The sequence below is a fragment of the Corylus avellana genome, chromosome ca2 (genome assembly GCF_901000735.1).
Source record: "Corylus avellana chromosome ca2, CavTom2PMs-1.0".
Lineage (NCBI taxonomy): Eukaryota > Viridiplantae > Streptophyta > Magnoliopsida > Fagales > Betulaceae > Corylus > Corylus avellana.
This window is the reverse complement of record NC_081542.1, coordinates 35,478,440-35,549,867: the sequence shown is the minus strand read 5'-3', so window position 1 is coordinate 35,549,867 and position 71,428 is coordinate 35,478,440. Positions and strand designations below refer to the sequence as shown.

Genomic DNA, 71,428 nt, shown 5'->3' with positions numbered 1-71,428 from the left:
TTTATGGGCAAAAAATAGTCTTTTTATTGAACTATAGCATCTCTTATTTTTATATTTGGTTAATTGTTTTTTAGACCTTATAATGCTTTGCGCTTCTGAGTGAATAAATTGACAAACTTAGTCTTAACGGGTTGGGAACTATACTCGAAAGGTGGTGTACCATTGTGAGCAAATCAACAAATTTGTTTGGTCTAAACCATTGTCAGCCTACCAAACAATAACTTGAGAATCCTGGGGTTTCTCATGTAACTATTTTGCATTGATCCATGGGCAAGAATGTAATTGGGCCCGTGTGTCCATCCAAGTAGGCTAATGGTTCTGGCTTTATTGTCTCCAGGATTCCCCTAATATCCCAAAGCATTGCTCCGGTTTCATCAACGTAACTGGGCATGGGTATGGCTTCCAACTAAAGAGATTTTTGAACAAATCGTCAACGGCACGTACGGTGGGCCATGAGGAGGAAGAGCCAAGTTAGTTTGGTCGGTGTTCTCACCGCTTGCCTTTGTACCTGTAAAGTGGAAGTCTTTCTTGTGAGAGACTTCGAATATAAGGAATATTGACCGTGTAAACAAAACATCTAATCAGCCACCCCAACCTTTGGGTTATATATATTAAAAGGTATGTGTCGCTTTTTGATTTGGTATGGAATGATAGTACCATTAGAATTTTAATGGGAAATAGACGTAATGATATATTTGATAACGTTTGAAACCTTAAGGAGTAAATCGATAAAATTTACAATTTAGAAAATGATTTAATAAAAAGTTATATTTCAAAGACATTTAGAACATTTTCTTCCCCTGATACTATATATAGGTTAAGTTGATAGGCTTAGAGCATTCGCAGTAGCTTTCTCGTTATTTTATCAACATTTAAGGATTTAAATTACTTTTTGCTTTTTTATGTCATTATAATGTTTATAGTTCATTTAAGAAATCTGCGTTGTGATATTTTTTGTAATTTTTTGAACATATTTTGAAAACTTAAAAGAACAAACTCTCTTATAAGAGTTTACTGAAAATACTCTAATACACATAAAAGGAATATTCTTAAAGAAAAATAAATAAATAAATAAGTGAATGAAAAAGGAAGTTAAATTCTTGGGGGGTATGATACCAAAAAGAAGCAAGGCTGTATAGAACAGTAGAGCATCACATCACAAGTACATCTTCCTTCCTTTTGAAAGAAAATGCTTCTAATAGACCCTACCCCCAGCTAGCAGCCTAGCACGTCCAGATTTCAAACAGATCTCTGTCTCTCTCTCCGTCTATTTACCTATCACATCATATCAAGACAGTTATGGGCGTTTAGATCCGGATTCTTCTCCTTTTAGACTTTTTGGTCCTGTTTGTCAATGGCCGTAGAAGGGTATTGTTCCGAAGTTGGTACTGTAGCATTATTATGGGAATAAGTGTTTAAATGGTTTTAGTGAAAATGTTTTGTAGGAAAAAGTAAAAAAATATATTTTATATGAAAAAATGTAAAAAATTTGTTTTGTAATAATTTTTTTTATTTAAATAATAATAATAAAAATAATTAATGTGATATAAAAAGTAGAGATGTTGGGATTAATTTTGAGGTGAAATTTTTTTCTTTTGGGATTGAGGGAGGCCCTGGAACAATACCGTTCCAGGGGCATTGGCAAACAGGGCCTTTGGAAACGGATGAATTTTTTCATACTCCTCGGGAATATAATTTGGCTTAAATATATAGTTTTTCCATTTGATTTAATAATTTTATTTTTTGTCCTTTAAAATTTAATTTTTATTATAAAAAGTACATTAGATATATATTTAGACGAAAATGGTACTTTCGTTTAACTTTTTGTCCAAAATTTGATGAAAATCAATGTTAATGCCCCTAAAAACTCGATACATGTTGATATACATAATTAAAAATAAATAATAATAATAAGTTTTTAAAAAATTAATAAACCCATCACCGCCTCGGCCACCGTTTTTGCCTTTTTGGCCAAACCAGCACAGATCTGACCACTTCACTGGGAAGCATAGCCAGGCATGGAGCTACCACCCATTAACAAGTGAACGAAGAGCTTTAATTCTTTGCTTGTCCTGTGCGACAATCGTCATGGAGACTGAGGCATCAACATGTGTGCAAGAAAGCAACCATACCTGGCGATGGGGCGCTTGGAAACAATTAATTCACCAAATAAAAAAAGAAAACAGTATGATAATCATGATTCAAAAGTGTAATTTATGGGAAACAATCATCATTCCATAAGATCTGGTAGCATTGGGCAGATTATGTGGAGGAGGAGGCGGTGTTACCAAATCTTGAAAGGGAAAAGTGTCTCTTTAGTTGCATTAGGTTTTCTTTTGCTAGTAAGATTTGTTTTCTTTGGGCTTATTAGATGGTGTGTCATCTTTTTATTAGATGCTTTAAAATATGGGTTTTACACCACATCTTGATTGAATGTATTTTATTTTTTTAATAGTTATAAGATACATGTTACTTTATTAGATGAGTTTCTATGAATTAACTACAAGTCAGTTTGTAGCAAATTTCTATCTTCAGGCCCATGGGTGAATTATTTTTTATGTCGTAGGAAACAATTTGTAATTTATGCTAACTAAAGGGACTGATTTTGTATTTATTCCTCTAATTTATTAATAGTATGTGTAAAAAATATTAACACAATAATTTTTTTGAAACCACTTACTTTAAAAGGAATGATTAAATAAAAAAATTAATTAATTAAAAAAAAAAATGTATAAGGTAAGGTTTTTCTTTTTTAGAGAATTTGACCATTTTTTAAACCGTTTTTATTTTTTCACCTCTAGGTTTTAAAACCAGACAAATCTGGTACCTCATATTAGTCATATATGGGAAAAGACAAAATCAATACTCCCGTTAGTTTCTGTTAGTCCAAATTAACAGAATTTACATTTGTCATTCTCATAATACGCCACGTGTCTTAAAAATTAAAAAAATTAAAAAATAATAATAATTAAAAAAGAAGAAGTAAAAAATAAAATCTTATGGGGTGGCTGGCCACCCCATTTTGGCCAGCCCCAAGGCTAGTCTAGGGGTGGCAGAACCAACCCCAAGGCCGGCCTCTGAGCCACCCCCAAGGCCAAAGGGGGTGGTTTCGACAAAATGGGGGCCGGCCACCCCCATAAGATTTTCATTTTTTTTTTTTTAGGTTTAGTTTTTTTAAAAAAAAATTATTATTTAATTATTTTTTTAGGTCACGCGGCGTATTATGGGAGTGACACGTGAAATTCCATTAATTGGGATTGACGGAAACTAACAGAACAATTGATTTTGTCTTTTCCCAAAGGTGAGATACCAAATTTGTCTGGTTTTAAAACTTAGGGAAAAAAAATAAAAACGTTAAAATCGAGGTACTAAAAAAGTTATTAACCCTATATATTAAGCTACGTAAAAGATAAGATAATAATAAATTTCATTTCAAGTGAAATAGAGATTAGTCATTTTATGGTTGAAATTTTATTTTGTTTCACGGTTATGTTAGGAAACATAGAAACATACCTCCAATACCTTTTTACTTGGTTTCCGTTGTCACCGTGCCCTCACGTTCAAACCTTTTTTATTCGTAGTGGTGTTTGCTATTAAAGCAAATCACACATTTTCACAATCTAAGAACCTTGAGAAATGATATTTAGTAGACTCTCATATAACTGTCATACAATTATTATGATGTGGCAGTGAATATCATACATCGATTTTTATTTTTACAAGCCCTAATTGATCTAAAGTCATCATGGTTGTATGACAATCGTATGAGAGTTTACTAAATAGTGTTACTCAAGAACCTTACATCACTCAGAAAATCAAAACAGAGAGATGCAATTTTCCCGCTGGACTTGTTACATTGTTGTAACAAGTTGTTTCACTTGCACTCCTAATTTTTCTCACCCACTTGCAAACAACTTGCATATGGTGTTTTTATACACTATTTAGTATCAACTTGCATGTAATTGTTTCATGACATTTGTTGTATTATGTATGTTGTGTTTTGAAGTAACGATTTAGTATTACTCTACTTGAGTTGCCCATTGATGGGCACCTTACATACTACATCTACCACTCACACATACCAGGCCCAACCTGAGTCACATATCTCTATATGTTTTCAATAATATTCATACTTGCAAATTGAATGTGCGACCATTGAGCACACCTACATAAAAGGTTGGGACCACTATATCAAATTTTGTGAAGACAAGTATAACAACATCTCTATAAGTGTCTCATTATGCCCCGGCTTATTTGGTCACATCATATTAAGAGCTTGTTTGGGATTGCGTTTGAGAAATATAGCTTTTAAGTTATAAAAAAAAAAACAAAAACAAAAAAAAAACTTTTTGGTAAAAGTTTCATTTTTAAGCTTATGTCAAAAGTGTATTTTGAACTCTTAAAAGCGCTTTCTGTATTTTTTACCAAACAGACTTTTTGAGTGTTAAACGCACTTTTAGGCCCCTCAAACGCACACCTAAACATGCCCTAAGCATCTCTAATATCTCTCGATTCCAATATGTCATAGCAATTTTTAACCTCCACAGAACATGGTGTACCCATAGTTACATCGCAACATCCAAGAAGCAACACAACTTGCTAACAATTAGTATAAACACAACACACATATGTTACCAAATAGTCTTCTATACTATTTGCCTCATTTATGTTGTGCAAATATCCACCTAAATTAATAGACAAATAATTGTACGTTTAACTCGCAAGTGCACAAGATCAATATAGTAGTATAGGGTGCAAGTATGAGATCATTCCCATGAGAATTGCTAAATTTTGCTTAAAATAAATTTCGTAAGTAAAACAAAACAAAGATTGATTTTGAGTTGATAATAATAAAAAAGTAGGGCTTTGATATCCACCACTAATCATACTTATATAATATAACAATATGCAAATGTTTTAATCATATTATGCATACTAAATGTTTGTTAACCTAAGGACATGGGTGTATACTCCTTAAGCTATAGATTTTCCTAAGCAACGAGTTAGGCATGGGTGTATACTCTAACTATTTTCTTTCTTAAAAGATTTAGCATGTGTGTATACTAAGTTGTCCTTTAAGAAAGTATAAATCTATGGAAATCGACAAACACATGGAACCTAGGGCATGGGTGTATACTCTCGGTTTAATCATGCTTTAATTATGTTATGCATACCTAATGTTTGCCAACCTAAAGGCATGGGTGTATACTCCTTAAGCTATGGATTTTCTTAAGCAACGAATTAGGCATGGGTGTATACTCTAACTCTTTTATTTCTTTAAGGATTTAGCATGGGTGTTTACTAAGTTGTCCTTTAAGAAAGCATTAAATCTATGGAAATCGACAAACACGTGGAACCTAGGGCATGGGTGTATACTCCCGGTTTTCCATGTTGATTAACCCAAGAACCCGGTATGGATTTCTTTTGTCACTCTTATTAAACCCAGGACTCGATCATCCAAATTGATTTAATTAACTAATCCATACAACATGTATATGTTCATCAGACAAACACATATGAGGAATTCAATAAAACATGAATTAATCAAGTTAAATATCACAACATGATCATCACAAATGCGCCAATATTGAAATATTAAATAAACATAATTAGGGCTTCAATCTAGCCCTACTAAGTAGTTTAGTTACACATGAGTTTGATGTTAAACATCTTCATAAAATAAAATAGAAAGGAAAAGAATAAACTCGAAACTTGAACTTAAAGAGCTCCAATTCTTCTCCTTCGAAATTGTCTCTCTATTCTAAAGGTTTAATGGTCTATTTATAAGCCTTAGGAATACTCTAGAAACCCTAAAAATTGTAGGATTTGAGCCATAGTTCACACAAGGCTTCAAAACCCTAAAAGAAAACACTTTCTAGAATAGGGTTGCGGCTAACTTGCTCCTCACGCATGGGTGCGCTCGATCGCAAGACTGCGATTGATCTTTGGTGTTGGGCGCTCGATCGCAGGTGCGATCGAAGCTGCTGCTTGTGGGCTCGATCGCACTACCAGAGCCTCTAGCTTTTCCCAAATCTGCTCTTTAAGCTCGATACTTCCAGAACTGCTTCATTTTCTTCCAAAAGCCTATGAAAACATAGAAAACACATAAAATAACTAAAATGGCATAAACTAACAAAACTAAGGAATTAACAAATATAAGTTAAGGGCTAAAATATGAATATTTTTGGCACTTAACAATTCAAGTCAATTTCGGTCCAATCACTTTCTGAGCAATGCTCCTTTAGACCGCATCATATATGGTCATAGGCAACATGTTAGAGTAAGAAACACTAAATCTTGACCTTGTGACGTAGTCAAAAGTCACAAATAAGGTCATTAACAACGAGCTATGGCGCTCACATGGTGAGGAAGCAGGTATCAATTCACTCACCTTCATTGTTAGTTAAACTAGCACGTGTAGTGTTAATACAGTTTCTAGTACGGTGAATACATGGATAACTTCGTGATCTTTTCCTACGCTCTGCCAATCTGCAATGCAAACAAGGGTTAAGAGAATTCATCGGGAGTGTTTCGGTGGATCCTTCTCTAATGCTTAAGTTAGTTCATTCTCTTGATTCCACTTCCAAGAATAAAAATATGTTGCGTACCTTCATAGTTCGTGTGTGGGCATATATTTATAGGTTGGATTGCCTGGGGCCAAAGATGGTAAGTTGGCTAGACTTTTGGGATTTGAGAGTAATTGGAGCGTAATCAAATCAAGGATCCGATTCTGTGACCATTATAGGCAAATCGTATCTGCATCGGTTGTTATTGCATATCCCGTGAATGGCGCACTGCATATGCCGTGAATGGCACACTGCATATCCCATGAGTAATGCATACGATATCTTTCTATATTTGTTCTCGGAAGTCTTTATTAGATCACTCTGATAGGCTCGGTTGTAGTTTGTCCCGAGCCATCTTTCTATGCAATCAAAATTCTATACCTATGAAACATGCAATTCAGCTCATGTTTTCCTGAGGTAGCACTGGTCTTTGACGATGCCCTTTGGGTTTTTGGCTTTGATGATGCTTTATATTTTTGGGCTGACTTGGACTAGGCCCATGGGCTCGGGCCGATAATTATATGTGTAACATGTAGTATGAAATACATGCTACGGTGAAGTTCTCTTACAAAAAAAAAAAATGTGGTTTAAACTCAATACACTGTACATGCAACGCCCCTGGAATTAATTAATCAATAATTAACTTGGGAGTGTTAGCATAACTTTTTCGAGCTTTTGTGTATTAAGAAAATAAGTTGAAGAGTGACTAGGACCTTCTTATCAGATGGCAATGCAATGAAAATTAAACCTCTCTATACACTACAAGGTAGCCATATTGAAACCATGTGAAACCGTGTCCTTGGCTGCCGAGCGCACGACTGCGCTCGATCGCAATTCTGCAATCGATCCTTGGCTTGGGTGCTCGAGAGTTGTTGTGCTTGATCCTGCTGCGTGTGTGATCGAGCGCTAATGCACTCGATCTGACTTGCTCTTTTGTGCAAGTGCGCTCAGCCTATTGCTGCCTGCGATCAATCCCAGCCTCCAGCTTTTCCCAAAAATGTCTTTTAAGTGTGGAATTTGCTGGAAACGCTTGCTTTTCTTCAAAACCCTCTAAACTACAAGAAAACACAAAACAAAGCAAAACATCAAACTATAACAAAACTTTTTTTTAATTAGAAAAAAAGAAAAACCACAATACTAGAAAGTAACATTATATTAAAATACTTTATACAAAAAGTGTTTCAAAAAACTATTCCATTTCATTTCTACCACATGCATAATTTGGATCAAGCAAAGTAAATTTCATCACATACAAAGACAAATTAAAAAAAAAAAAAAAAAAAAAATCACTAAAAAAAAACATAGAAAAGTAGATGCAACTTCTTTATAACCTTGGTCCCCCTCCAACACAACTAAACACACAAACCTTACAATCAGAGCCAGGAGGGAAGGGGGGGGACCGGGGAGACCATGGTCCGCACTTCAAAAAAAAGATATACGATTATTAATTTTATGTTAACTGAAAAGTCTCATATTCATCTTTTGAGATAGCGCCTACCACCACGAGAGGAGGGGAACCGGCCGGGCCATGCCCCACTTCCTCAAAAAAGACAAGCATAATTTCTACCATATGCATAATTTGGATCAAGCAAATTCAATTTCATCACATACAAAGACAAATTTAAAAAAAAAAAAAAAATCACTAAAAAAAAAACATAGGAGAGTAGATGCAACTTCTTTATAACCTTGGTCCCCTCCAACACAACTAGGCAACACATGCCTTACAATTAGAGACGGAGGGAGGGGGGACCGGCTGGGCCATAGTCCCCCCCCACTTCCTCAAAAAAGATATTATCGATTATTCAAATTGCTATAGCTAGCTTCCAAAAAGTCTCTATAATTAATACACGTTTGCAATGACGTTTCTTACACACATAGACAGAGGGAGGGGGGACTGGCTAGGGCCATGGTCCCCTCCCCCCACCCTTCACTTCTCAAGTTTCTCACAGCACATCGTTCCCGTTTTGATTACTCCTAGGTTGACTTTCCTTTTCCATCTGTGTGTCAATATGGAAAGGTTCCGTTACACCTCCACGATCCTCACCATGAGATACCCTAGTACTCCTTCGGGATTTGGACCTTTCCCGAATTAGCTCATCAGAATCCTCCCCTCCACCGGACTCTATTCCCGGCCTTGTCCCCTCACGACTAGTTCTACACCCACGTTCGGATTGATGATTTGCAATTGCGGATTGAGCTGAGTAGGCTAGTTCTGTCTTGTGGGTATGGCGCCTATAGCTCCTATCCTGCCTCCGTGTTGGCGAAGATGCCCTCAGCCATGGTCTGAATTCAATAGAACTCTCTTGATGACGCATCTTACTTATGAACGGGCAAACTGTCTTCCCATAGTTGATAACTCCACAATGAAAGCAGAATTTTGGAAAGCGTTCATATTGGAACGCAATCCAAATCGAGTTTCCTTGTAGTTTGAGCATTCTTCCTCTTGCAAGAGGCTTTTCCAAATCCACTACAATTTTAACACGTAAAAACTCACCTTATCCGATGCCATCCACACCGGTATCAATCACCTCCACCAACCCCATGGAAGAGCCAATCCTCCGCCCATTTGCCTTAATCATGCATGCCAAAGGAAGGTTCACCATTCTCACCCAAAAAGCTGCTATGTCAAAATTGAACTTAGATGGTGGTGATCAAAGTCCTCAATTAGAAAGAGGCTCCCTTCAAAAACCCAAGGTTTGCCTTCCAGAATCCTTTTCTTATCTCCCATGTTTGTGAATTCCACCAAGAACAAATTCTCCCCTAGTACCTGGAACGAGAGTGTTCCCGATGGTTTCCACCAACGCATTAGGGTCGTTTTGATCGTCTCCTTGCTCACCATCTGATCCACAATCAGTTTTCCCAACACACATGATTGTCCCCGCGTTACCCGGTCTGTCAACTCCTCATCCAGTGTCTCCAAATCCACACTTTCTTCCTCCATGAAGGATATGTTCATCCACATCTTTGACAAATCGTCCGCCATGATCACAATCTCTCTCAATAAAAACAAAAGTTCACCTTCCACCGCACATGGAAAACTTATCCTTCTCTCCTAGGGTTTCTAGAGAGAAAACTATCCTCGACTTTGAACATATTTTCATTGGCATAACATAACGCTCGCTAGGAACATTTGATGGAACGGATGTACCTCTCCTAGGCCATTTTGATTGGTTGAAAGTATATCATCCTTAGGTGAATTAGGTGCCTGCCTACGGCCCCCAATTTAATAAAGTCCCTAATTAATAAATATTAATGAATAATTTTTTTAATAAAATAATATTTAAGACCCTAATTACAATCAACATTTTTTTAATTAAGGTCCAAAAGAATGGTAAATAAGTAATTAAGAAATGTATTAATATCTTTCGATTCTATTAAAATCTCAAACATTCAATTCTTGAAACAAATATTAAAATAATTGATATCATTAAATAAGGAAATAAAATAAAATATTAATATTAAAGTCATCTTTAAATAAAATTCTCATGTTCCCAAGAGGTAGATCAATCGGCTGGGACCACGCCTAATAAAGCGGAGGTCACTAGTTTGAATCTTCTTCCCTCCCTCTTGTGCGCACATGTCAAAAAAATAAAATAAATAAAATTCTCATGTTGGTCATAAAGATATTTTGAGCTCGGTGATGAGGGAGAAGGATCCTCTCCATTTTAGATGATTCATTTAGTGCATTTAAGAGGGCAATATTCTCTGTTTCCTATTATGAACATCCAAAGATTCCTATCATAATTTACAATGACAGCTAATAAATTATGATCTCAAGTCCCAATTGACAATTGGATCGCCATTGCATGAGATATGATTTTTTTTTTCTTCTCTCTTTAATGTGAGACATATGTTGCTTTTGTCCCCAAGAGGTAGTTCAATCGGCTGGGACCACACTTAATGAAGTGGAGGTCACTAGTTCGAATCCCCCTCCCCCCTCTTGTGTGGACATGTCAAAAAAAAAAAAAAAAAAGTATTGGATTCCAACGTTAAAACAATTAACTGCCAAGAAGATGAAAAGTTTTTAAATATTTCATTCAATTACAAACTCCTATTTATAAGTTTCTAGTTTTTCTCTCTATTTCTCTATTCAAGTCTTAGGGTGCATTTGTCAATACGATTTTATAGACAAAAAGTGCGATTTTAAACAAAATATCAAAAAATGGATTGTTTGGGATTGCATTTTTAAAAAATTGCGATTTGAAAATAAAGAGAATATGTGTTTTCAAATCACATGTAAGGAAGTGCTTTTTTGAAAATGCATAATTTTTAAGGCTAAACTGGGATTTTAAAAGTCAAACCGCGATTTAGCCAAACGCTTAATTGCGTTTTTAAAAATCAAGTTTTTAAATCGCATATTTTAAAATCGCTATTTTTAAATAGCATTTTTTAAAACCACAAACCCAAACAGATCCTTATTCAAATTTGAATTATTCTACTCTTTTTCATTCTCATTATTTTCCAACAACTAACTGTTCAAATCCTTAAAATCATTCAATGTCTATTCAGATGTCTAATTAGTGATAAAAAAGAAAAAAGAAAAAGAGATGTTAGAAAACCTTGAATGTAAAAGCTCAGGTGAAAATTCACTTTACCCTCTGAAGTTTTACGAATTTTTCTATTCAAACTCCAATGTTTAAAAATTAGCAATATACTCTTCTAATGTTTCAAAAATTTTCAATTCAGACCCTCCGTTACTAATTTTTGTCTAATTTGACAGAAATCATCTCACGTGCGTCTCATGTGAGATTTTGATGCCCTCTATTCTAATTTTGCCCTCATTAAAACCTATGAAATTACGTAATTACCTTTAATTTTATGAAATTACGTAATTAATGAGGGTAATTATGTAATTTTATAAGTTTTAATGAAGGCAAAATTGGAATAGAGGGCATCAAAATCTCATGTAAGACGCAAAATTAGTAACTGAAGGTCTGAATTGAAATTTTTTGAAACATTAGTGGGTACATTGCCAATTTTTAAACATTATAGTTCGAATTGAAAAACCTTTAAAATTTCAGGAGTAAAGTGAATTTAACCAAAAACCTTAATATGAGTCTATTTGAGTTTGCGATTAAAAAAGTGCAATTTAAAAATAACGATTTTAAAATAAGTGATTTTTTATTGAGTTTACGGTTTTAAAATGTGCAATTTAAAAATAATTATTTTAAAATATGTGATTTTTTTTTTTTTTTGTTAAAAAAACGCACAAGGCCAACGTACAGAGCCACCACCACACAAAACACTGGTTTTTTTTTTTTTTTTATTGTATCCAGTGATTGATCCCACTTTAAGCCAAGATATTTTGAATAAGAATCCTCTAGAATTTTAAAATCATTTAATAGTGGTTGGAGTGGAGTTCTTAAAATATAATAATACCATTAATAATTTATTTAATTAAAAAAAGAAAAAGCAAAAGTTGTAGATAAGCTGATGTATGAGGTTTTGTAAATTGGTGAAGCTAAATTAACAAAAAGGAAGTTTTGATTAAACCATTTGATATTAAAAAATGGCTAATCAGTAATAAAGCATGAAGACGTAGCCGTGGTGCAGTGTATGAGCCAATGGGGACAAAGCCAAAAAGCTATAAAACCCGCCGCATGCCCAGAGACCCACGACGCGACATTCTCCTCCCCTCTCACGCTAATCTCTTGCAATCGTATCGTATCAAAACTGCGCAACGTTTCGGACTCACCAAACTCCACGTCTCTCTCTCTCTCTCTCTCTCTTTTCAAACAACCAGCGCCCTTTTGATGTTTGCTTAAACCTAATCCTCTCTCTCTCTCTCTCGTTTTCTCGTTGAATGGCGATTGAAAGATAATCGCACTTTCTGTTTTCCCCGTTTTTCCTACAATTTTCATTCGTCGTTTTCTTTCTTCAGGATATTGGAGCCAAACAGGGCGTAAGGTCTCTCTCTCTCTCTCTCTCTATACACACACTGGCACAGACATCTGATTTTCGATTTCTTCATTTCATGGCCTCCTGTTTCCGTTTGTTTTCGTAGAATTATTTTTTTCCAGGAAATAGAAATAGAAATATGTGTTATGTTTATGGCAGACACGGAGTGCGTTGATGCGTTTATTTGTATTTATGTATATATTGGGATACATATATGTGTTTCTTAGGGGAGAGATATTCCTATAAGTATTTTCTGTGGAAACAAACAGGGGAAAAAAAAAACCTTGTCCTGTTTTGAGGATTTCTTAAATAGTTAAATGTTGTTATTTGAAAAGAACCTGGTCTCTCTGAAAATAACAATGGTTTCTTATTTTTTTGTGTGTGAATGTTTGGCAAATTTGTCAAAGTCATTTGAAATGTTCCTTGATTGTGATCGTCTTTTACAGCTTTGTTCCAGTCATTGTCCTATGCCTATTCAAGACAGTGAAAAAGATCCAAAAAAAAAAAAAAAAAAGAAGAAAAGAACCTTCGAATAGCGTTCAATTTGTTGGTTTCTTTTTCTATTAAACAAACGCTATCGTATTTCTCCATATTATCATCTGAGTACAGTTTTTTTGGACTTGTTTGGGATTTCTTCCTTTTCCTGAAATCAGAGTGTGTTTTTTTAAGTCCAGGAGTTGGTTGCTTTGAACTAGTTTAGAGATCTCATTAATTTATTCTGAGATAATTTAATAGGCTTTAAAAAGGTGCTTCTATCTATCTTTGTGCTGGTTTTAGCAGTCTGTTAAAATTTCTGCATTGGGGTTACCTATGAAGTTATTGGTTCTTGACAAAACAGTGGGACTTCCAATTTTTAAGGCTTTAACCCATATTATTGCATCTTGTCTCGCTGATATTCGTGGCTTTTTATATTTGTCAACCTTATTGAATTTGACAGAAGTCAACAGCATTGATGGAGTTTGATGATGAGCAGCATGGTGTCTCAGGAAGAGTTCCTAAATGTGGTGCAATTTTTATGTCGAACAGTACAACCAAAAAAGAATGTTTAAGACGGGGACTGTTTGGCCTTCCATCTTCTCATGGCCACTTTGTAAAGCAGGTTAAAGCTGGGATGATTTTGTTTTTGTTTGACTATGATAAGAGACACCTTCATGGTGTTTTCCGGGCATGTTCTGATGGTGCAATTGATATTGTGCCCCATGCATTCGGTTCATCCGGAAAGCAATTCTCCGCACAGGTGTGGATGTGTATCTTTAATTGTGTCCATTTAATTCCCTTTTCTTCTTTTTCCATTAAATTACTAGCAGGGAGAAGGGTTTTGAGAGTTGATTTTGAGGAGATTGATTCAGTTTCTTTTCCCTAACTTATTGTATAAAAAGTCATGGCTATGTTTGTTAAAGATTTTTTCCTTTTCCCTTCTGTTTTCTTTTTTCAAAACAAAACATTAACAAACAACTACAAAACACTCAAATCTGTTTTCATCTTTATATTGCATTGGAACGCTTTTTCAGAAAGAAAAGAAAAGAAAAACACTCTCCAAAACATATTAACAAACATAGCCATTTTTGTTGATTTCTTTGCCAGGTGAAATTCACTCAAATTTGGAACTGTAGCCCACTTACTGAAGCTGAATTTCGTGACACAATCAAAGAAAATTACTTTTCACCTATGAAGTTTAACTTTGGCTTGTCTGAAGAGCAGGTCTGCGCCTTTGCTATCGAAGTTAGACTTCAAGGGAATCTATTTATAAAGTTCTTATTTTGATGCTACTTACTCTGCTTTTTATAGGTTCGGAGGCTTCTATGCTTGTTCAGTCTGAGAAGGGCAACAGATCATCTACCTCATAGACAATCTAGCAAAATTAAAGGTGCAAGAGCAAATGATAAGGGTAAAGTTAGAAGAGTTGATGACGGTGGGGCTACAATGAGGGAAGAGGTAAAAGATTTGAATGATTTGGATAATGATTATGGACCAGTTGTTTTGAATGAGTACTCTGGGAAATCCTCTGGCTATGGTGGAAGAGAAAGTGACGAAAGCAGGTTTGCAAAAAGTGATGGGTTAGGGAATAAACATAAAGCGTTTTTTGCGGACTCTTTGGCTAAATCTGAAAGAGAAAGTGATGAAAGCTGGTTTGCAAAAAGCGATGGGTTAGGGAATAAACATAAATCGTATGATGAGCTTGAGCTAGTGACCAGGAATGAATATTTTGAGGACTCTTTAGCTAATGCTGGAAGAGATGGAGGCAGATTTGCAGGATGTTATAGGTCAGGGAGTGAGCATAACTTGGCTATTGAGCATGGGTCTGTCCTGTCAAATGATCCTCCTAGGTATCTTTCAGGTAAAGTTGGACCAATGAATGAGTATTTTGAGGACTCCTTGGCTAAAGTTGGAAGAGATGGAGGCAGATTTGCAGCTTATGATAGGTCAGGGAGTGGACGTAACTTGGCTATCGACCATCGGCCGGTCCTGTCAAATGATCGTTCTGGGTATCTTTCAGGTAAATCTGGACCTATGAATGAGTATTATGAGGACTCTTTGGCTAAAGTTGGAAGAGATGGAGGCAGATTGGCAGCTTGTGATAGGTCAGGGAGTGGACGTAACTTGGCTATTGACCATGGGCCTGTCATGTCAAATGACCATTCTGGGTATCTTTCAGGTCAAGCTGGACCAATGAATGACCATTTTGAGGACTCTTTGGCTAAAGTTGGAAGAGATGGTGGCAGATTTGCAGCTTGTGATAGGTCAGGGAGTGGGCGTAACTTGGCCATTGAGCATGAGCGTGTCGTGTCAAATGACCTTTCTGGGTATCTTTCAGGTAAAGCTGGACATATGAATGAGTATTTTGAAGACTCTTTGGCTAAAGCTGGAAGAGATGGAGGCAGATTTGCAGCATGTGAATGGTCAGGGAATGGACATAACTTGGCCATTGAGCATGGGTCTGTCGTGTCAAATGACCATTCTGGGTATCTTTCAGGTCAAGCTGGACCAATGAATGAGTATTTTGAGGACTCTTCGGCTAAAGTTGGAAGAGATGGAGGCAGATTTGCAGCTTGTGATAGGTCAGGGAGTGTGCGTAACTTGGCCATTGAGCATGGGCATGTCGTGTCAAATGACCATTCTGGGTATCTTTCAGGTAAAGTTGGACAAGTTCCTGATCATGATAGGTTTACAATGACTAATAGGCTAGAAAGTGAAAATATAATGGACAATGACTTTGTGCTGCCCATCTCTACTGAGCGCCGTAGTTTATTTCAACCTAACCTTGATAGATCTGTCTACTCCAACAATTCTGTATTTAAAGATCAACATAGGTTATACACTGCATCCTCTGACTCGACAGAGAGACAAATCTGTTACCCTTCCTATTCAACACTTTATGGAGATGCACTTGGTATGAGTACACTTCCTTCTGATCCTGAATCCGCTAATATTTACTCTAGGTACTCGTCATCTCCTAGGATTGACCACAGCTCTAATTCAGTGAAAGAATGTGCTTCCCCTCATAAAACATATGCTGGGACTCTCATTCCTTCCCCAAAAAACCAATTGTATTTCCCATCTGTGGATCCAAAATGTAGAAAGAGAGGCCCAGATGATAGCTCTGGTTTTGGGAACCCTGTTTCTGTCTCTACCCCTGACAATTATGATGATTATCTCTACGGGACAAGCATGCCTTTGTCCAGGGATGCATATTCTGAAAACTTGGCAGTAGAATCTTCTGAAAATCCAGGTTACAAGGGCCTCTCCTTTTTACGGTATGCTTCAGCTCCCTTACATTTATCAGAGACTGAAAATAATGGGAGGGAAAACAAGGGTTCTTCCTTCTACTCTGGCTTTCCTGGAGAGTCACTAGGCAAGCTTGAGCGTGAGGTTGCACGACAGGAGAAGAATGAAGCATTTACTGATGATGTTCCTTTGTCAAATCATGGTCAGCTTCAGTTGCATGGCCGTGATTATTCTGTTGAACCTAAGAGTGACTACCACCATGAACACAGTTCACTTAATTATGATCTCAAGTATGATCGGGATTTTGAAAACACATCTTCTGGCTGTCAGAAGAACAGGAATAGTGTGTTTTCTCGCTTAGCTTTGGCTTCAGATGTACATGTAAAGAAAAGTGGTGATGACTTTGGCCATAAGGAATATGACGAGGATACACCAGTGGATGAATACAATTCACTTAATCATGATCTCAAGTATTATCAGGGTTCTGAAAACATGTCTTCTGGCTGTCAGAAGAACAGGAATAGTGTTTTTTCTCGCTTAACTTTGTCTTCAGATGTACGTGTAAAGGAAAATGGTGATGACATTGGCAGTAAGGAATGTGATGGCGATACATCAGTGGATGAAGTCATGTCAATGTTGCGTCAAAGTCTCTTCCAATCAGCAAAGACTAAAAAGTCTAAAACGTTGGTCAAGCAAAATGAGGAGCATGAAAACTCTAGGGATACAAAACAAACAACCTTTTGCCCCAAGTTGGAAATGGATTGCTTGGTGGATTTCAAGTATTCGAGTGCTGGACGGACACCATGTGTGGATTTCAAACGTCGGAGTGAAATACGAAAAGGTGAAGATAATACCAAGAGTAGACAAACTAATGAAATTGCTGGGAGCGATGGCTCATCAGGCAGGGGCCACAAAAGAAGTAAGCTGATCAGGCCTAACTTCAGTAAGAAAGAGTCTTCCAGTGAACAAGGCATCTCATCAGATCAGCACTACAAAAGAAGAAAGTTGATCAGGCCTAGCTTCAGTAAGAAAGAGCCTTCCAATGAACAAGGCATCAATGATGATGTTTCTAAAAGTACAGATGTATTATCACAAGAAAGTTCTGTAAACAATAAAGATAAAAGGGGAAGTTGTGAGGTTTTGGTTGGAAGCCAGGATCAAGAAAATAAGTCATCTCAAAGTGTTGAATTGCTGCAGCGTGTAATTTCTCTAGTCAGTGGCGAGAATAAGAATATTAATGTTGAAAAAGATTCAAATGGTAAAGGAGAATCAAAAGCAGAGAGCTGCAAGGCATTCTCACTAACTGGATATGAAGACGGAAAAGAGTCTTCACAAGATGCTGTCATAAAAAATGCTTCTGAAGACAAGAGTCAAAATGCTGAGAATGGCTTGAGAAATATGGATTCTGTGGTGGATGAGTTGCCTGATACCACTCCATCCTGCAACAGAGATTTATAGAAATAGAAGAAAATGGTTACAGAGAAACTGCTTATGGTGATATCAATCGCGGAAAGGGGTTGCCTTTTTTTGTTTTTTGTTTTTATAGGTCTGTATATGAAGGTAAGAAAAAGAAATCAGCAATTCGCTTTTGGGGCCGTTGTCTCAGAGGCGTCTTTTGAAAGTTCTAGGTGTAGTAGCATCATCAAGAAATTTGCGAGGAAAATATTGGATCCAGATGGATATTGGCTGCAGCCAATGGAGTTTGAAGGTGTGAAATTGGAATTTCCTCAGATTTTTGAAAATAGCAATGAACTTCTCAGCAGTTGTGGAAATGCAATGGGTATTTGAAGACATTTGGTGCAAATGATGAAAGGTAAAGGGCAAAAGCACCCTCTGAAATGTTCGTTCTACCATTCACATTCAAGCATCTGAAATTCTTTTTTACAAGGGCTTATAAAACACACTAAAACGTGGTGGAGTAACAATGCAGAAGACAATCATAGAGATGCTGCTGTTGTTATAAAACACACTTTGAAGTGCTTTAGGGCTTTTTTTTTTTTTTTTTTTGTTGATGCCACGTATCATCAGTACAAACAAAGTTGATTCTGCTGTTGTAAAGCTTGTCTGAATGTTGCTCACTTTAATTGCTACTTAAATATAGCCTTAATGCAATTGGGACCTTTTTCTTTCAGGTTCAAGTGATGCTTTTGCTTTGCTACAGTTTTCAATACAGATGATAAATATCTTTTTTTTAAGCCTTAGTCTTGAAAGAATTCAATGTCTTGTGTTTTGGCAAATGGAAGATATTTTATTGCTGAGGATCCCCCTGGTCCTAATGGTGTACGTTATTTTAATTTGATGTTGCTTCTTTTCTTCTCCAGAAGAATGCATTTAGCTGGGGCTATCAGTATTTGCTAATTTTCTTACCTTGAAAATTTTAATTATCTCATTCCGTTAGAATTTTTCGTTAAGTCTTTTCAAAATTCTCAAAATACCCATATTTTTTGTGATAAAAAATTGTGAAGATTCAAGCGTTTATTTTTTTTTATAAAAAAACATTTTTACAATTTATTTTTTTTATTTTTTATTTTTTATAAAAAATTATAGGTATTTTGGATGTTTTGACAAAATTAATGAAAAATTATAATCGAATGAGCTAATTAAAAGAAATTGAAAAGTTTTTAAATTTTGGAGATTTCAAATCGAGTAAAAATTCTAAGGGTTGTTAGTGAGTTATATTTTATCTTATTTTATTTTTAAAACTAATTGCCCATGCACATTAGCTTAGCTTCATGTTTTGGGATTTTTTGGCCTTTGGGTTTTTAACTATTGACTTCTTTTACATGGGCATGTCGTTTTTAGCCCAATTTTTTTTACCAGTCTTAAGCCTTATGTGGCCTTTTTTAGATGAGTTTAATCTTTTCCTTTTTTTTTTTTAACAAAATGCATTATAATAATTAAGAAGACCTGTAATATGAAAACACAAGTAAATTAAATAGTAAATATTTGACAATACAAGTGTTAATAAACTGAATTGTAATCTGGAAAAAAAAAAAAAATACATCTATTATAAACTTTGGGCAATTCATGTAAATTGGATTGTAAATACACTTCGAATTTGCTAAATGTAATTGTAAAAACTAAAAAATACAATTGAATTGAATTATATTCTTTGAAGAAAAAAATACAAATGAATTGACTTCAATTGCCTTGAATTATTGTCAGAGGCTGGAATTATAGTCTATGGAATTCCAAGCAACACTACAAAATGCACTAATTATGTCGCAGACAATAGCAACCAAGTCGGTGCCCCAACAAGTACAATTCAATTTAAAGTAAAATAAATAAAAGTTGAAAAAAAAAAATAACTAACCTTGTTAGCCAAGAGATGCTTTCCTTCTTGAAGTTGAAGGTGGAGGCTCATCTACAATAAAAAAGAACATGCTTACATAAAAAATAGTTTTCGTCGGAAAATATTTTCAGAAAAGACATTTTTTCTAAAAATGTTTTATGTCAAAAATATTTTACGGTATTTACCGCGCATAGAAAATTAAGTTTTTTTTTATTATATATTTTTTCATTAAATCATATTAAATTCTAAATTAGGAAAATGTCATGACCAAGTCTTAGAGGTGTTCGAACCAAGTCATGCAAGGACCCTACTGCGACTCACCCGGGACTTGCCCGAACCCCATCTGGACCCTATCAGGACCCCGTCGGGATCAGCCCGAAACCCTGACAGGACCCGCCCAAGACCCGATAGGAACATTTTCGTAATTTAGTATTTAATATAATTTTGCGTACACACCAAATACCGAAAAATGTTTTCTACTGAAAATGTTTTCCGACGAACGGGACCCGCCTGATTTTTCGTACATGCAAAATACCGGAAAATGTTTTCTAAGAAATCATTTTCATTGTGCCGAAAATATTTTTCGACGAGTCCTGGGCGGGTCTTAGGCGAGTCTCGGTCAAATCTTGATGGGGTCTCGGGCGGGTCCCAATAAAGTCACGGGCGGGTCTCAGGCAGGTCCCAGCAGGGTCCCGATCAAGTCTTGGACGGGTCTTGACGGGATCCCGGTCAAGTCCCGGGCGGGTTCTGAGCAAGCCCTGGCAGGGTCTCAGACAAGTCTTGGGCGGGTCCCGGTCAGGTCTCGAGCGGGTCTTGGTCAAGTCTTGGGCGGGTTTTGGGCAAGTTTGGATGGGTCCTGTTTAGGTCCGATCGGGTCCCGGTCAGGTCCTGGCGAGTCCTGGGCAAGTCCCGGTGAGGTCTTAGGCGAGTCTTGGCAGGGTCCGTCGATTTGAGAATGAGATGCTTAAAGTCGAAAAATGGTACAATTTTCCAAAAATTAAAGAAGAATTTTCGGTCAAAAGGAAAATATTTTTCGTGGACCACTATTTTACATTGCAGTAAACACCATAAAATATGGAAATCATTTTCTAGAAAATCATTTTACGTCGAAGTAAACGGAGTCTTCAATTTTGAATATTTACCTTGATTATCAAAGGATTCCACAAATTCCTCCAACTCCCGAATATCAATTGGTTTGTTCCTCATCAATTTTTATGTGCAAATCAAGATCTCAGCGGTAAATGGAGGCAATGAACTTGTAAAGGGATCCAATATACTTCCCACAGTGCTAAAGGTCGACTTAGAGGCAATAGTGAAAATAGAGATGACCAATCATTACGTGCTATTTCTGCAATGATAAGATATTTGACCGAATTCATTTTCCACAAAGCTAAAATATAAAACTCGGAATGTTGATGTTTCACGCCCATCCAAAAAATACATATCCACCTCTAATCTACCATCCAAATTATTATCCTTTCTAAAGGTTGGGTAAACAATAATGTAAATTTATCTGTGGCCGGTACGGAGTCATCATCAATAATATTAAAGAAAGTAGCATTAAAACTTCCTTGAGCCACACCAAAACTTTTACTAGTACCTCGATGTAACTTATTGGATTGCTTAATCAAACGGTTCATAAGGTGTTTCACTTTTGTCTCTATGTCACCCGACCACTACTTTCCATTACACATTTTTATCCAAAATACCAAAGCGTTTATCTTGAGGGGTAGGTTAAGGACAAAAACAACATAACATTAAGTTTATCCTATCCATAGATTTCATACTCTCTCAATACTTCTCATACTTATTTTTCATATTAATTGCCATGACATTCATGATAGGATCATCACCGCTACACATATCATTCAAGGTGTTTTGAATGATACAAATTTACTGAAAATGTACATTGAAGGTCACATAAATTGAACCACAAAGGTTCAATGTGACATTATATATATATATATATTTTTCATAAACTTTACAAATATATGAAACTTTTTACAATCATCATATTTAGGAGGTGCTAAATGATTATCCTCTTCCCCATTAGTTTAAAGGTTCTTTTGTACTTTTCAGCTGCGCTCAACATTTAGTACGTTGAGTATCATTTGTGAAAATATCTATAAACACTAGTTTTTTACTATGAATCTTTACCTTCCCTATACGCTCCTTAAACTTGGCCAACCTCATTGACTAATACCTTACGTATTTCACATCTTTTCTAACCTTTATTATCAAGTCATGAACGTGTTTCAAATCATTAGTGACAATAAGATTCAAAATTTGTGCAGCACATCGTATGTGAAGAAACTCACCTCCCAAAATGGTACAATCCTTATCTTTTATCCTCATTCCATATAATCAATAACAAGATCATTATTATTAGAAAAAAAAAAATAACAAGACCATTATACGAGGCGTTATCAACTGTAATGGTGAAAATCCTATCCACCCGCCCTGTTAGTAACGTAGACTCCGACATTCCTCCGGTGGTTTCGTCCCAAACTCTAAATAATTAGAAACTAGACAAAACTTAAGGAGTTTTTAATAAAACTTTCGATTAAAATGAATTACCACGTGTGTTTAGGTTAGGAGCGTCTATCTAGAAGGTGGTGGCTAGATCACATCCACTTGCTTAGCTTTTCCTTTATTTTTTATTTTTTGTGTATGACATGGTCTAGATGCGGTAGACGAGCATAACGTACGGCATATTAACCGGTGTGATATAAATGGGAATAATGATAAATATGGGTAATACATAAAGAATTAATTATCGAAATTGAAAAATGAAAGATAAAATTGAAATCACAACAAAACTATAGATTTGTTTTTCCTATAAAAAAAGCATGAGCTCTAAAGATTTCTCCAAATGCCTACAGATTTGACACGTGGTTAGATTGGCCCACAGACAACACCGCGGGTCTCATGTGATGTGACTGAGAAATTACACTCTTCCTCACGCTTTATCTCTCTCTCTCTCACATTCCCGTACGATGGCGACCGTTTCTCGTTAAGGCTAACGGCGGGAAAAATGCTTCGTAACCTCCGGACACGTCGGCGGCCGCGTTACGGCGCGCAGGCTTGCGCCGTCATCTCAGCGCTGCTCCTCCTCCTCTCAGTCTCTGTCCTGTACACGCGCCTCTCCCACGCCCCATCTCACACTCGCCACCACCGCTACTTCACCAACTCACGAAACGACGTGGAATCCAACCCCCTCCTCTCCGACACCCAAGACGACGACGTTTCCAACTCCGAAGACAAAATCGACGAGCTCGACATCGTCGAAGAAGATCCACAGCAACAAGACGAATCTGACGAAGAAGAAGATGCAGAAGGCGACGGATCGGATCGGCCTCGGGTTTCGGGCTACTTCTTCGACCATGTCAGTGGAGCCATCAGGAGGTCGTTTAACAAGCGCTCGATCGACGAGTGGGAAGACGATCGCTCAGGGTCTGAGTCTGAGGATCGGAGTAAGGCAGCGTTCGGGTCCGACGACGTGCCGGTGGACGAGATGGTGCGGAGGAAGGCGAGCGAGGTGGTCTCGATCGAGGACGCGTTGCTAGTGAAAACGACGGGTCGTGGGAGAGCCTCGCCATTGAGGGAAGGCTGGGGGAGTTGGTTCGATAAGAAGAGCGATTTCTTGAGGAGGGACAAGATGTTCAAGTCCAATTTGGAGGCTCTGAACCCTCTCAACAATCCAATGCTTCAAGACCCCGATGGCATTGGTGTCACCACGCTCACGAGGGGCGATCGCCTGGTCCAGAAATGGTGGTTAAACGAGTTCAAGAAAACCCCATTTTTGGCCAAGAAGCCGTTGAGCGTTTCGGACACGATTAGGGTTTCGAAATCCGGAGAAAACCACATTGGATTGAATAGAGCAAAGCGTACAACTTTAGGTAATGGATTGAATAGTAGGACTGTAAATAAAAAGGATGGGGTATTGAATTTGTCTGATAAGAGAGACAGTAAGAGAGCAGAGCATAGGACTTTTGTTGAAAATGTAGGTAATGGATTGGATAGCAATATAATTATGGATTCCAATAAGAATGATAAGTTGAATGATGAGTTGGGTTTAGAGGGTGGTGAGGTTGGGGATAAGACTGAGTTTTCGGGTCATATATATGGGGATGGAAAGAGATGGGGGTACTACCCCGGTCTGCATCCGCATTTGTCGTTTTCGGATTTCATGGATGCGTTTTTCAGGAAGGGGAAGTGTGATATGAGAGTTTTTATGGTGTGGAATTCGCCGCCTTGGATGTATAGTGTGAGGCACCAGCGGGGGCTTGAGAGTTTGCTCTCTCAGCATCCAGATGCCTGTGTTGTGATGTTCTCAGAGACGATTGAGCTTGATTTTTTTAAGCATAGCTTTGTGAATGATGGGTATATTCTCATCCTATTTGCCCTTTTTTTTAGTTGATTTGTTTTACCATTTTATAGTATACTGTCTAAAACACATTTATTTTTTCAGGTACAAAGTTGCTGTGGCCATGCCAAATCTTGATGAATTGCTGAAGGATACGCGGACACATGTATTTGCTTCTGTCTGGTTTGAATGGAGAAACACAAAGTTTTATCCTACTCACTATAGTGAGCTTGTCCGTCTTGCCGCTCTCTACAAGTAAGTGTGCTTAGTACGATTTATATTATCATATAGGGTAGCCAATTTTTAGTATTTTCTTTTCATGAGTTCTTTTCATTCCACTTTCGACTATCTATCAGTGAAGTCTTTGATTGGTTTCTACTTTAGTTAGCATGAAGATTGTAAGTTTCTATTTAGTGATCATGAAGACTAGATATACATATAAAAGGGAAATGCAGCAGGACTTGGTAAAGGGGGTGGTCATACACATGAAGATTTGATAAACACTAGTACATTATACTTGTAGGCATGGTTATCATATGAACGTGCTAATTTGCTGTAATCCCAGAGAAAGCATCTTATATTAAAGTATGTATTTTTTTTTTTTTTGTTTTACATGAGTAACCTTAACAAGTTATGGTCATAACCCATGCAAATATATGGATATGAGAAGCAGAGGCATAATGTGAAGATTGGGTAATCAATAGGCGAGTCTTGAATATTTTTTTTTTCCTTCTAGTTTCTTGTGAGGAGAGAAAAGAAAGGTTGAATGAGAAAAATGCAGAACATTTTACAAAATTTCTGCTACACAATCACATTCAGCAAGGTTAATATGAATAACTCAAATCTTGAGGTTGCATGTTTGAAACTACAAATCTTGAGGTCGAAGGTTTGAAACTAAGGGCTAGGGTTCTTATTTTTCTTGAAAACAATAAATACTCTATGGTTATCACTTCACTAATTACTCTGTGAAGCATACTATTGCAAAGATGTCTCCATAATTGCGTCATTGATAAACCACAACCCTCACATGCCTATGAGGCAGATCATTGGTATTTTCTACTCAAGTTAAAGCAAATATTTATCAGAAGCAGGATTTGTACATTCATATTAGAAAATAATAGCTTTATCCTATAAGTTTTTGTTTGGGAATGAGATGTACTTTGACACACAAATGTGATTTCTATATGAGCTTGCTTATGAGATGTACGTTTCTGCAATGCTGCTTATCCCAACCGGTACAGCAGTGTTGTATATATATAATCAATTGAGATACAAAACAATTCTAACTTAAACTCTATAACAGTAATACACGTTACACTCAAGATGAGAACTAGAGTCCTATTGTGAGTATTCTACTTGATGTTCATCTTCCTTGTATTTATCTTCAACTATATCTTCCTTGTATTTATCTTCAACTATATCTCTAGTTTGAATTGGTCTAATATACCCCCGCAATCTCGACGGTGGAGGTCTAACGCTGAGATTGGACTTGAGTAGTGTGAACTTCTTGGAGACTAGAGGCTTAGTGAGAATGGCAGCCACTTGATCCTTAATAGATATGAATTGGACATCTAGAATCTTGTCAGCCACTTTATCACGTACAAAGTGGTAGTCAATGGCAATATGCTTTGTTCGTCCATGAAACATAGGATTGGAGGTAAGGTATTTGCATTGTTGATGATTTCACCAAATATATCTGGCTCTTTCTTGTAACACACAAATCTGAGGTTCCTACTATATTTCTTCGTTTTAAGAATCTGGTTGAAACCTATTTTGGCCATAAAATACAATCTGTCCAAAGTGACAATGGAGAGGAATTTCGCCCTCTCCAATCCTCCTTACCGTCACTAGGCATCACCTATAGATCCAGCTGTCCTCACACTCATCACCAAATGGGTTCTGTTCAGCGTCGCCATAGACACATTGTTGAAACCGGCCTCACCCTCCTTGCCATGGCTCAAGCCCCCCTAACTCTATGGGATTCTACATTTGAAACAACCGCTTACCTCATCAACCACCTACCTTCCAAGGTCACTCACAACAAATCCCCTTTTCAACTATATCTTCATTGTATTTATCTTCAACTATATCTCTAGTTTGAATTGGTCTAATATTGCTTGATGTTCAGATCAAGGGTAGACACTTGCACTATGATATATATATATATATATTAATTATGCCATTTGTCTCTTAATTCTCTGTGACTATAGAGTTGCATATTGAACCGTCTTTAGAACCTCTACTTTTTTCTCCCATCTTAGTTCTGGACATGGAATGTCTGTTATAAAAGTTGAAAGCAAAGAAAATGAAGAGAACAAGGAAGAGAGAAAGAAGAAATTGTATTCTTACTTGATACACCTACCATACATACGGCATATACATGTGTTTAAATCGAAAAGTAATACAAATTATTATGGATATGTAGTTAATGCAGATTACACTAATAATGACAATAAAATAAGAGAATAATGGCAATAAGCTCATAGAATAAAATTAGAGCATAAATTCACTAAGTCTCCTTTTTCAACTCTCCCCTTCAAGCTGAGAAAAAAAGGATCTCTCTCATGCATAAGAACACTACTGGACACTTTCATCCAAATATCTGCAAGTTGTTCTCCTTTCTTCAAATAAGGTTTGCTAATTAATCTTGCATGCAATATTTTTCTTGATAAAATGTCTATAAATTTCAAGATATGTAGTTCGATCTTGTTGAACTAAATTATGAATAATATTAATTGAAGTCCTAATGTAGAAATATAGGGAGTGTTTGTTAAAATTTTTTTTCCCGTTATTACTATAGTTGACGTGGATTGATGTAGAAAAAAGTAAGAATGTTTGGTATGGAAAAACGAAAAAGCTTTGTTTTGTGGTATTTTTTTTATTTGAATAGTAGTAAAAAGTACATGATGTGATATAAAAAGTGAATGACGTGATATAAAAAAATGAAAAAAGAAAGAATGTTTTGATGTTGATTTTTTTGGGAAAATGAAGCGTGAATAGTGTTGAGGAGAGGGGACGGGTTTGCCAGACGGTGCTATAATCATATAGGATTGTTATAGTCATATCTAAGTTCTTTCAATAGTATCTTCAACGAAAAAAAATTATATACCTCGTGTGCCATGGCTTGAAATTCAACTTTTACACTTGATCTAGAAATTTGAAATTCAACTTTTACACTTGATCTAGAAACTACTCACTGTTTCCTACTACACTAGGTAACTAGGGGTATGTTTGATAATGCGTTTCAAAAGTGTTTTTATTTATTTTTTAATTTTATTCTTTTTATAAAAAAGAAAAAAAGAAAAAGTGTTTTGATGTGATTTAAAGGTGAGAAGTATTTTTTGGTCACATTTGAGAAAATGTTTTCCGCAGGGGTGCAGATACTTATTTTGAGAAAACACAAGCAGATGTAGAGCTAGTTTGTTACTTATAAAATAAAATTTTTTTTAAAAAAAGAGTGGTCGTGTAGCTGCCTTCGATCAGGACAGAGGTGGCCATCCGTCCAACCTAATTTGGTTAGGGTGGTTGCGCAGCTACCTTGATCTGGTTGAGGTGTCCCCATGCGGCCACCCGTGACCTATTGTGATAGCTGCACAACCACCTCTAACCAGTACAAGCCTTGCAGTCAGCCCTATTTGGTCGGGTGCTTGCACCGCCACCTTTGGCTTGTTGAGGTGGTCGAGCTACCCTTGGCCTGTTGTGGTGACTGCGTGACCACCCGTCTCCTATGTTGAGGGTTTGTATATGTGGGCTTTATTGTATACTTCTTGTGTACATGGGTTGCGCCTCTTTGCGCTTTTATATAATTGATATTACCTAAAAAAAAAAAAAAAATTATGCACCTATTTTGTAAAAATATTCTTATTAGGTGTGAAAAAAAAAAAAGAAAAAAAAAGTTTTTAGTGATATTTCCAAGCATAGCCTAGTTTTTCTCCCACAAAAGTGCAATTTCTTGAAGTAGATCTCCGATTCGTGATTGACTTAGCTTAATTTGCATCTAAATACAATTCTATTTTCAAATGATCATGTCTAATGAGGTTTTCAGATAGCAAAGAATTCTGTTAACGGCTTCCGTATGAGACTCATGTGGTGCATAAGTTGGCTCAATACACTAACCGCATAGGCAATGTCTGAATGAGTGTGAGACAAATAGATTAGCGTACCAACTAATTGTTGATATCTACCTTTATCTACTAGACGAATATAACATGTCTCAATCTAGTTACCTCAAGGCTCAAAACATATTTTAAAGTTCTCTAGTCTTTTATTTCAAACTCATTGGCAGTATTTTATTAACTTTTATATTTCTTTATCATCACTTATCAAAAAAAAAAAAATGTCTTCATCATCATTTTCAGTCAGTACTACGTTATCCACATAAACAATTAGAGTAGTTACCATTCCTTGTAAAGATGTATGATGAAAAAAGGTGTGATAAGCCTTGTCTACCTATAGTCAAGCTCTGGAAAATCTCTCATACCACGTTCTAGGAGATTGTTTTGGTCCATACAATGCCTTCTTCAATTTACACACTTTACCATTAACCACTCCACTCAAATAAGAATTTGAGAAGACAGGTCCATCGATCCGTGCTCGTTCTTTCTTGATCACTGAAACTTTGAGCGTTCCTTTCTCTCTCATATGCACCATAATAAGAAGGAAGGTATCATATTCCAAACAATAATGTTGTCACTCCAGCCGACCCTCCTATTCCAACACACCAAAAGGTCCACCATCTGTTGAGGCATAACCCACTCTACCCCAAACATTTGAAAAACTATAATCCACAGCTCTCTAGCGACATTACAATGAAGTAGGAGATGATCCGGAGTTTTTCCACTCTTTTTACACATACAACACCAATTTGTCATTATGATGTGACGCTTGTGGAGATTATCCAAAGTGAGAATTTTCCCAAGGGAAGCTGTCCACGTAAAGAAAGCCAGACACAAAGGAGCCTTAGTCCTCCAAACACTCTTCCAAGTGAAAGGGGAAGCAACATTAGGAAGAAGAACCTTATAAAAAGTTTTGACCTCAAAAGATCTTCTTTTTGAGGGCTTCCAACATAGGCTATCATCACCCTCCCTACCCACTCTAGCGGAATACAAAACCTTGAAGAAAAAGGAGGTGGAGTCCACCTCCCAAGCATGCAACAACCTGGTGAAGTTAATGTCCCAATGAATTGTGTCATTACTAACCCTCCTAAGGTCTTTCTGAAGGGCTTTCATCTCTTCCTCCATTGCTTCCCTCCACTTTGGATTGCCAAGTGCCTCTTGGGCACTTAGGGGAATAGACTTAGAAGATAGTTTGGAAATAAAAGTATGATAGGATAATGAAAGATTATTATAAGAAACAAAATCAGACATGGAATGCCAAGTACAAGATCTAGTTCCTTTGCGTTTGGCAATAAGAAGATTCATATCATTAACTACAGGTATTGAGGTGTCTAAAGTAGAAGTAGGCATAGGATTACCTAAATCCAAAGTTGACGTTTGGCCAAGAGACTTAAGAATAGTCTTACTCTTCTAGCGTCTGGAATAAACTAAAATGTCAATTGGTAGTTTAGGGGGACATTGATAATGGGGTGGTAGGGATTTGTACCTTTTCCCTATTTTTTTATTCATTTTATGTGCTTGGTTGTCAATAAAAGATGCTGATCTCACTGGTAGTAGTTTCCTGCAAGAAAAAGTTGACTCAAATTTAATCTTGGATTTTTTACAGGATAATGCATTGTGGGAAAGTAGTGTATTATTTCCTCGAAACTTTTCTTGTAAGCCAAGCAGTTATGGGAGCACTTTCATTTCACTTTGTTTCTAGAGATTTTGACAAATAGATGAATTGCATGTTATATGTGCTTCCTTAAAACTGCACTTTTGACTGCTATCTGAAGAGACTATACTATCGCAAGAGGTTGTTTCCCTCTGACATGTTGAGGAGGAAACCATGCATGTGTTGAGTTCTTAAGCTCACAGCGTCTGTTTTTAGTGGCTAATGCTGAACAAGTTATTCTTAGTTGGATGTATCCTTTATAATTTTCTGGATGCTGATATCTGGTCATCTAATAATGGATTGGAATAGACTACATTGTTTCTAATATGAGCAATTTTGTTGATTTTGTTTGTGTTTTCAACTTAAATTATTTGTTTCTCTTTTGTTGTGTTGTCCAGATATGGTGGAATATATCTTGATTCCGATATCATAGTTTTGAAACCATTGTCTTTGCTTAATAACTCTGTTGGTATGGAGGATCGTCTCACTGAAAGTTCTTTGAATGGTGCTGTGATGGCATTTAGAAAGCACAGGTACTAACTGAACTTATTCTTGGATAGTAAGAATTCATTTGCTAGTTTATTTGAGATCAGTTTTTGGTTACACTTGGTATTTGTCATTTATCTTCATTTGATTTTGAGGTTCTAGTGCATTTAGAAGTAGTTTTATACCAGATATATGGTTAGCACGTGCCCCCACCTGCCCCTGCTGTTCTTCTTTCCTCTTCACCATCCAGCTGGATAAGGATTCTTATCAGGAACAATGCTACTTTCTATGTTCTGTTTGTTAACATTGCACTGAACTGAAATCTTTCCTTGAATTGTTGGGGGAGGAGAGAGTTTGGAGTTGGGGGATATGCAGGATTTCTTCAAAAACAACATTATTAAATTTTCTTCTGTGGATGGTTGCTTGTTTGTTTGTGATACATTTTGTTATCAACCCTGTTCTGTTTCTCAACATCACACTGAACTGTAATAATTTTCTTAGGAAGTTTGAGGTAAAAGAGCATGGAGTTGAAGGGAAAGATTTTCTCTAGAATTTAGAAGAATGAATTATGTTAGAGATGTCAGATGAGGTGCTGATGTTATCTTTCTACACACACACACACACACATCTATATATATGTACATATATGCTCTAATTTACAGGCATTCCTTGTTCCATTAGTTATTTTGTAAGAGGTCTAGTAATTTGATAAATTATTTTTCTTTGCGTTATACACTGAAAGTTTGGATATGATATATTCTTCCACTTTCCATGTAGTCCCTTCATAATGGAATGCTTGAACGAGTTCTATATGACATATGATGATACCCGTTTGAGATGGAATGGGGCTGATCTTTTGACAAGAGTTGCAAGAAGGTTTTCAAGTCAAGAGAAGACATCCAGTAAACAACTTGAGTTGAATGTGCAAGCATCTTACATTTTCTTCCCTCTCAGTTCTCAGAATATCAGGAGGTATATTTCTAAATTCTTTACCATCTTATAGGTTTTAGTGCATAGACATGCAAAGGCATTGACAATCCACACATTGTTTGAACATGAGCATGGTAATATATTTAAGAGAGAGACAAATAAAACAGAAATCTTCTAGTATTAACCTCAAATAAAATTGAGTTTGTAGATCTCCTATTCATCAATTACTTGTATGCTTAGATGATGTGGGCACCTAAACTGATATGATTTTCATGGTGTCAAACTTTTAGAACTAGTGCTTGAGTGGGAGGCAAATGGCTGATGTACTACACCTTGTTGCAGTGTCAACTTATTTTCTTTGCAATTTCAGGGTTTGTTAATCAATATTATGATTTATGAAGGGTCATGAATTCTTTGCAGTGCTTCTTTTGAAACAAAATCTATTTAATGAATCTTCGGCATCCTGCTATAAGGCCTCAATAAGATAGGATGGGAGATTATATTTCTAAGTACTTTACAATCATAAAGTAAAATCTATTTTGATCACTAAAACATTTGCGAACTGAATACCTAGAAAACAAATTGCAACTCAAAGTCAAGATCCATCACAAGCAGGCACTATAATAAAGCCTTGGTTTATTATTGAAAAAGACTTCTTCCATTTGCTCGCAGGCACCATGAGATGTACTTCAAAATCACATCAGTTTAGGTGCCCATATCATCTAAGCATACAAGTAATTGATGAATAGGAGATCTACAAACTCAATTTTCCAACTCGTGTGGCTACCCTTAAACATAGGCGGTGGCTAGCGAGGAAATTCGAAACAGAAGGGGTGGCATGCATGACTGATCCAAACCCAAGTGGTTTGCACAGTCGCCTTTAACCGAGGGTGTTTGTGCAGCCACCCTAAAACACAAGGGGTGACTCGCAAGGCCACACCCAGTAGTGGGGGTGGAGACACCCTTGCAGGGGTTGGCTGCCAAGCCAGCCCCTTAGTTGGGGGCAGCTGCGCAAGCCACCCCTTTGCTGTGGTTGTCCACAAGAGCTGCCCCTTCCATTGGTGGCAGGAGCCACCCTTCGATAGGGGTGACCGGGCAAGCCATTCCCACACCTTTAGTTTTGGACTTTTGTTTTGGATTTTGGTATTTTTTAACCAAAAAAATAAAATAAAAATAAATAAATAAAGATTTTTTAAAATACAGCATGTGATGTGGCAAAACTGCCTACATGGCTTTAATCCCGTTAATGCAATGTAAGAAATTTTGGATAGGAGTGAAGTGAAAGACCAAAGGAGTTGGATTTAAATACTGAAGGAGTAAATTGAAATCACGTGAAAATTTAAGGAGTTAACTTTTTACTTATTTATTTTTTATTATTATTTTTAATTTTTTATATGCAAGAAGTCAGCTCTACACGCACTTGTGCTTTCTCAAAATAAGCATGTTTAGTATTTGTTTTTTTGAAAATACAACCAAACAATTTTCATAAGTGGACCGCACACAATAAACATTCTCTCAAATGTGGACCTCACAAAAAACCACTTCTCACTGTTATATCACATCAAAACACTTTTTCAAATAAAAACTATAAAACACTTTTCAAAACCGTTATCAAACATACTCCAAGTGTTTCGCTGAATTTTCTTGTGAGAGACACCAAAATAAATCCCTGCTAGCAGAATGGAATAGAATTCCGATTTTTGTTATTCTTTGTGCTTATCTTTATGCTATTTAAGTTCTTTCCTTAAATTCTTAGGATCAATCTCTCCTGTAAATATGTTTGATAAAGAATCCAGAGTGTTTCTTGTATATGTTGTGTTATTTAAGTTCTTTGTATTGTCATTTTCTTTTAGAATCGAAGGTAGCTATATGTGCATATAACAATCAAGTTTCTACTTGATTGGTGATTCTATAATCTTCAAAAAGCAAATTTGGTTTTACCATTTTTATGCCTACTAAACCTAAGACTGAAATTTCTACTTTCAAGTTGCTTCTCATGCCTGGTGGGACCCTACTTTTCTTCCCATCTCTAAAAGAAAAAGATCCAGGACATTACAAGCATGCTGCAGGATAGAAGTGGTTGCCATAGAGTGTTCTTGGTTCACACTTCCCAGCAAATGCCTGAAACATGGCACCAGTCTTATTACCTGTTTTGGGCTTAAGTTTGAGGCTATTTAACATCTATCATGAGGCCCATGCTGCCATCTACTAACCCCATTTAAGTCTATGAACCCCTTTTAACATTTTGGGCCCTTTTTAGAGTTCAATTAATTCCCGGTGTCGATTAGTTACGAAGACTTTCTTATTCGCTTTTCCCTTTCTAGTTAGGTGATCCTATTGTATACTCTCGGTATACTTTGGGGTGCCTTTACGCTTTTAATAAAACTAGTTATTACTTATCAAAAAAAAAAAAAAGAGTTCAATTAACTTCAATGTTGAAACTCAGCTGCCAGCACAATTTTTCAAATCAACAGCAATCTCTGTTACCCCTTACTTTGATGAGGGTGGAAATGTGTCTTATGGTGGTGATTTAAGTAGCCAGGTTCAGTTGATCTATCTGTTTCATTTGGGCCCGCGCTTTTCTTTTTCTTTTTGTTTCTTCAATTCTTGGGCATTTCCTGGGTCTGAGGGGCATTTTGAGATGGATGGTTGGTTTGGGTGCAAAAAGAGCAAAAGTAATTAAAAATATTGATTTCAGTAGGTCTCCTCTGGTGTGTTATTAAAGTTTGAAATATTCTTCTTAAATTTCTTTTGGAGTTCCCTGGTCTTTTTGTAGTGTCTCCTTTCCTCTTTGTAGGTCTTGGATTTTTTGTTTGTTTGTTTTTTTGGCCGTTTGTTGGTTTTGTGCTTTCAGTGGCTTTTAGTGGTTAGGCTTTCGTTTCTTTTTTAGTAATATTTTTTTTCTTACCAGATCCTGTTTAACCAGAATAGAAGCTTCCGATACCTAACGACGAAGTTATAAGTTTCCAGTCCCTAATGAAAAACAATATAGGTTGCATTCTATTATTGTCTTAATTATAGCTTTTGGTAAAGGCTATTTATCATATGATAAGGACAATTGATATATGTTAAAGCTTGACATAGAAAGCCAGGTCACTTGCATCGTTGATTTTTGCTCCCCAGAGCAATGTAGTTACCATGTGTGTGTGTGTCTGATTTATGCTTTCTTCTATTTTCCCTATTATATAGCTCTACTATTTTTTTTTTTAGAATTATTATATAGCTCTACACTTTGCCTCTAAAGAAATTATTTAGCACCTACTGTTCACATACCTCTCATATTCTTCCTTGTTTATTCCTTAACCCATTTGAGCTGCAAACAGATACTTTACTACACCCGCAACCGAGGCTGATAAAGCTCAACAAGATGCTTTGTTCAGAAAGATTCTGAATGGCTCGTTGACTTTTCATTTTTGGAACAGCTTGACATCTGCTCTCATCCCAGAGCCAGACAGCCTTGTAACTAGGCTTATTGATCATCCCTGTATCCGATGTTTCGACGTGTTGTGAATTTCATGGGAGACTTCTTTTGTCCAAAATCTGTTCAAATAGAATGTAGCAAATGGCATCCAAACTTGTTGAAGCTTACATTTTTTGTAGCTATTCTTTGAGAAGTCTGAGGCTTTGAGTTGTATCGGCCATCTGAGTTTAGGTTGGCAATTGTACAGATTTATTGGGTATATATGTTGGTTGTAATTATTCCCTGAGGATGCTGGAATAATCTCTCTTTCTCTCTACACTCGGTGGATGAAGGTTTCCTTCTTGATGGTGCATATGCTATCTCCTTAGGCTTCATTTTATGTGAATGTTCTTTCTAGGTTGACATTCTTGACATCGCCACATTAAAGGGATGGATTTCAGTTATTAGGGTTGCCCGTATTTAAGAGAAGCTCATGTATTCTAAGAGACAGATTGCAGGACCCATCTGTCTACCTGTCCAGGGCGGGTTGGTTTTACTACTCCCGTTTCTTAGGCTGTCTGAATTTTTGTAATTCTAGTTGACTAGAAATTGTAGGAAGTGAGATTTGTTCTTTGGTACTAGACTTCTGTTGAACAATTGAAAACCAATAGTGTGAAATAAAACCTTGGTAACACGTGTCAAGAAGACATCAAGCTATTAGGCGACAATAACATGACTGGTTATTGAAAATATTAAGAATAATAAAAATACTAATGAGATAATCATCTTATTCACCTAATGCTTATCTCTTTAGCCACGTAAAACATTGAGAAATGGATTGGTGTGACATCCAAGAGTAATTATTTAGTATTTTGAGAGAAATGGTTCTTTCTTTCACAATATTTTTCACAGGTAAAATTTATGATCCAGCTCTATTGAATTAACTTTCACAGTGAACTTCTTTTGTGTACTGTTTAGACAACTTTGTATACTAAAAGCTATATTTCGTTTATTCATGCGTGTGTTGTACAACACTAAATATTTGCAAAACATAAACTGTTTTCCAGATCCTTCGTTGCATACACAGAAGTAGAGATACAAGTATATATAGAAAGCAATCAGCTCTATTAAAAGCACCATATTTACTTCCACATGCAGCAAGCTGCTCATCACCTTTAGCACGTGTCAGCCTTTGTCCATTTGATTCCCATATTCTTTCCCTCCAGGCTCCAGCCCTTTCTGAGATAATACATCAAAAGCAAGAGGTTGTGGAAGAAAGAAATCTTTTGAAATTATATACATTGAACAGAGTCTTTAGTCCACGGCATTGGGGCCAAAGCATCTCCTTTTCACAGGATTCCATACCCATTGCACCAGAAACCTTCTTCCCTTCACTCCATTCACATTATACCCAGATCCCCAAGAGTCCCTGTACACTTTCCCCACATATCCACCACCCCCTCCACTGCCATAAACACCCACACACAAGTCTGCTATTTCGGTCGGTGCGGTCGGATCATCGCCGGCATACCACGCATTCACCAGCGGATTACTCGTCACCTCCGCGAGCTCATGAGCAATCACACTGATCATCCCATCAGCACCCACATCCCCATTAGGTGCAGCCATAATCTTGTTGCCTTCATTTGTGCCTGGTGACGGCCTTCCTGAATTCTCAGGCCACGCAAAAGGGTAGGCACAGATGCCCGGACATTGCTTTCCGCTGTAACCAACCCACGCGTACGGCACGGTGACACCAACGATGGTCGGGAAGGTGAAGTAGTGGAAGCCGCAGACCGCCCGGCAAAAGTCTTGAACTCGAACATCCGAAGAGGTCAGGACTAAGTAGAGGCCATTGTGAGGGTTGAGAGGTAGAGCCCTTGGATATGAAGTGACTGCACTTTTGATGACGGATTGGATTGCTAAACGGCTGAGATACGCACCGTGGGAGTATTTAGTGTCGTAGTGCTCGCCGGAGAGGACGATGTTCCCTGTGATATTCGATTCCGTTTGGTCGGTGTAGAGCCGGACCGTCCGCCACCAATCGGCGACAGACGGATAGGAAGAGGAGGAGGAGGAGGAAGAAGAAAAGGAGTAGAGGAAATCTCTTATAATGGATTGGTGAGTTGGGTTCCAATTTCCATACCAGATTATATAAAGGTTTATAGGAGATGCAAGGACAGGACCCATGTGGTACTGAAGGTCCACTAGATCGGAGGAGCCCTCATAGTTCTTAGCCTGATTGAACTGCTTGTCTTGGCTCCATGAAAGAGCTGCCACTGCAGAAAAACAAAAGCAAAGAATGAAGAGCAAATGGGTGTGTTGCTTCTGCATTTTTTTTGTTTTTATTGCTGATGTTGTTGAGGACATGTGGTGAGTGAGTCTGCTAACAGTAGAGGAACCTCTTATAAAGAAAAACTAATGCGAAGTTAAGGGGGGGTGGTTGAGAGAATCTTCTTTAGTATTTGCTTTGTGGACGATAGTGGTTTGCATGTTTACATAATTCCCTCTCCATCATTTTCTACTTTATAATGATAACTATGTTGCCCCCCTTTGCTTTTTTTAGGATACTATTCATGTGTACATATTAAGAAAATGATAAATATTTTTTTTGTATTCTCGACGTCCATTTAGTTTACTTCTTTGCTAAGTAGGCATGTTTCATCCATCATTTTTTTTTAATAAGTTTTAATTAAGGGTGTACATAACATGCCAATTTAGCGGAAACGTACACGAGATGAACGCCAAAATGTAAAGAAACATTTCTTTTAAAAAAATAATGCTATATAACACACAAACATTTCACAAACATCTTATAACAGTGACACAACAAGATTTAACAACCTTTAGATCATAAACTAAACAGTTTTATAACATATTTATGAGGTGTTTCATGTTTGTGTCGACACATTGGTAAGACATTCATTGGGATCAGAACACCAACTATTTGTTAATACTCAAAGCAGTTATGACGCAGGTTTTGTCAATATCTGCTTCCTCTCTCTCTCTCGTCTTAGGAGTTTTGTTTCCTCTGCCACCTTTCTTCAACGGATCAATTTTATAATGCCTAGATACCATGAATTTTATTTTTCTTTCTTAAGATGAAAGCAATGCAAAAGGATCATTTTCGGTTCAAAATGAATCGGAGAAGATCCGGTTTTTTATATCATAAGGATAAAATTGTCAAAAAATATAAAGGATAATTTTGTCTTTGTGATATAAAGGACTGGATACTGTCCAATTCATTTGAACAGAAAAAAATCTTGGAGTTCGAAACCTTATAAATTTATTACATAAAAAGCAGCATAATGCCTATCATAGCCATTCATATTGCTTGTAAATGAATAATAACTTCTTCACCTACTGTACATAATAACATAAAGTACAATTTTAATGATGTGTATATAAATTATTGAGCACATTGTTTTATAATTTACTTTTCAATGATAAATGTATTATAATGTGTTAAATACATGCCTTTCTTTCTGCTCTAAAGGCAATATATTTTGTCATTATAGGACTATTTGCTCAATAATAATTCATATTACTCAAGGAAGAAACGTAATACACAAGACTTCTAATAAATTAAAATACTTTCTGGAAATAAAAACATGTAAATCATCTCCACACGCTTTGCCTTCAAAGTGGTGGTGATATTAGATACCATTTTAAAGAAAACCCTTTTGACCAAACAAAGATTAACATTTAGACAATTAAAAATAAAGTGGGGGAAAATAATGATGATAGTCAAAACCAACTGTAAAAAATGAATTATGGGTGGCAAAAGCAAGCATGTGATGCCATTAAAAGTTTCTTCTCTTTTAGAGTACACATCTTCCATTTAAGAATCTTTGACTCTCCTATGTTTCTTCATGCATTCAAGTTTCCAATAAAATATATGCATTATGTTGACAAGCTTTCTCTTACAATTCTCAACAATTTTAAATTAAGTCGTTTATTGACTCGAAATGTTTGAAAAATGTCACATATTAAAAAAATGACACGTTACAATTGATAATTAAGTATATTCTTATAAAATCTTTGCTTTCTATGTTGTAAAAATGCTTTGAGCTAAAAATTGTGTTTTGGTTTTCTGAAAAATAAGCATCTTTGCAAAAGTGAGAAAAAAAAAAAAAAAAAACTTTTTGAGAGGAAAATTCTTTCTGACCGTCTTAATAACATGTAACATTTTTAATATGTGATATTTTTCGAGCATTTTGATACTAAGAAATAACCTAAATTTTGTAATGTAAGAATCTACAATTTATTTGAAATTGTAGGGAATCTTAATCCCAATTTTTCAAAGTAGAATTGTTGTTAAGTGGCAACAATATGCAATAAAAGAATTCTACTAAGTAACTTGCATCAACGGCAACCTAAAGAATTGATTCTCTTTGTCTAACAAATTAACAACGACAGACAAGGTTGTTCATACTTCATTAATATGTGGGGTTACATGTCCTCAAAACCCACAAAAATGCATGCCCCCATTGGTGATAGTAGTCTTTTTTCTAATACATTAGGGAGTAAAATACCTTGCAATTATGTAAAGGGAACGGAGGTGCATGTGATTGCTGAAGCATCGTCAATTCCCCTCCCTTAAATACAGGGATGAATGAATTCTAAACAAAGCTTAAAAGGAAGCCTACTCTACTTACATGCCTAGCTAATGGTCAAAGGAGATGCAGCCATGAAAAGGGGTCTGTAGCAACTCATCAAGATAAAATAAAATCAATCTATAGATTTTGTGACCGTGGATTCATATAAACTTGAGGTAGAATTCATGCTTAACCCGTATGTGACATTTAAGGATCGTAATATATCATTACGCTCCGCAACCAACGTCTACGACGATCCACTCTATCAATACTGATCCGATGATAAACCTTTTTATTTTGGCGGTTCTCTTCATCTACCAATATTCAATGAGTTAATATTATATTCATACATAGTACAAAGACATTTTAATCCATCCTATAGGTTGCTCCCCATGACTCGGCCACAAAGCCGTAACACATTCGATTTCATAAATTAAAACTTGGTAGGCAATAAAGAAGGTGTTGGAATATCATCATTTTTTAACTAATCCTAAGACTTGGTTAAATTAGGTGATGATAATAATAATAATTAGGTGATGACATAGAATGTGTCATTTACCTTAAGATGCAATGTATTTTGGAATGTCAAAGTTCACATGCACAATTAAGCTCCTGATTTCTTGTTAAATTATTTTGTGTGATTATGACACTTATGAAATTTTATTTTGGAATGTTGAATTGGACATTACCGTCCTCTATAATTTGTAGGTTATTTTACAAAGGATATAAATTTCTTACAAACTGGATCGTAGGTATTTCTCAAACCAGTATCTAAAAATGTCATATTTTTCTTGAGCATATGAGAAGAATTTGTAATTTTTATTTTTATTTTTTAGTTATTGCTATTAAAAAGCAAGCGAATTTTTTTTAGAGATTGGTTGAAAGAATTTTCCTGAAATCCATTTTACAAAATGTGATCAATGGGCTCATAATTGTTAGGATAATAATACATAATTTTACAATTTTTTTTTTTTTTTTTTTTTTTTTTTTTTTTTAAGTTTTTGAGTTAAATGTTTTGAGAGTATATGTACAAAGTGATAAGCAGTCCTTTGTCTACTGCCAAAATTTTATTAATTTTTTTTTTTGAAATATCTCCCATCATTTATTCTTTTAGGTGGATTAGGATTCCCTAAAATTCTTATCCATACATATATCTAGTAGATATTTTATATTAGGCCTACTACATGTACATTTCTTTAATTGTCTTTGGGCCAAGCCCATTAAAAAAAGAAAAAAACTCAAGTGAAATTACATGACCCAATAAAATTGTCTTGTACCGCATCACACAGTTTCTTATGATTTCGTTACAAAGGGTAAAGAAATTAGGTATTTAAACGATGTAAAAGATGGAGGGCGACATACCTGAAGTCAGGTGGAATACATGTATAACGACAAAAATTTCATTTCATTTTTGAACTTAGAAATTAAGGTTGATGCTAAATTAGCCTTAAAACAGAGTAAATAAATTTGTTCTTATAGCTACATACAATTGTACGTGACAACCATATGTGACTATATGTTCCCAAGTGGGGAAACAAGATCTAGAATCTTCTAAATTAATGATCAGGCTTCTGAAGGCCCTTCTAGACGAAGGTAGTCGTACATGACTCCTTGAAAATAGTTTTCACTTTTTGCCTGTCTAAGATAGATTGTGTTGTTTCCTTCTTGGAGTAGATTGCCTTTTACATCAATGCTGTAGAGCCAATACAACCCATGGATTCCATGCCTTGCGATGGCATTGTCCATTCCTATATATCCTGTTGAAAAGTGAGCCGGTCTGGCGCGTGCGTCGTTGAATCGAACCTTACAATCCAATCATCAAATCATAAGCAAAATATTAACCAAAATAATAATAATTAAAAAAAAAAAAAAAAAAGTTATTTCATTTGATGGACTTAGTAAAGCTATCGGATCCAAAGCAATGATAGCCTCGCATGAAAGTAGGAACAAACCTGATCTGTTTGGACAATTGTTCAAATAGTTCAAACACCTATCAGAGGAAGTAGAGCCTATTCCCTATAACTTTCACATAGATTGCCCTATATATTATAGTGCAAAAGGAAAACTTATTGTACGAGATCGAGATTGATGTTTTGTACCTGTACTACCGCATAATGGGCTGATGCCAAGGCCAATTGGAATGTATAATTTCTGTTCTTGTTCACATTAACAAGTTCAAATCTGATCTGCCACGTTGCTGATTCACATGTCCCATTATTTATATTCCTGTAATGCATTATTAGAACCGAGAATTATGATAAAGAAAATAAAGAAGGGCATGCCCACCAGGGTTAGCTTAATGGTCGACTCGTTTTTGTTAATATCACAAGATCGAATGTTCGAGTCCTCACTCAATCGATATATGGTTCTTGTGGGTGGTGTCATGTATCCAAGGTTTACTCAACAAAAATGCCTATACCTTGAAGGATTTACACTTCATTAAAAAAAAAAAAAAGAAGCATGTTAAGAAAGGTGAAACAAATATATATACCTGTTAACATGAGCAAAGAACCAATCTTTACGATAATCGCTAACATTAATGGTGTAGACGAGATCTTGGTCATGATATAAATCTGTATATCGATCCCACAAACCATACTGTCTGAACCTGCAAATATAAATTATTCAAAACTAAGCAATAAAATTTAATAAAGATTGCAGCAACAATTTGTGATGTTAGTGCATGTGACTAACTTCTCAGAGTGGTTGTACAGTCGGTTAGTGAGCGTTGGATATGGGTCTGGTACATAGAACTCTGCAGCGGTGCGATCAGGGATGCCAATTTCCCATAGGGTTGGACCATGTCTTGGAGGCTCATACACAAGGGCTCCCAAGTTGACTTGCAAACCTGCATTGGATGTCAATAAGTCTATATCAGTCACCGAGTTGCATGGAAAGCTAGTACACTTCTCTCTTGATTAAGTCAAATTAGTTAGTATAGGGGGTAAGATATTTTATGACAATATTTAAAGTATGAAACATATGCCACATGTGATTTAACGATGCGACCCACCCAAATAAAGCAACTTTATTTAATAGACTATTTTATTACTATCATACAACTTAATGACGTGACAATAAAATTCAGTCATTAGTTCAGCACTTGAACAATGTTTGAGATTCTAAGTATTTTACGACAATCTCTTTTCAAATTAAGGTGACAACACATATTTTTTGCTTAACCATTTAATGATGTATGAACTATTAATTCAGTTTGAAAAGAATTTGTAGTAAAAGCTATATTATCCTTAAAATTTTACTATAATATTATGGACTCATTTTCTTATGTTAAAAAAAAGTTGACTAGTCTCTTGGGTTATGCTTTGGTCTTTAAGTAAACAATATATAACACATGCTCATTTATATGCTTACCTGGTTTAATAGCAATCTTGGTGTCATTTTTGTAATCCCCAATAACACCAGGGACCCATGCATACAAATTATAGTCCCCGGGTCGGACATTTTTAATCACGAAATGTCCTTCATCGTCAGCTTGGGTCCAGAATTGATACCCCTAAAAGAAATAAACAAAGAAACAAAATTTATAGCTAATTAGTGCTTGATCAACATTCATAATTAATTGAAAGTGAAATTATGTAGGAGAAAAATACCTTGCTTTCTCTTTGCCATGACCCTACCTCTCCAGGAGCTGCCAAACCAACATAAGCAGATCGCCCCAAAATTAAGCTCTTATTGATATACCTGAAAAAGCAAGATAATTAAAATCATCTTATGTATAAAAAAGATTTAACTCATGTTTGATTTTAGCTGGAATTGAAATTATTGGTATTGGAACACATGTTTCTTGTGTTTTGTGACAAGACACGTGGCCCTTTTATTTTGAACAAGTGTTTCAGTCCCAAAGAATCTAGATTTAACTAGAATTGAACCCAAATTTAACCCGTCGAAAAAAAAATTATGTGCAAGTAGAGAAGGGACATACTGGTCACTAACTAGCAGTTGACCCGCAACAGTTCCACGTTGATCAACAGAAGGGAAATCTCTTGACTCAGTGAAATTATATGGCCAGCTATCAACCTCAAGCAACATCTAAATAAAAATCAATTGTGAGTTAATTCAAGATTTAGTTAAGATTCAGAGAAAAGAGTGCTTCAATTTAAATATACCTTCTCCTTAGCGTCTACCCAAAGCTTTTGGTAATCATTTTGATGAGAAACTGAGTTCATATAAATGAATATAGGTCCAAAGACCTTTTTCCACGGCTCTCCATCCTGGAATTTTATCTCAAGGTCCATTCCCGAATAGTGTGCGCTCATAAACACCTGAATATGAATAACTGAATTAGAAAGTTGACTATCATATTAATTATAAACGAAAAAAAATTATGAATGCCTAACTATTTTTACTACGAATAGAGTTTATGCTTAATTTTGAATGTTGTTAAGAGTATTACAATATTTAACACAAGTACATTATATATATATATATTCCATTATAAATTGACGTGACAATTTACGTGATATTTAGTTATTTACTATATCAGCTACTCAACAATTAAATGTATCTATTAAATTTTAGTACCTAATTTTTTTTTATTCATTTTATGTCACGTGATACTCATACGAAATGTGATGTGAATTTGTTTAAAAATTATACTAAAATATTTAGTTAAGCGTTTTCCTTTTAAACATTATCCCACCATTCGTCATCTCCACTTGTCATCTCAAAAAGTAATCACATTTAGTAGATTATTATATAACTATCATATAATTTGACGATGTGGTAGTGAAAATAAGTAATTGAATTAGTAGTGTATGGATAGGTGGACTTACACAGAGGGCAGTGGGGCCGACATGAGAGGTGAGTTCTTGCTTGGTGGGCCCACCTGAACGAAACTCTTCACTGGGTGTTATGATCCAGAACCCAACAGGTGGTTCAAGGGATATCCACCCATGAACTTTGGTGTCTTTCACATCCGACGAGTACTGATACTTGTCATCCACCTCTCCTCTAAGTGTAGGATTGGTTGCATTCGTCAAAAGAACTGCCTCTGGGTAGGCTAGGGTGTGACTCATTTCTCGGTCCTTCTGCGTTGGCATGATCCTTAGCTTATCGTCTGATAGTGCCATGTATTGAAACCTGACCATTCATTTTCAAATGTAATGATTATAATTATTTGCCTTTTGACATTCAATTTATTTTGTATAAAATGAAATGAACATCTTTTATTTACTCACTTGTCCTTTTTGAGCTTGTAAGCAGCCCTAATATAACCCAAATCTACCTTCGGCCATCCTTTAAGGCGCTCAAATATTGAGTATGCATAATATCCCGAAGTGCCGCGGCGAAATATGTACCTACAAAGTTAAAATATATATGTAATACTATATTAGAATTACCACTCATTGATTAGTTCCAAAATTGATGAAAGGAAAAGGCTTAATTGCACATGTACCTTTTGTCTACATTTAAGGGAACACGTCCTTTTTCATGGGACAAAACATTCCATGTCTGAGTAAATGAAAGTTCTACTTGGTCCTTGTTCTCGGTTATAATCCTAAATTTTGTTCCTGCTATTCTGCAAATATTCATATACATATCTTATTAGCATGGGAAAAATGCATTTTTATTTTTATTTTTTATGTAAATCCTACAAATTCAAGCGAGTAATTAATGAACCCATTTATCTCACTCATCTTACATTGGCTAACGTGATGTGGCGTGTTTTAAGTAGCTTTATACGTCAACTACTTAAAATAGTTTACATTAATTTAATTATAATGTGCAGTTGGTATAATAAATGATCGTAAAATATTAGATAATTGATTTACCTCTCAATTGAACCCTTAGGACCTTGATCTGGCTGATTCCAAGCTACATCCCAATAACTAGATAGAAGAAAGAATAATATATAAGATGGAAAAATCTGAAAGCAAGAATATTTAATTAAGTGATCAAATTTAAAAGCAAGTGATATATATACGTACCCCCTATTTTCTCTTTTATTATGATCCTCAAGTAAATTAGTGATACCATTATACTCTATTTGCAACACATCACCGTCCGGTCTCGACAATGTGACACGCACAATGCCATTATCCACCACTACCTGAGAATGTAATTAATGTTTAGAGATATTTATAATAACATTTTAGGATTGAGAGAAAAAAAAAAAATGTAAATTCTATTGCTTTTATAAAAATAAATTTACAGATAGAAATTCTTGAATTTAGATGATTTAAATGATCAAATTCTTTAATTTAAGGAATATGTTTGCATGTGAAATTATTCAAATCACATGTATACAGTGTCGGAGGGAGGAGCATGGCCCCCAAAAAAATAAGGAAAAAAAATTTTATAAGTAAAAAAAGAAAAAAAATAAAGTTTTAATTTTAGTCATTCGGCTTCCCAACAAAATTTTTAACCCTATTTTAAAATTTTTTAGCCCTATCCAATAAAAAATTCTGGATAGGGCTAATAAATTTTTTGGCCCATATGATAGTCTTTAGTTCATAAAAAATAACAAAAAAATATTTTTTTTAATAAAAAAATTCTAAAGAACCGGAAAAAAAAAAAAAAAAATTGGCTGGCCCTTCCCATAAAATGTCCAATATATATATATAATGTGGGAGCCATTAATGCATTTACCTGACGGTGGCGGGTAAGCAGCTTAACATCACTAAATTCTTGGTCTTTGACGTCCGATAGAATTTTTCTGCATTGTATATAAAAAACAAAAATATATAAAAACTCAATAATATATTTTCCTGCATTGTACTTTGTAGTACTGTATGTATGCATGCATGAGAGAGAACGTGTGGTTTTGAATTATTAGAATTTTAAAAATTCTTATCTTACGATTATATGAAAATTAAGAAGGCAACAGAACCAATATATATATATATATATATATATATATATATATATATATATATATATGGAAAAGAATGGGAAACAAGGTTGGGCATAAATCGAAGGGAAGAATCTTGATGGAATAATGGCCTGGGATCTTTACAACCAAGAAGAAGAAGCAAACCACCAAACTCAATCCAACAAGGGAAGAAATCCGTCTCCAGTTCTCCATCTTTCTTTTTCTAATAATAAATCAATTTCACAAAACACTATGAGGGATATTGTTTTATGATCTTAGAATATATATAGAGAAGGAATTCAAGAATCCAAGCTATAGTTGAACTTTATTTCCTAATCATGATAGTAAAAGAGTTTAAGAATTCAAACTACACAAACTCTTATCACCTAATCTACAATTATATTTATTTGCGTTATAATTAACTTTTGAACATATGTACTGAAACGACGTCACATTACCAATCTATATATATATAAGCAATTAATGCTGCCGGTTGATATCTGTTCATTCGTATAAACACATTTGATTAGGACTATTCCAAAAAATATCGATGACCCGGCCCAAACGGAAGGCCCACATTTGATTTTAGTGGGCTTTCGGGTCAGGGGTCCAAATTAAAGCTCAAAATTTATTAAGCCCACGAAAGTGTATTTCTCCCTCTCACTCTCGATCTATCATTTCTGCAGCGTGTCGATTTCTTTCTTCGATTCCTGGTAGATGATGGGTTTGGCGAGAAATGTGCTTTGAGTCCTCCGTCACAGCTCCACCATTGCTGACGGGTGAGTTCTGTCAATAAGCCTTTAACTTCCATTTTTTTTCTCGCATATTCTATCTGTTCTTTTGCCATAGCTGCACATTTGGTATGTTTTGCTTTTTGGATTTAATATTTATTCTCTCTTTATACACAGATTTGGACCCTTCGGTCTTTCATTACATTTCTGGGTGAAATTTTTATGTTTTCCTATCTGGGTTTGCATTTGTGTTATTACATTTCCATTTTTCTACTGGGCTCACTTCTCATGTACATTTTAACAAATTTTATTTCCTATTTGAGCTTTGAAGACGGTAGAGATGCTGATTATTGTCTGTTTTACTTTCTTGGGTACGTCATACGTGCTCACATGTTGTTGGCTTCCCGCTTCCTTTTAAGTGTCTACTTAATGATTTTCATTTTCACAGCTCGTATTAGTGTCGTCTCGGAGAGCATGAAGCTTTTCTGTGTAGGAAGAGCTTGTAGTTTCTCTCAAGTGCTCTTCATTTGGGTCCTTATTTTCTTTAACTTCTTACATTTTACATTTGGATTAAGTTTTTATGAGTCCGTATTTGCTTTTGCCGATTTTATTAGGTTTTTTTTTGTGTGGATTAAATGGATTTGTTTTAGTTCTATATTGTTGTTGTCCATTTGTTTTATATTTGTTAATTTAGTGTGTAGCAATCATCATGTTTCTTTGCTGTATAATTTGTTGGCATAAATCAAAAGTATCCTCTGATAGACTTGATTGCTCAATTTAAAATTTGAACCTCGTAATTTGATGGAGTTCCATAACTATAAGGTTGTTTTTTTCTAAGACGTCATTGAATATTATGTAGGAGAGTTGAAAGATGGAAAGGGCCAGACTAGATTTAAGATTTCATCACTCGGGATCAACACAATCGGAGGAATCAGCTCTAGATTTGGAAAGGAACTACCGAATTCATCCTAATCGACCTTTTTCATGTCCATTACCGCCTTCAACCCTTTGTGTCAGGTGCTCAGCATTCCGAGAGCAGTGCTGCCTACGGCTGGCGTACTTCAAGTTGATTAAATGATGCGGCAGAAGAAGATAAGGCAAACTACTTTGGAAACCTTCAAAAGGGGGTGCTGCCTGAAACTCTGGGGCGGTTGCCAACAGGGCAAGCAAGCTACCACTTTGCTTGAGTTAATGACCGTTAGAGCATTTCACAGCAAGATCTTGCGCCGAGTCAGTCTTGGCACTGCAACTGGGTTTCAAATTCGAAAGGGTGGACTGACATATATTCCTGCTATTCTTGTCTTTGTTGCCGGTAAAGTTCACAGGCAATGGCTCAACCACGTCCAATGTCTACCTGCTGTCCTTGAGGTGGGAAACTTTGGTACCATTGGCTTTGCTTTGGGTTTTTACATGTCTTTATATGATCTCGTTGTATGTTTTTTTAATAAGGATTTAAACAGAACTACATTATGCTCAACCCCTTCAGAAGTCCATATCGTCCTTTCTCTACACATTATCCGCATAAGACACAATGGAATTGTATTCCGAATTATGAGTTGACCTTGATAGTTTGAATTTTATGGTTCGCTTTCCTGATAGATTTAAATCCCTTTGATTCTCTCCTATTTATGTAAAATCCCCCAATTCTCTCCCTAACAGCTATATTACTCCACTATAAAATCAAGTGCACTGATTAATAGGAAGCAAGGAAATACTTCCTCTCAAAGTTGTTCACTTTGGAAAAACTTTGGAAGAGGAAGTATTTTCCTTGTTTGCTATTAATTAGTGTACATGATTTTATAGAGGAGTGATATAGCTATTAGGGAGAGAATTAGGGGTAGCTCAATTGGCTGGAGACCACGCTTCATGAAGCGGAGGTCAAGAGCTTGAATTTCTGATTAAAAAAAAAAAAAAAAACCCTTTCACAAATTATACCCTACCGACCTACACAGTAAAAGGTGATCTACTAACTAAACTAGTTGCTGCAACACATACAACTGCAATACACTATGCATAGTCCTCTCTTATGTAAACTGTCCACAGTCGAAATTCTTCCCCATGCTGCCCTTCAACATAGATCCATATATACTCTACCAAGGAAATCCAGTGGCACCTTTTCCTTTGCTTATAATCTTCCTCATAGGTTTGTTTAGAATTATTTATAATGTTTTGAATCCTAGATTAATTTGATTGGTTGTCACCTACTATTCTGGTCCAAATGACCACCTTTTGGAAATTCTACAGACATCATTGAAAGACATTAAATATCTAAAGTGGTTGACAAATATAAAAAGTATGAGTAATGCTACACACACTTCCACATATACACTCTCTTAGGTGGCTTTTACAACCAGCATTGGATTTAAATCCAATAAAGATCTATTCCAAATCTAATAGTGATTTTAAAAGCCTCCTGAGGAAGTGTGGAAATGAGTGTGGGAAAGTGAGAGTGTGTGTAGCATTACTAAAAAAGTATTGCTTGTTCACATTTCCAGATTTATAAAAATGAAACTGGATGCTCAGATATTCAATTTTTTGTGAGATTTCAAGCTTGCTATGATGTGGACTGATCTCTTTTTTTTTTTACCTTGGAAGTTGAAGTACCTTTTTGATATTTGTGGCAGGGCCTGGAGGTGTATGATGTACCATACCAATCCCCATTTCTCTCTTCTAAAACCCTTTTAGGGCACTATGTTCCTACCACCATGATCATGACCCTGGCACCACTCCAGCACTCCCCACTTCTTCATTGCCATCATTATCAGCACAATCCAATTCTCTTGTCAGAGTAATCTGTTCATTGGTCTGTGACTCTTTCTACCACCAACATGTGAGAATATTGCCTCCCAAGCTCAATCTTCTGCAGGATGCTGATTTGTTGACCCAAGAACAGGCCATTACAGCTGTTGCTTCACTAGCCGCTGAGGCAGGGTCAATGGTGGCATTGAGTTTCTTTTACTAGGTAATTGGATTTGCCAAGTTTTGCCATTTTATGCGGCTTTATATAGTATGCGCCACATCATTGATTGGTAATGGGAATATGAGAGGGCTCATGAAGTGATGCAGTGTATGGTAAGGTGTTTTGCTGAGATTGGGAGGTTAAGGGAGGCTGTTGACATGGTTATTGTGATGCGAAATCAAGGTTTGGCACCAAGTACTTGCACTTTAAATTGTGTGATTCACATTGGGTGTGTAATGGGTCTGGTTGAATATGTCGAGAACATGTTCAAGGAAATGTGTGTGAGAGGGGTGTCTCCTGATCATTGCAGTTATAAGTTGATGGTTATTGGTTATTGTAGGATGGGCAGAATTTTGGAAGCAGATAGGTGGTTGAGTGAAATGCTTAAGAGAGACTTTGTTCTAGATAATGCGACTTTTACTTTAGTTATCAGTGCATTTTCTGAGAAGGGTTTTGTGAATAGAGCTTGTTGGTCTTTTGATAAGATGATTGAGATGGGTTTGATACCAATTGTGATTAATTTCACGTCTTTGATTCATGGGTTGTGCAAGAGGGGCAGCATTAAGCAAGCATTTGATATGTTGGAGGAAATGGTTAGGAAAGGTTGGAAACCAAATGTGTATACTCATACAGCATTGATTGATGGGCTCTCCAAGAAGGGATGCTTTTAGACTATTTCTGAAAGTTGTCCGGAGTGACAATTACAAGCCAAATGTTCATACATATACAGCCATGATTAGTGGGTATTGCAAAGAGCACAAGTTCAACCGTGCTGGGATGTTATTAACCAGAATGAAAGAACAGGGATTAGTCCCCAACACCAACACATATACTACTCTCATTGATGGGCACTGTAAAGCAGGTACTTTCGGAAGAGCGTATGAGTTGATTAAAGTAATGAATAATGAAGGTTTCACACCTAATATCTGTACATATAATGCAATTATTGATGGCCTTTGCAAAAGGGGAAGGGTCCATGAGGCTTATAAATTGCTTTAGATGGGTTTTCGTTCTGGATTGTGTATCCTATCCTCATATCTGAGCACTGTAAATGGGCGGATACTATGCACGCCTTGGTGTTTTTCAACAAGATGGTCAATGGTGGCATTCAACCTGATATTCATACATATACCACACTGATTGCTGCCTTTTGTAGCCAAAAGAGATTGAAAGAGAGTGAGAAGCTTTTTGAAGTTGTAAAGCTAGGCTTAGTTCCAACTAAGCGGATGTATACATCCATGATATGTGGGTACTGTAGGGTTGGAAATGTTAACTCGGCTGTAAAGTATTTTCATAGGACGAACGATCATGGCTGTACACCGGACAATATTACATATGGTGCTCTTATAAGTGGGCTTTGCAAACGGTCTAAGTTGGATGACGCCCACCGGTTATATGACACCATGATAGACAAGGGGCTATCCCCATGTGAAGTTACTCGGCTGACCTTGGCTTCTGAGTATTGTAAAATAGACGATTCTGCTACTGCCATGATCATATTAGAAAGGCTAGACAAAAGGCTCTGGATCTAGATGGTTAAGACCTTGGTCAGGAAACTTTGTAGTGAGGGAAAAGTGGGCATATCAGCATTGTTCTTTTATAGATTATTAAGGACCGTAATGCGGATCGTGTGACTTTGGCAGCATTCACGACTGAATGCTACGAGAGCAACAACTATGCTCTTGTTTCTAATTTGTCCTAGGGAATCTCTAAAGGAATTGGGTACTGATCCGGTGGTAGGCCTTTCCATTTTGGCGGTTTTCTTCATATACTAGTATTTGATGAGTTGATATTATATTCATATATAGTACCAAGACATTTTAATCCATCTTATAGGTTGCTCCCCATGACTCGGCAACAAAGCTGTAACACATTCGATTTCATAAATTAAACCTTGGTAGGCAATAAAGAAGGTGTTGGAATATCGTCATTTATTAACTAATCCTAAGACTTGGTTAAATTAGGTGATGATTTAAAAAATAATAATAATAATAATTAGGTGATGACTTAGAATGTGTCATTTACCTTAAGATGCAATGTATTTTGGAATGTCAAAGTTCACATGCACAATTAAGCTCCTGATTTCTTGTTAAATATTTTTGTGTGATTATGACACTTACGAAATTTTATTTTGGAATGTGAATTGGACATTACCGTCCTCTATAATTCATAGGTTATTTTACAAAGGATATAAATTTCTTATAAACTGAATCGTAGGAATTTCTCGAACCAGTATCTAAAAATGTCATGTTTTCCTTGAGCATATGAGAAGAATATGTAATTTTTCTTTTTTTTTAGTTAATTTCTATTAAAAAGCAAGCAGAATTTTTTTAGAGATTGGTTGAAAGAATTTTCCTGAAATCCATTTTACAAAATGTGATCAATGGGCTCATAATTGTTAGGATAATAATACATAATTTTACAATCTACTATTTTTTTTTGCACTGAAGTTTTTGAGTTATATGTTTTGAGAGTATTTGTACAAAGTGATAAGCAGTCCTTTGTCTACTGCTAAAATTTTATTAATTTTTTTTTAAAAAATATGTCCTATCATTGATTCTTTTAGGTGGATTAGGATTCTCTAAAATTCTTATCCATACATATATCTAGAAGATATGAAACCTGCTACATGTGCATCTCTTTAATTGTCATTGGGCCGAGCCCATTCACAAAAAAACTCAAATGAAATTACATGACCCAATAAAATTGTCTTGTACCACATCACACTGTTTCTTATGATTTCGTTATAAATGGTAAAGAAATTAGGTATTTAAAAGATGTAAAAGATGGAGGGGGACATATCTGAAGTCAGATGGAGTACATGTATAACCACAAAAATTTCATTTCATTTTTGAACTAAGAAATTAAGGTTGATGATGAATGCCAAATATTGTATATTTGGGCCCTTTAACTTGTATTTATTAAGCTCTTAGCTTTGTTATTTTCTGATGTTTTGGGTAGTTTTGTTGTTTTAGTGTTTTGCAGGTCATTGAGAGAAAACTGCAGTCTTTGGTGTGGAAATTGCAAAGAAATTGAAGAAATGCATTTCTGGAAGTGTGATCAATCGCAAGAAGACTACGATCGAGCGCACGTCCATGTCAGCCCTACACGTAGCACTTAAGTGCTACGCCGCAGAAGCCCTGAAGACCCGAGTGCGCTCGAGCGCACTAGGTGCGCTAGAGCGCACCTGCGCTGACCTGGCAGCGTTGTTAAGTGCGATCGAGCACACCCGCGCTGACCTGGCAGCGCTAAAACTTTAATGTTTTAGTTTAAATATCACATTTAGTTTTGTAAAACACATCGAGAGGCGCCGTTTAGAGCAAAAAGTCGACCTGTTGTTGTTCTTGAGCCCTTGCTTCGTTTTTCTTTGTAAGTTTTAGGATTTTTATGATTTCAATTCATATAACTATGAGTTTTGTGATCATGAGAGGTTAAAACCTTTAACTAAGGTTGAAGATGAAGCCTCAACATTGATAAACGTTCATGTTCTTGTCGCTTTATGTATACAATTCGATGTTTAATCAAATTGTTGTTCAAAATCAATTCAATTGCATTGATTAATTTCATTTGATTGAATGTTGTGCCTTTTATTCATGCAAGTTTTATATTCGTTGCGTTTCATCCTCGGATACATTGAATGATTTGATCTCAATTGGACATTCGTTGTGATTCATTTTACAGATGGATTCATCGAATGATTTAATATGTGTGTTTAGGAATTTTGAACAATGTAGAAAACTTATTGTTTGTCGGTTGTATGCATAAAATGCAAGAATATGTTGTTTGATTTGGCGAAGTGGATTCGGAAAACTTTAGTACTTTTCTATTAATTGTTGTTAAATCATTTTGCTTATTTTAGTTTGCACGACACAAATCGAAATTGCGGAACTAGGTTGAAATAGGATTAGTTTAAATTAGAAAGTTGATTTTTGCAAACACAATTCCCTGTGGATCGACCTCGCACTTGCACACACTTTACTGCACACGACTCGTACGCTTGCGAGTACAATTAAATTTATATATCAAATTTTAGCGTCGTTGCCAGGAAATTATTGATTTGTGAAAATTGATTTTTTGTTTGAATTAATTTTATTTTTCTACTAGTTTAGGTAGATTTTTGTTTCATTTGCTTTTTGCAATTTTTGTTTATTTTTATTTGGTTCTGTTTTGTTTAATCTAACATAAAAATAAAATAAAAATAAAATAAGAGAGAGAGAGAGAGAGAGAGAAATTGTTTTTGAGTTTTGTTGTAGATTTGGCGAAAATCAAGTCCTTGCCATTGCGATCGAGCGCGCCTCAGTTGCGCTCGAGCGCACTCGGGCCTATCATAGCACTGTCGCGCACTTGTGCTCGACACCTCCATACTTGCGCGCGAGTGCATGGCAGAGCGACGCTCGAGTGCACCAGCACGTCTACAATCGATCGCAACTTACTTGCTATCGAGCGCACCTCTGCAGCCAGCTTCAACAAACTAGCAGCAGCTAAGTAGGAAGTTTTTTTTTACTATTTATTCTTTTAGATTTATTTTGTGAACATTGTTTTCAGTTTTTTTTTTTTTTTTCTTTTATGTATTTGCATATTTCTTTTTGTGAATATTTTGTCTCTTGTTAGTTAGTTCATTTTCGTATCTTTGTTTGGCGTATGCTTAGTCGGAGATCCTTGAACCTAGAGTTGATACCCTTAGATCCCAACATTGATAGAACTCTTAGGAGAACACAGAGAGCACCTATTGAGAGTGAGAATAGAGGTCAAATGGGAGACCAATGAGATAACATACCCCAGAATGTGGAGCAACCTAGGGTTGAGCATGAGGAAGTGAGAGCTGAGAATTTTAAGCAAGTTAGGGCTTGGAATGTGGATTTCACTACATCCCTTAGGGAGTTGTTCGCACCCATTGCGACTAATTCTCATTCGTGTATAGTGTTACCACCAACCAATGCCACCCATTTTGATCTGAAACTACGTCATCAACTCCTACCATCATTCCATGGCCTAGAACTTGAAAATCTTTACGGTCATGCAAAGAAATTCGAGGACATGTGTGCCACTTTTAAATTTCAAAATTTTTCCGAAGAGTCTGTCAACCTTAGACTATTTCCTTTCTCTATGCACGATAAAGCCAGGGCATGGTTGGATTCCAACACACCTGGGTCTATTACATCTTGGGAAAGCTTGTTGAGTAAATTCTATAACAAGTTTTTTCTCAATGTCAAAGGTAAATGAATGTAGAAAGGATATTAGCTCTTTCACTCAGGATGAGGATGAGAAGTTTTTAGAAAGTTGGGAGAGGTTCAAGGAGTTTTTGATAAGATGCCCTCCACATGGATATGAGAAGTGGAGACTCGTTCAGTTCTTCTACCAAGGATTAACCCAATCCAGCCGTCGTATGACAGAGTCAATGAATGGGGCGGCATTCTTAAGTTTGACGAGGGATGAAGCGTACAAGGCATTGGACAAGTTGTCCGACAACTCACAGTAGTGAGATTTTCGAGTTGTTGGGATAAATCTGCCCGTATCCCCAAGAAAGGAGGCATTTATGAGGTTAAGGATGACAATGATTTGAGGATAAAGATAAATGCCCTAACCAAGAAGGTTGAAGCTCTTGTAGTGGGTCAACCCATAAATGCTGCCAACATATCAATGTTGATGGCTGTTCAATCTGTGCTAGTCCTATGCACTTAGCACATAATTGTCCATCTTCACCAGCTTTCGCCGAGTGCTCCATGGAACAAGTGAACGCTTTCAACGACTTTAGGAAGCAAGCGAGTGGACCCTATTCGAAGACTTACAATCCAAGGTGGCGGAACCACCCTAATTTCTCATGGAAGCAGAGCCAACCAATGAATCAAGGAGGGGCCCCTCATCATGCCCAAAATCAATACCCTCCTGGATTTCTCCCACATGCTCAGAATCATGGTCGCTCAGCTCAACCAGCGCGACCTCCTGCATCTTCATCACAATCATCGCTGGAAGAAACAATGAAGGCATTCATACAATCGAATAGCTAGACCATACAAGAGCTTAAAAACTCTGCTATGACAAACACCCAAGCGATAGATGAAGTGAAGAATGCCACCATGGTTAACACCCAAGCAATTGCGAAGATGGAGAGTTAGATTGGACAAATAGCCAATCACTTGGGTGAGAGAGAAAGGGAAAAGTTCCCCAGTCAGCCTGTGCCCAACCCAAAAGGACAATATATGGTTGGAAATTCCTCAAGTATTGCACATGGGCAAGAACATGTGCAGTCGATTGTCACACTGAGGTCAGGGAGACAAGTGGACAATCAAGTGGTTCTTCCTAAAGAGAACCTAGCTATGCCACAAGGGCAAGAGAGTGGCAACAAGGAGAAGAGAGATGCTGAGCCATCTACAACCACACCCATTGTTGAGGACCATCCAAGGTCATTTGTGCCTAAAGCACCTTACCCTGCAAGGTTGCAAGGACCCAAGAAATGAGGGAAGTTTGAGGACATTCTGGAGGTGTTCAAGTAGGTCCAAATCAATATTCCGTTTTTGGACGCCATCCAACAAGTACCTTCATATGCCAAGTTCTTGAAGGACTTGATTACAGTGAAGAGGAAGACGAATGTTTCGAAGAAGGCATTCCAGACCGAGCAGGTTAGCTCAATCCTGCAATGCAAGTTGCCCCTCAAGTACAAGGATCCTGGGTGTCCTACTATTGCTTGCATGATAGGAATCAGCCGAATTGAGATGGCATTATTGGATCTTGGAGCGAGTGTGAATTTGTTGCCCTACTCAGTCTATGTGCAGTTGGGGCTAGGAGAGTTGAAGCCCACATCTATGACGCTGCAATTGGCTGACAGGTCAGTGAAGGTACCGCGGGGAATAATTAAGAATATTTTGATTAAGGTGGATAAGTTTTATTTCCCCATGGATTTTATTGTGCTTGACACAGAGCTGGTTCAGAATGTGGGGATTCAAATACCGATAATCTTAGGGCGACCATTGTAGGACGGGGGTGATGAAGATTTCCTTCGGAAATATGACAGTAGAGCTGAATATTTTTCATATCAATAAGCAACCACTAGAATATGATGAAGTGCAACATGTATGCTTGATAGAGGAGATCATGGAGGAGACTATTGAAGAATGAAGCATGGAGGATCCCTTGGAGGCATGCTTTGCTCAGTTTGGAAAGGACTTGGATTTGGATAAGTTGCTTAAGCAAGTATATGCTATTTTAGAGGCTGCTCCTCTGGAGAGCAGTAAGAAGGAAAAGACAGTAGTACCTGAGCCTCTCAAGAAGGAACTTAAGTATAAGTTCCTAGGCCCAGTAGATTCTTTGCCTGTGATTATAGCTTCGGATTTGGTTGATGCTTAAGAGGAGAAATTATTGGATGTTTTAAGAGAGCACAAGGAAGCTATCAGTTGGACCCTTGAGGATATCAAGGGGATCAACCCTTCAGTGGTGATGCACAAGATACATTTGGAGGAGGATGCCAAGCCATCGAGGGAACCATAGAGGAGGCTCAACCCAGCTATGCAAGAGGTTGTGAGGGCTAAAGTGATTAAGTTGTTGGATGCAGGGATCATCTATCCAATCTCTGATAGCAAGTGGGTGAGCCCGATTCATGTCATGCTAAAGCGAGCTGGATTAACAGTAGTGAAGAACAAGGATAACGAGTTGGTCCCAACTCATGTTCAATCAAGATGGAGAGTTTGCATAGACTACTGCAAGCTAAATGCTGCCACAAAGAAGGATCATTTTCCACTTCGATTTATTGATCAGATGGTGGAGGGCTTGGTTGGGCATGAGTATTATTGTTTCTTGGATGGTTATTCTAGATATAACTAAGTCCTGGTGGACCCCGAAGATCAGGAGAAGATGATGTTTACCTGTCCTTTTGGGACGTTCACCTACAGTCGCATGCCCTTTGGGTTATGCAATGCATCCGCTACTTTTCAGCGATACATGACCAATATTATCTCTAATATGGTAGAGCGTTTCTTGGAGATTTTCATGGACGACTTCTCCGTCTTCGGTTTATCATTTGAAGAGTGTCTGCACCGCCTCACTTTGGTCTTAATGCGGTGCAAGGAGAAGAACTTGGTACTTAATTGGAAAAAATGCCATTTCATGGTGAAGCAAGGCATTGTTTTGGGGCACGTCATATCTCATTGGGGGATTGAGGTTGACAAAGCGAAGGTGGATCTGATTTTTAACTTTCCACCCCCACGTACGGTAAAGGATGTTCGCTCTTTTCTGGGCCATGCAGGATTTTACAGGCGATTTATCCAGGATTTTAGCAAAATCGCCAGGCCCTTGTGCAAGTTGTTGGTAAAGGATGCCCCATTTGTATTTGATGATGATTGCAAGATAGCATTTGGGGATCCGAAGAGAATTCTGACGTCCACACCCATTATTCAGCCACCCAACTGGGATGTACCATTTGAGATCATGTGTGACGCATCCAATTATGCAGCTGGAGCTGTTTTGGGGAAGCGTGTTGATAAACTTTCCCATGTCATTTACTATGCGAGCAGGACTCTGAATGATGCACAACTCAATTACTCTACCACTAAGAAAGAGTTGTTGGTAGTCGTTTTTGTACTGGATAAGTTTAGATCCTACTTGTTAGGATCTAAAATCATCATCTATTCGGATCACGCAGCATTGAAGTATCTTTTTTCCAAAAAGGATGCTAAATCTCGTCTCATTCGATGGATTTTGCTACTTCAAGAGTTCGACATAGAAATTCGGGATAGGAAGGGTTTCGAAAATGTGGTAGCGGATCATTTGTCTAGGATGACTGTAGATTACACCGAGGACGCCAAACCCATTTCAGAGACCTTCCATGATGATCAATTGATACACATTGCTCATAATCCCACACCATGGTTTGCTAACATAGTGAACTATCTTGTCACCGGCCAACTGCCTTCGCAGTGAGAGCGACAAGATAAGTCCAATTTTTTGTCCATGGTGAAGCACTTTTTCTGGGACGATGCTTACCTGTTCAAGTATTGTCTCGATCAGATCATTATGAGGTGTAAACCTAAGCATGACCAATCTAATATCATCTCCTTTTGTCATGATCATGCTTATGGAGGCCATTTTAGTGCTAAAAAGATCACTGCAAAGATTTTGCAGTGTGAATTCTATTTGCCTACCCTTTTCTGAGACGCACATGCATATTGCACACCTTGTGAGCATTGCCAGAAGTTAGGGAGTATTTCTAAGAGGAATATGATGCCCCTTAACCCCATTCTGATTGTTGAGATCTTTGACGTGTGGGGCATTGATTTCATGGGACCATTCTCAAACTCCTTTGGCTATCTGTACATCTTGGTTGCTGTGGACTATGTGTCCAAATGGGTGGGGGCAGTTGCATGCAAGACCAATTACCACAAAGTTGTGGTCCAGTTTTTTAAGGACACTATTTTTGCTCGTTTTGGTACCCCTCGAGCGATCATAAGTGATGGAGGTAAGCATTTTTTGCAACCGGATCTTTGAGCAGTTGATGAACAAATATTTCATCACACACAAGGTTACCACCCCATATCACCCATAAATGAGTGGACTAGTTGAAGTATCAAATTGAGAGATCAAGCACATTTTGGAGAAGACAGTTAACCCTACTAGGAAAGATTGGTCTCTATGATTAAGTGATGCACTGTGGGCTTACCAGACAGCATTCAAGACCTCAATTAGGATGTCACCCTATCGGCTTGTGTACAAAAAGGCATGTCACCTTCTGGTGGAGTTGGAGCATCGAGCATATTGGGCAATCAAGAAGCTGAACTACAATTTTTCAAAGTCTGGCTCACAAAGGAAGCTCCAACTCAATGAATTAGAGGAGCTGAGAAATGATGCTTATGATTGTGCAAAGTTGTACAAGGAACAGATGAAGAAGGCTCATGACCAAAGCATTTTGAGACAATCTTTTGAGCTTGGTCAGAAAGTCTTTCTTTACAATTCATGATTGCATCTCTTCTCAGGTAAGCTGAAATCTCGCTGGACATGCCCATTTATTATTTGGCCAGTTTTTCCTCATGGGGCCATCGAGATTGAGGATCCAAAGAATGGTAACACCTTCAAGGTGAATGGACAAAGATTAAAACCATTCTTGGAGTTGAGGAGTACAGAGATTGAGACGACATTGTTGGAGGATCCGAGTTATTCAGAGTGATTGTTGTGTCTTGTGGAGAGTCTGGCTGAAGACTTAAAACTTAGCGCTTGTGGGAGGCAACCCTCACTATTTCCCTTGTCATTTGATCTTGTTTGTCTATTTGGTTTTGTTTTTGTTGTGTTTTTCAGGTCAAGTGTGTGCCATTCAAGTTTGGGGGGAGCGTTATTCTATGTTACACCCGACTTACACCACCCATCAGGTATTGTATTGCTGGACACATTGGGGATAATGTGCCATTTCAGTTTGGGGGTGGGGTAGACATTTTTGTCTTTTTCTTTCTTGATTATATTTGTTGTTAAAAAAAATAAAAAATAAATAAAATTTGCTATGTTATTGATTGAGCATGATTACACTTCAACTGTGGTTTGTATGTTATTTGTTTGTTTAACATCTTGAACATTGCACACCATTAAGAATCTGAGATTTTTGACTCATCTGTTGGCTTAGAGAGACTTCACGTGTTTGAGTTGTTTATCACATGCACATTAGCATAGGGTCTGTGAGGTATAAGATTTGACTTAAGGAGTGTGTGTCTTGAAATTTGTAGGAGGATTGGTTGATGAAAACCTTGGCTAAAAAAAAAAACAAAATCATCATTAGTTTGAGTTTCTTATTGAGTAACCGGACCTCTTACCTCATAAAGTAATGAGTGTTCGCGTAAAAAGATGAGAAATTCGAGTTGATTGATTGTATGGCTAGTTGGATTTTGTAGCTCTTTTTGACTTGAGTCATTAAGAAGATAACATATATGAGCAACTACGAACCAAAGATATCCAAATGCTATGTCATGACAATGTCATAATAAAAATCTTATCTTACATGGTCAAAAAGTGTCTTATTTTGTGCTTTCAAAATAGTTTATGCAAACTAGGTCTTCATCATTGCTGCACGGAAAGCCTTCTTTGGTGACTGCTGTACATCAGAAACCAGACATCCTTGGAGAGCAACAACATCTGTGGCAACAAGTGTGTACTAAGAACTGAGGCATGAGTTTTCATCATCCAAACCACTTGTTGTGACGTCCCACATTGCCTTGGCATGGAAGAGATGATGTGTTTATATGGAATATACTCTCTCTAAATAGTATGAGGCTTTTTGAGGCTAAATCCAATAATGAAACTGTGCGAGCTTGGCCCAAAGTGGATAATATTATACCATTTGGAGCGGGGGTGTTACATATGATATCAGAGTCATAGCCCAGCCTGAGATGGGGGGAGCGTGCACAAGCCCATGAGGGTCGCCAGCGAGGACGCTGGGTCCTAAGAGGGGGTGATTGTGACGTCCCACATTATCTGGGCATAGAAAAGATGATGTGTTTATATTGAATGTACTCTCTCTAAATGGTATGAGGCCTTTTGAGAGTAAACCCAATAATAAAACCGTATGGGCTTGGCCCAAAGTGGACAATATCATACCACTTGGAACAGGGGTGTTACATAACTTGTAACGACCTAGGAAAAAGCACTAGCTACATCTGCGCTATTACTCCAAAATGACTAGTCAATTTGGAGTTTCCTTAGAATTCATTATAAAGCCTAGTTTCACCTAGTAAGTAGACAATGTGAGACTTAGCACGTATGACTATCTTTATAAACTACTTGCTCTATGTGGGCTTCTTCTCATCTTCCCAATATGGGGCCGTAGTGTTACAAACTATCCCTTTTTAAATTCCTGACGTCCTTGTTATGGCCACGTCATGCAATGCTTCAATACCACATGACCTGGCATTACTAGGTGGCTCTGATACCACTTGTAATGACCCAAGGAAAAGCGCTAGCCGCATCTGCGCTATTAATCCAAAAGTACTAGTCAATTTGGAGCTTCCTTAGACTTAATTATAAAGCCCAGTTTCACCTAGTAACTAGGCAATGTGGGACTTAGCACGCATGACTATCTTTATAAACTACTCACTCTATGTGGGCTTCTTCCTATCTTCCTAATATGGGGTCGAGGTGTTACACTTGTAGCCCCTACACATCATCACCAACAGCAAGCCAATAATTAAATCATGGAGAAATACAAGAAAATATGACATATTTATGGTAAAATAGAAACAGTTACTCTCCATCAGAATCTAGGTTCGAATTACTCATTTGGGATACTGACAAGTGTTGTGTCAAACATGTTTGTCTGGACACAAGTTGATTGAAAACCCAACCAGCTGGATGAGTCCTCTGTTGTTTCAAATTGGTGGAACACTCTGAAGCCAAACTACGATCAATCCTTTGCTTCTTCACTATTTGATACTTCATCAAGTTTGGAGCCCCACGCTTGTGAGACCTCGGCATAAAGGATTTTTCTTTGAAATACTTTACATCCAACTTCTTTCCACCATCAGACTCATTAGGCATAGAATTGTGCCGCAGCCCACATGATCGCATACCATGAGTGGCTTCTAGTCGTTTAGAGGAGAATTTGACCAAGACCTTCTTTAATTCTAAGGCTTCACTTGTACTCATAATGACAAACTGCAATAATACAAGGCCAATTTTCAGGTGTTGGGCGAGGCAACAACCCCTGCAAAAGATTTTTTAGCAGATAAGCAACACAATAAATTATTTGTGGAATGAGTATGCAATTAATACTCTTGTTTAGAAGAAAATAATAATAATAATAATAATAATAAAGAAAGAGATAAATAATGAAATGTGATAGCATAATTAATACAAGCAGAAAGTATGAGATAATAGTGTTCAATCTATGATACCATTAATGATGATAAGCAATGGCTTCACTAATCTAAATGATTTAGGGAACAAGATATACACACACAATATATAGAACATACCAATGGCTCCACTAATCTAATTGATGTGCCTAAACAAAAGTTTTAATTTAATTAAGGTCTACTAGACCAGCCTTAAACTCTGTCTGATCTTTCCTTGTCTTTTGCTGACCATAGGATATATCTGATCACATCATTTTCTTAATGACTATAAGGCATTCCTCACATGATTTTCTGAAGTTCTAAAACTCGAGAGATTAAAAAAAAAAAAAAAAAAAGTCTTCCTCAATTTCTAATTGACCAGGGAAAAAGATATAGACAAACACATATATAATCATTTACATATTGTTGCCTAGATATGCAGGATAAAGAGAGAAAATGTTTCCTCATTCAAATCCCGCAATACAAACACATGGCATTCAAATTGTCAGTGTTATGTTCTTAAGACTTGAGACGCTAGTAGTCGTAGAGGAAGGCTTTTATCCACGCGTCAGGCAGTGATTGGGTAATGAGTTATTGGAGCTCCGTAGCTTTGGTCCGAAACACCCAGTTAAATGACTACACGAGAAAGAGCTGGGAACGTGGGAAGTGGGAACCCAAAGGGCCTGTGGAACGACATGTAGTTTTAAGAGCATTGCAAATTTGCAATCTACTCTTCAGTGAATCTTTATTAATAATAGAAAAATAGTCGTTTAGCATTTTTTTTTTTTATTTCAAATAGTATCTATAATTCTCATAAAAAAAAAAATTAGTGTCTAAATAGATCCTTAATACAACTTAACTATGTTTTTGTTACTTTTAATTAAAACTCATAAATAGGTCAACAATTTTAAAGATTATAGGTTAAATATTGATGTAAGTTAGATCAAAATATGGAGTATACTTTTCCTTTGTTTTTTGTTTTGTTTGTTTTTTTTTTTTTTAATTCACTAAAATTGTCTACTTCTCCCCCTAAATACAATATGAAAAAAAAAAAAAAAATACCACCTTTTATTATTATTGAGAAATGATATTTTTACATTTTTTTGTACATCTTCGGTACATCCATTTTTCTAATAAACCATTAAATCTGTATGACCCATATGTGAAAAATGTTCAAAAGATGTACATATAACGTGTCTCTCTTTTTTTTCGTCTTTTTTTTAGTAAAATTAATGGGAAGCGACGAATATGATCCATTAGTACTCTCTGGGCTTTGTTAGTAGACATACGTATATATTTACATAAAGTACATTATGTATATGAATTCTTTTTTTCTTTTATTTATAATAAAAGTCACTTTTTTTTTTTAATGGGTTCTTCTTATAAAAATTAATCTGAGAAAATTTGCTCAGCAAGTACAATATTTTGTATACACGTGGGACAATCAACATTGTATACACGTGAGATAGTCCTCCATCCATACCTAGTCTAAAGATTGCCCAAGGGCAAGTTAGTCACCTCTTACTAATGAAAGATCAACATCTATATTTACATTATTGTTTATTTTTATTTTATAACTTTTAACAACGAGATCTATTATCTATTATCTGTTTTTTTTTTTTTTTTTTTTTGTGTCCTCAAAAAATAAACACCCAACCACAAGCAATTTTGCCACGCAGAAGCAATATCCAGCGTAAAACACAATATTTATATTACCCATTTTCTCTAAAAGCAATATTTCTATCCGGACAAAGAGGGCTCCTCAATTGTTTTTGCATATGCTATACTTGGTGCCAAACATGCCCTACCTGGGACCCCACAACAGTTCTACAGACAAAAATTTCCCGCCATGTTAACTCTCTTGGGGGGCACAATCACTCACATTGTTTCGCTTCATAAAACCCTCTCTTTCTCTCTCTCTCTCCTTAAATGCTCTGGTCTATAATCCAAAATTAGGGGCAGTTTGGCAGCTCAAACCTTGTACAGGCTGAGAAGCAACATGGGGATTCAGGGGCTGTTGCCGCTGCTGAAATCGATCATGGTGCCAATCCACATCAAGACTTGGACGGCTGTTGTGTTGCGGTCGACACCTATTCTTGGCTCCACAAGGGTGCATTGTCTTGCAACAGAGAGCTCTGCAAAGGCCTACCCACCACCAGGTGTATTTATATATATAGCTAGATTTCGAAATTTAGATGAACGTGTCAATGGTTTTGTCAAATTTTCGGATATGGGTTTTCTTGGTAAGTGCTCAAGTAATGAGAAACGTCTCTTTGAGTAATGTAGTCGAAGATTCGATGATTTTATTGAATTGGGGTGATTGTCTTCTTGTCTTGGGCATTTGATGCATTTTCAAATGCCCCAAACCTAAATCAACTCTCGCACAAATCTCTCTGCTCTTTATGGGTTTGGATTATCTGCCAAGAGGGCTTGGGGGGAAGAAATGGAAAATGGGTTCTGTTGAAAAAGACAATTTTGTTAAATTTTTTATGTGTTTCTTTGGTTGAGTTGCCGAGAGGGTTCATTCTTTATTGCCCTGAAACGCACTCTCTGGTGATTTTCGCTACAACCAGTTTTGCACTTAACTCAGTTAAGCCAACCACTTGCAATAGGTTACATATGAACTTCGGAAAACTTATTTTCGATAGTTTCATTTAAAGGAGATAAAATATCAGTGTTATCATCAACCAAGAGAAATGATCTATAATGTGTCTGGCAAGTAATTTTATAAATCAACAATTGATACAAGTCAGTGTTTCACTCATATTTTCGATATCCAATGTGTGTAATTCTTATGCATGTTGTATCTGATCTTTCAGGCACATTGAATATTGCATGCATAGAGTGAACCTGCTACGACATTGTGGTGTTAAACCTATCCTTGTATTCGATGGAGGTCTTCTGCCAATGAAGGGCGAACAAGAGAACAAGCGTGCCAGGTATGTTAGATATCTTTTGAAGTTTCACCCCCACCTGCACTGGTAGTGTGCAGCTTTTTGGTCTTCGCCTAACTAGATGGCTGACTTTAGTAGTGGACAATGCAACAAAGCCTTATCCTAACTGGTTGGAATTGGCTTCATTATTTCTGCAGCTCTTTTTAGATTGCTAAGTATCCAACTGTTGTTGACATATTATTTTTACTGTTGTATCAAGTTCTCCACTCGAATTAAAATTTGTTTGTATAGTTGAACGTGACTGATATATGATATTCTTCCTAACCTAAATAAGACAGACAGAGTTCAGATTGGTATTTGTTGTTTTTGTTAAATTACTAATTATTCCAACAGGTTAAGATAGCAGGAAGAGGTAAATTTAATCACTTAACCATTACTTTAACATTCCCCCTCACATGTGAGCTCAAACTCTCTTTTAATAGATGAGGCCTAACACGTGGAATATTTAGTTTAAATGGGGGGTGATTTGACGGGGTCAAGGTTCAATCCCATGACCTTTGGCTCTGATACCATGTTAAATTATCAGTTATCTTAAAAACTTAAGCTAATAGAAAAAGGTAAATTTAATCATTTAACCATTACTTTAACAGTTTTAACATTTTGTTGTTTAGGTATGTGTTTAAGTACTAGCAATGGTTGATGAGTTGGACAATATGTAGTCACAAACTTGAGCTATAGCTGTTCTGCCCTCATTATCACTTTCTTGTATGGGGTTGAAACACTTAATTAAGCCATTTCATTATGAAAAAGCTTGCTGTACCTGTAATACCTTCCACCTCCTCTAATGAAAAAGTTCCCATTGTTTTAGATGTCTCCTTGATCTGCCTCCAAAATATACAATATAGCTTCTCTGCTGTTTGACACCTCTTGTGTTGTTTCTTTACTGCTCTCTGTACTGAGATCCAATGGGTTTGGGCGTTTGATCTTAAAAAAGACATGGATTATTTGACTGCGAAAAGGTTTGTATTTACCTTTTGAACACTGAAATTTGAGTAGTCATTAAAGCCTTCAGCTAAAGAATTTTTGTCTACCTACACATGCAGGACGAGGAAGGAAAATCTTGCACGCGCTATTGAGCACGAGTCAGGAGGAAATTCTTCTGCTGCATATGAGTGCTACCAGAAAGCTGTTGATATTTCACCTATGATTGCACGTGAACTAATCCAGGTAGGATAAAGGCTTTTTTGAGGCACAAGAGTAGACTAATTCTTCAAAAGGTTCACATCATGAAATAGATTTATATTTCTAGATGCTTCTTCATAACGTTATCTCCTTTTCTATTGAAATGGTTTCTTGTTATCTCCTTTCCTATTGACATTGTTTCATATGGAAGGTGTTAAAACAGGAGAATGTGTCTTATGTTGTGGCTCCTTATGAGGCAGATGCCCAAATGACCTTCTTGGCAATCAGCAAACAAGTTGAAGCAGTTATCACTGAGGATTCAGATCTTATACCATTTGGTTGTCCCAGAGTGAGTTAAATAGAAGTCGATTAGTTTAATTTCCTATCTCATTACAATTTCTGCTATGATCCATAGAAAAATCTTATTCTCTTCCTACTGTTTTTAGCTCATTATTTTAACTATTTATTTGGGATGCTTAAACTTCTTTCTTGAAACCAGATCATCTATAAAATGGACAGGTTTGGGCAAGGAGTTCAGTTTCAATATTCCACGCTCCAACAAAACAAGGATCTCAGTTTTGCAGGTTTCACTAAGCAGATGCTTCTTGAGATGTGTATTTTGAGTGGATGTGACTACTTGCAGTCATTGCCAGGAATAGGCCTGAAAAGGGCTCATGCATTAATTAAAAAGTTCAAAAGTTACGACAAGGTGAGTTTCATTGTCATTGCACTTGGTAACCGCATATGTTTAACTAGATAGGCTCGGAGTGTATGCATGGAAGCACGCATAAACAAAAGAGAACAGAAAAAAAGGAGAGATACCAAGAAATGCTTTTGGTTGTGAGCAGAAATAAGTTTTTTGGTTTCAACTGGCTCACAGATTTTTTTTCGTCAGAAGTCATTAAATTCAGTTGGTGAATTATTGATCTTTTTGATGTTGATTGGCTCGATATAGGTGATTAAGCACTTGAGGTACAGCACTGTTTCTGTCCCTCCATTATATGAAGAATCATTCAAGAAAGCAACATTCACTTTCCAGCATCAACGGGTTTATGATCCTATCAATGAAGAACTTGTACATCTATCCAACATATCTGATAATGTTGGAGATGATTTGGACTTCCTCGGCCCATATCCTTTATTTACAACTCAGCTTTTTAGTCTAATTCTCAGAACATTTTTTTCTCTAATAGTTGAAATGCTAGAAGTCATTTCTTGACATGGGATACATTGATATCACAACATACAGCGAAAGGCATAGCAGAAGGTGATCTTGATCCATTTACCAAAATGCAGTTTCAGGTACATCCTCTCTCTCACTCTCATTTTCAAGGGCAATTGCTTTGGGATTCTTTGTACAATTAATTAGGTGACCTGCTTTCGCTTGTGCTCCAATTAGCCTATGTTGGAAAGAGAGAAGAGAAAAGCATAAAGGGAAAATTACTCAGAATAGAAAAGGGAAGATTTTAAGGGACAGTTTCTTATGAACCGTATTCACTAAGGGAGAGTTTGTTAAAAATCATATTTAAGTAAGTACTTATACATGTGCATTCATAAACACAAACACATTATATCTTTAATTAATCTAAATCCATACTGGTACTTCAAACTTTATGACCGGGCTTAATCTTATATCCTGGTCTATATAATCCAATATAAGTGAATCAATTAGAAAGTGCAAGTCTTGTATCTTGTGTATGATAGTTAATCTTCTTTTCAGTCTGTCGATATCCTTTGTTTGCCTATAATCTCTGTTTTATCCATCTGCATGACTTCATGACTTCTTTTCTTTTTCATTTTTTCATACTTCAATATTTTAGGTTGATGTTTCTCAAGCACTGAGGTGTCACCAGACTCTTTTTTATTCTCCGTGGGTATTAGAATGCTGTTATATATCCAATTAATTCTCATCTCTCAGCACATTAGTTAGTTTTATCTTAATTACAATTAAGAAATGTTTGTTGAACAAGTTACGAAAATGAACTATTAAGTGTGGATGTGTAGTTTATAAATGATATTAATATGGCTGAGCAGAATAGTGAGAACTTAAATCTGAAGGATCTATGTTGGAATCGATGCCAGAGCATAGGCTATGATTAGTCTAAAGGAAAGATAATTTCGATAGTTCTAAGAGTTAAGTTGAGTAGCCATTCCTGAAGGGTCTAGCAAAAGGTTTGGATTATGCTAGTCATAGGCCAACTTGAGGCATGGAAATAAAAATGGCTGCTTGAGTAGAAGGGCTTGATACTTAGTGTCACTTTTAAGGTATAGTCATGAAATAATATTTTTGGAGACATAAATTGCTGAATTTTGATGCTTATTACTTTTACAGATTTATGGAATGATAAGATTGATAAATTAGATAGGCACTTTATTGCTGCTCCATGAGTATATAGAAGAAATTTTCCCTACTTCTTTGATTTTCCATAGTGGGAGCAACTTTAGAATCAAGAGATTGAATATCGAGATTTTAATATATGTTTGATAAACTTTGGAGAATTAGAGAAAAATATGTTATTGAGGATTAATGATTGGAAACTAGCTTGGTGAATGGGATTTAAATCAAAGGTTTCCTAGTGCACCAAGAGCTTAAGATAAATAATATTAAGAGTTTAGAAATATGATATACTTGGAGTGAGTTTCTCAGAAAGAATCTCTATTATAAGGATAAACATTTTGCCTATCATGGTTGAGGTACGAGTAAAACATAGACATGTAGGATTAAAAATAGGTATTTCATTATTTTATATCTTGAGGATTATAGTATTTATGCTTAAACAAGAAACAAATCATATAAGGATTGGTACCTAGATATAAATTGAGGAAATAGAAGTTTGGATAATTATGTCAGCAGTGCATGATCTCGAATATTAAAAGATAGAAAGAAATATATGGAAATATTAGTTTACACCTTGTTGATAAGGTTGATTAAAATAGTATTGAGGACACTTAGTAAGATCAGGTGTGAAGTTTTAATTTAAAGGTATAGTTAAATATTTCAAGTTATGCTGCTAAGAACTGCAAAAGAAATGATAGTAGGACTTGTAAGAGATAGACAAATGTATATGAAAGCATGGAAGTCGCCTTTCATATGTATAAAGTACAATCAAATGCCATTGAGGTTAGGCAAATATTAGATTTATTGGCTAAAAATTGACTTTGTGGTAGTCAATTTAGCAAGAGAGATTAGAAAATATTATTGATAATAGGTATATGAAATAAAGTAGCACGACTATCATTTAATCCTCGGATGAGGGTGATACTATGATCCATCAAGCACCTTGGAGATAAGCCTCTTAATGTGTACCAAAAAAAAAAAAAGAAAAAAAGAAAGTGTAATAGGTGTATGGTGAATGACTTGATACACAACATGAAGGTACATGATTGAGACAGTGCTCAAGGAAGTTTAGTTGTCACAATACATGTCGCATAAGAATTGGAGACCATAGAATAGAAGTTGCGATACAATAGGGTGATCTCAAATAGGATGACAAGATGACAAAAGTCGGCAGGAAAAAAATTTATGATATTGTGATATGCAGTATATTAGTCAAGAGATTGATTTGACACGAGACTTAGTAGTTTAAGTGTTCTCAAGTTATAATCATGCATAGATATATGTTACATTTAAATTTTGAGGATGAAATTCTAATAAGGACGGGATCGAGGATGTGACACCCAAGGAATTTATTAAATAACTAAAAATACTTTGGTATAAATATTAGTTTTAAATTTAATCAAATATGTCTAGAAAATATATTTGATGTCTAAATCATACATCCTTAGTTTGAATTAAGAAGTGATTGGTTTAGGCTAAATGATTTAACATTTAAGATTCTATTAATTTGAATCAAAAAGAGATAGATTAAATAGAGATAGTATGAAAGTTGTGTATGTAGTTAGGATTGTGTACGGTGATGAATTAGTGATTTATAAATAAGTTACTAATAAAAAGATATAATAAAAATTTAAAATTTAAAATTAAATTTTTTTTTTTTAAAAAAAAAAAAAAAGGAAAAGAGAAGAAAATCTACGTCCAAAGCATGGAATGGAATCTTATCAAACTCTTAAACATGGAAAAAAAAATATTGAAAACTGAAAAGCGAATAGGTTAACTTTAGTGGTCATCAGTGAAGCACTCTCTGCCTATGTTGATGTCTAATTGATAAGAGCATCTCCAACATATGCTTTAAATGGATGTGATGTGATCGTGTAAGAGAAGGGGATTATGGATGCTCTAGGTTTGTTTTATGATTTCACTATGGGTTGGATGTCTTGTTATTTTAATGGGTTTGTTTTGTGATTTCATGGCCGCGGATAAAACATAGGAGGTTAAATGGTTAATGGATGGGCTACAGTTGAAAATTTTGGAACTTTGATGGGGTACATTGCAATTTTTAAAACATTGGAGGTTAAATTGAAAATGGTTTAAAACCTTGGGGGATAAAGTGTAATTTTTCCTACTTAAAATGAATGGAATGGCACGAATGAATGAGCTACACATCAGTTTGCTAAATCTTGGAGGTTTAGCAAAGAGATGAGAGGAACGATTTAGGCGTTGCTAAGTTTGTTGGGTGTGGTATGATAGAGGTTAACAAAAGATGGGTGATTTACCATGGCTATCACACAATGATAAAAGTTGTCATAAAGAGGAAATTTATCAGGATTATCAAAATCATAGGCCATGTCTTTTGTTTGCCCCTGTTCTCACATCTTAAAACAAAGTAGTCCTATTTGTCCTCAAATTCAATCATGTTGCCTCCGCATATTTTTGATGGTGCCTCCCCCATTAGCCAAGAGCTGGCCGGTGGTGCCTCCAAGGGTTTCACTTTTTCTTTTTCTTTTTTTTTTGTTTACAAAAATAAAAAGATATATTTTTTAAAAAATTATTATTTTAATTTGATGTATCAAAAGAGTTGAGGTGAGACTACCAGACATTTCAAATTTTAACGAAGAATCTATTTCACCTTTTCGAAAAACATATGTAGTTAAAACTAGA

The 71,428-nt window shown here is 36.3% G+C and overlaps 5 protein-coding genes and 2 pseudogenes across 7 annotated transcripts; 5 read left to right on the top strand and 2 right to left on the bottom strand.

Moving 5' to 3' along the window:
* The first annotated feature begins 12,204 nt into the window (after window positions 1-12,204).
* Window positions 12,205-18,339, top strand: LOC132171905 (uncharacterized). 3 transcript variants are annotated; one of them, XM_059583315.1, is made up of 4 exons: window positions 12,205-12,473; window positions 13,402-13,701; window positions 14,049-14,165; window positions 14,253-18,339. In XM_059583315.1, exons 2-4 carry the CDS (start codon window positions 13,417-13,419, stop codon window positions 17,646-17,648), a joined length of 3,798 nt encoding a protein of 1,265 aa, XP_059439298.1. In that variant the 5' UTR covers window positions 12,205-12,473; window positions 13,402-13,416; the 3' UTR covers window positions 17,649-18,339. The 3 variants fall into 3 exon arrangements, with proteins under 3 accessions (XP_059439298.1, XP_059439300.1, XP_059439299.1); XM_059583317.1 differs by lacking the exon at window positions 14,049-14,165; XM_059583316.1 differs by lacking the exon at window positions 12,205-12,473 and having other exon boundaries at window positions 12,986-13,701.
* A 4,094-nt stretch (window positions 18,340-22,433) lies between these two features.
* On the top strand, window positions 22,434-34,833 carry LOC132170738 (uncharacterized protein At4g19900). The gene is made up of 5 exons (XM_059581824.1): window positions 22,434-23,865; window positions 23,954-24,103; window positions 30,016-30,150; window positions 30,881-31,075; window positions 34,357-34,833. Exons 1-5 carry the CDS (start codon window positions 22,517-22,519, stop codon window positions 34,541-34,543), a joined length of 2,016 nt encoding a protein of 671 aa, XP_059437807.1. The 5' UTR covers window positions 22,434-22,516; the 3' UTR covers window positions 34,544-34,833.
* A 704-nt stretch (window positions 34,834-35,537) lies between these two features.
* LOC132171886 (protein EXORDIUM-like 7) lies at window positions 35,538-36,815 on the bottom strand. The gene has a single exon (XM_059583300.1). The coding sequence runs from the start codon at window positions 36,801-36,803 to the stop codon at window positions 35,748-35,750; it is 1,056 nt and encodes a 351-aa protein (XP_059439283.1). The 5' UTR covers window positions 36,804-36,815; the 3' UTR covers window positions 35,538-35,747.
* A 3,779-nt stretch (window positions 36,816-40,594) lies between these two features.
* LOC132169664 (probable rhamnogalacturonate lyase B) lies at window positions 40,595-46,076 on the bottom strand. The gene is made up of 15 exons (XM_059580660.1): window positions 45,949-46,076; window positions 45,641-45,707; window positions 44,980-45,101; window positions 44,824-44,880; window positions 44,448-44,570; window positions 44,230-44,349; window positions 43,825-44,131; window positions 43,159-43,314; window positions 42,975-43,081; window positions 42,643-42,733; window positions 42,404-42,545; window positions 41,726-41,879; window positions 41,523-41,639; window positions 41,131-41,257; window positions 40,595-40,834 (listed from the first exon to the last, which is right to left on the bottom strand). Exons 1-15 carry the CDS (start codon window positions 46,074-46,076, stop codon window positions 40,595-40,597), a joined length of 2,058 nt encoding a protein of 685 aa, XP_059436643.1.
* Window positions 46,077-47,671: 1,595 nt separating this feature from the next.
* LOC132169663 (pentatricopeptide repeat-containing protein At4g19890-like) lies at window positions 47,672-51,445 on the top strand (annotated as a pseudogene).
* Window positions 51,446-56,672: 5,227 nt separating this feature from the next.
* LOC132169662 (uncharacterized) lies at window positions 56,673-57,371 on the top strand. Its single transcript, XM_059580659.1, has 2 exons — window positions 56,673-56,781; window positions 57,103-57,371. The coding sequence occupies exons 1-2, from the start codon at window positions 56,673-56,675 to the stop codon at window positions 57,369-57,371; spliced, it is 378 nt and encodes a 125-aa protein (XP_059436642.1).
* Window positions 57,372-64,256: 6,885 nt separating this feature from the next.
* Window positions 64,257-68,210, top strand: LOC132171690 (exonuclease 1-like; annotated as a pseudogene).
* Window positions 68,211-71,428: the final 3,218 nt, after the last annotated feature.

What these genes read in the sequence shown, in the direction of transcription:
- LOC132171905 (XM_059583315.1), top strand. Translation starts at nt 13,417, where the DNA reads ATGGAGTTTGATGATGAGCAGCATGGTGTCTCAGGAAGAGTTCCTAAA. An exon ending in GAAAGCAATTCTCCGCACAG is followed by an intron (nt 13,702 to 14,048) that starts GTGTGGATGTGT and finishes TTTCTTTGCCAG; the next exon opens with GTGAAATTCACTCAAATTTG. An exon ending in TTGGCTTGTCTGAAGAGCAG is followed by an intron (nt 14,166 to 14,252) that starts GTCTGCGCCTTT and finishes TGCTTTTTATAG; the next exon opens with GTTCGGAGGCTTCTATGCTT.
- LOC132170738 (XM_059581824.1), top strand. Translation starts at nt 22,517, where the DNA reads ATGCTTCGTAACCTCCGGACACGTCGGCGGCCGCGTTACGGCGCGCAG. An exon ending in CATAGCTTTGTGAATGATGG is followed by an intron (nt 23,866 to 23,953) that starts GTATATTCTCAT and finishes TTATTTTTTCAG; the next exon opens with GTACAAAGTTGCTGTGGCCA. An exon ending in ATGGCATTTAGAAAGCACAG is followed by an intron (nt 30,151 to 30,880) that starts GTACTAACTGAA and finishes CTTTCCATGTAG; the next exon opens with TCCCTTCATAATGGAATGCT.
- LOC132171886 (XM_059583300.1), bottom strand. Translation starts at nt 36,803, where the DNA reads ATGTCCTCAACAACATCAGCAATAAAAACAAAAAAAATGCAGAAGCAA.
- LOC132169664 (XM_059580660.1), bottom strand. Translation starts at nt 46,076, where the DNA reads ATGGAGAACTGGAGACGGATTTCTTCCCTTGTTGGATTGAGTTTGGTG. An exon ending in TCGGCCCCACTGCCCTCTGT is followed by an intron (nt 43,315 to 43,824) that starts GTAAGTCCACCT and finishes ATTCATATTCAG; the next exon opens with GTGTTTATGAGCGCACACTA. An exon ending in CAAGATTGCTATTAAACCAG is followed by an intron (nt 41,880 to 42,403) that starts GTAAGCATATAA and finishes CATCCAATGCAG; the next exon opens with GTTTGCAAGTCAACTTGGGA.
- LOC132169662 (XM_059580659.1), top strand. Translation starts at nt 56,673, where the DNA reads ATGGAGGATCCCTTGGAGGCATGCTTTGCTCAGTTTGGAAAGGACTTG. An exon ending in GGCTGCTCCTCTGGAGAGCA is followed by an intron (nt 56,782 to 57,102) that starts GTAAGAAGGAAA and finishes TGTTGGATGCAG; the next exon opens with GGATCATCTATCCAATCTCT.